Source organism: Pleurodeles waltl, chromosome 4_1 (assembly GCF_031143425.1).
Source record: "Pleurodeles waltl isolate 20211129_DDA chromosome 4_1, aPleWal1.hap1.20221129, whole genome shotgun sequence".
Classification (NCBI taxonomy): Eukaryota; Metazoa; Chordata; class Amphibia; order Caudata; family Salamandridae; genus Pleurodeles; species Pleurodeles waltl.
Genome location: NC_090442.1, coordinates 292,821,837 through 292,893,925, shown reverse-complemented (window position 1 = coordinate 292,893,925; position 72,089 = coordinate 292,821,837).

The following is a 72,089-nucleotide window of genomic DNA, read 5'->3' as shown; positions in this document are numbered from 1 at the left end:
TGACTTGTGCTTTTTTACTCGCTCTTTGTGCCTTTTTCTTTCACTCTTACTGCAACTTTCTGTGGTGTTTATCTTGCTCTTTTTGCCTCTTTGTGGCAATATTGTGACTTTTCTGCACTGTTCCGCTCTTTCTTTTTGGCCTGTTCATGTCCTTTCTCTACCTTCCCACTCTTTCTGTGACTTTTCTGTGCCGTCTTTCACTCTTTTGTGCCTTTTTGTACCATTTCTCTTTTCTCACTCTCTGAGTGACTTTTGTGTGCTGTTTCTTTTGCTCTATTTGCCTCTCTGTGCCATTTCTGTCACTGTTTTGTCTCTCTTTTGTGACTTTTCTGTGCTGTTTCCTCCCCTTTTTTGCCTGTCCATGCCATTTTTTTCACTCTGTGACTTTTTTGTGCCATTTCTCTCACCCTTTTTGACTCTTTGTGGCATTTCTGTGACTTTTTTGTGTTGTTTCTCCCACTCTTTTTGCCTCTTTGTGTCAGTTCTCTCATCACTCTCTTATCGCTCTCTCTCTCTGTCATTTTCCGCTCTTTTCATCTCTTTGTGTCATTTCTGTTACTCTCTGACTTTTCTGGGCTGTTTCTCTCAACTTATTTGCCTCTTTGTGCCATTTCAATGACTTTTCTGTCTTCTTCCTCTTGCCCTTTTTGCCTGTTTGTGCCATTTCTTTCACTCTTTTTTAACTCTGTCTTTGGCTTTTCTGTGTCATTTTTCATAATCTTTCGCCTCTTTGTGCCATTCTCTCACACTTTTCTCACTCTCTCTAAAACATTTCTGTGCTGTTTCTCTCGATCTTTCTGCCTTTTTTGTGCCATTTCTGTCACTCTTTTCTCACTTACTCTGTGAATTTTCTGTGCTGTTTCTCGTACTCTTTTTCCATCTGTGAAACTTCAGTGACTTCTGTGCTGTTTTTCAAGTTCTTTTTGTTTCTTTGTGCCGTTTTTCTCACTCTTTTCCACTCTACATTTCTGAGCCATTTCTCTTGCTCTTTTTGCCTCGTAGCGCCATTCCTGTAACTTTTCTGAGCTGTGTCTCTCTTTTTACCTCTTTGTGCATTTTCACTCACTCTTTTCTCATTCTCTGTGACTTTTCGATGCCATTTCCCTTGCTTTTTTGTTTCTTTGTGTCATTTTTGTGTACCATTTTCACTATTTTTGCCTCTTTGTGCCATTTCTCTCACTCCTTTCCACTCTGGCTTTTCTCTGCCATTTCTCTTGTCCTTTTTGCCTCTTTGTGTATTTCTATGACTTTTCTAAGGTCTTCTTGACTTTTATCATTATCACACTCTTCTCTTACTTTCTGTGACCTTTCTGTGGTATTTTTGCTGCTCCTTTGCCTCTTTATACCTTTTCTCACATTCTTCTTACTCTCGCTGTGACTTTTCTGTGCCATAGCTCAACCCTTTTTCTAGCTTTGTCTCATTTATGTGACCTGTGTCATTTTTCTCACTCTTTCTTCCTCTTTATGCCATTTCTCTCACTCTTTTCCACTGTGTCTGTGACTCTACTGTACCATTTATGTCGCCCTTTTTGCTTCTTTGTGCCATTTGTGTGACTTGTATGTGCTGTTTCTCCCACTCTTTTTGCTTCTTCGTGCAATTCTCTAATCACTCTTTTCTCACTCTCTGTGACTTTTCTGTGCCACTTTCCTGCTCTTAATGACTCTTGTGCCATTTTTCTCACTCTTTTCTAACTTTCTGATTTTTCTGTGCTGTTGCTCCTGCTCTTTTTAGCCTCTGTGTGCCATTTCCCTCACTCTTTTCTCACTCTTTGATTCTTCTCCACCATTTATTTCACTCTTTTTGCCATTTCCCCTCTATTTTTCACTCTCTGTGACTTTTCTGTGCTGTTTCTCTTTCACTTTTTTACCTTTGTGCCATTTCTATGACTTTACTGTACTATTTATCTCACTCTTTTTTCATCTTTGTGCAATTTCACTAACTCTTTCCCCACTCTCTCTGTGAGTTTTCTATGCTGATTCCCTCACTCTTTTAGCCATTCCTGTGGCTTTTATATGCAATGTCTCTCACTCTTTTGCCCTTTTTGTGCCATTTCACTCACTCTTTTTTCACTCTCTCTGTGACTTGTTATGCCATCCCCCCTCTTTTTGTCTTTGTAACTTTTCTCTTACTCTTTTGTCACACTCTTTGTGACTTTTCTGTGCCATTTCTCTCAATCTTTTTGCCTTGTTGTGCAATTACTCTCTCTTTTCTAACTTTCACTGTTATTTTTGAGTTCCATTTCTCTCTCCCTCTTTGCCTCTTTGTGCCACTTCTGGGACTTTTCTGACCTGTTCCCTCACTCTTTTTGCCTCTTTGTACCATTTCTCTCACTTTTTCTCAGACTCTCTGTGACTTTTTTGTGCTATTTTACCCTCTACTGTGCCTCTCAGTGGCATTTCAGTCACTCTTTTCTTGCTCTCTATACTTTTTTGTGGTGTTTCTCTCACTCTTTTTCCCTCTTTGTGCATTTTTCTGACTTTTCTGTGCTATTACGCTCACTCTTTCTGCCTCTTTGTGCCATTTCTTCCACTCTTTTCTCACTCTCTGTGTCTTTTTTGTGCCAAATCTCTCACCATTGTTGTCTCTTTGTGCAATTTTTGTGACTTTTCTGCAGTTTCTCTCACTCTTTTTGCTGCTTTGTGTCATTTCTCTCACTCTTTCCACTCTATTACTTTTCTGTGCCATTGCTCTTTTTAAAAAAAAAATCTGCTATTTCTCTAACCATTTTCTTATTCTCTCTGTTTTCTGTGTCATTTCTCTTGCTCTTTTTGCCATTTCTTTGACTTTTCTATTCCACTTCTGTCGTTCTTTTGCCTCTATGAGCCATTTCTTCCACTCTTTTATCATTCTTTGTGTCATTTCTGAGCTGTTTAGCTCACTTTTTATCATTTCTTGCACTCATATTCTCACCTTTTCCATTTCTCCAGCTTCTCTGCACCCCTACAAAGACACCATCATCAGCACCGCCCCACAGAAGTCACAACAAACTACATGGAGCAACTCTATTTTATATTACAAATCACAGAAAATGTAATCCTGGATGGTGCCCTAGACTGCTGTGCCCAACACTCTCAGATCCCCAACCAATGTCACAAACAACATCACGGACTTCATCACCCCTAGTGCTCAATGCCAGCACTTTCATCCCCCTAGAAGACCTCAATTTCTATCTTGAAGACAGGACCAATCCCTACTCTCCTGCCCTTCATGACAACTTCAGGAACCTGGGACTAACCCAACACATCACAATCCTGCCACACTGCCAGACACACCCTGGACCCCCATTGTCACATCGTTCGACAACATTACAATCAACACCCCAAAACCCATCACCTGGACAGACCACACCATTGATAGTTTTACAGTCGATATCCATCAACACAGTAGAGCCCTCACAGGGTGCACAGCACTCTGACATTGGAACAACAACTGAGGTGGACTGCACAACACCCTACACAAGAACAAACCAGAACCCACAGGCATATTGATATGTGACGTCAAGAACGTCAACAATTGGACTACCAACTGCTCCAAAACTCTGACTCCCATGAAACAAAGCAAAAAAAGAACACAAGCCAGCTGTTGCACATAATACCGCAATATTACCAAGAGAAACTGCAAACAGCTGGAATAGAAATGGAGAACCAGCAAAGAGGATAAGGAAAAATACGCTTTCAAAGCTGGTCACAGGAGGGACCCCGGTGGACCCCTGCCAACACCATGCCTTTGACAAAAAAGTAATCATTATCAGTAAGGTCCTCACGCCAATCCTCATCTCCTCCAACAGTGCAGCCACCTTCCCACAGCCATGGGAACATGCAGCTGTTAACGTCTTCTTAAAGAAACCTTTGACTGACCTGACCAAACTTGCCAACTATTGACCAATACCTCTCCTTACCTTCCCAGCCAAAGTCCTGGAAAAAGCCGTTGAGCTTCCTGACACTAAAATAAAAATCAAGATTCAGACCCAGCCACAGAATGAACACTGTTTTTGTAGCAGTAATGGATGGCAATAAAATGATCCTCAACAAGGGAGAAACCGCAGCTCTTATTCTTCTAAACCGGTCAGCAGCCTTTCCATTTTCCAAATTGGTCCACACCCCACGTGATAACCTACTTTCAACCTTGAATGGGCATTTCAGAACGAGAGAGTTGGACCATAAGAAACTTAGGGCCAGATGTAGCAAAGGGTTTTACCCATTCTGTGTCAATGAGAAAATGTGTTCGTACATATGGCCCTTAGTTTCTTGATTTTATTAGCAGCCTTCCCATTGTCTCCCACCCCATCCTAATTCAACAACTCCTTGAAGCAGGCATCCAGGGACTTACCCTTGGGTGCATATGCTCCTTCCTAAATCATCAACATGACCTCCTATGCCTTTGAAGCACAAGATCTTATTTGCAGAGCCCAGCAGGGCTCCTCATTCAGCCCAATGTTCTGCTACATGCTCATGACACCGCTGGCCAGCGTCACACGAGCTCACAACATAAACGTCCTCACTCATGCCAGCGACACACAACTGATTCTGTCCCTGTCAGTCAAAACACCCAACACCAAGAAAAAGTTCACAACATGCAAGACATAAGAAGCCAATTGGATGAAATCCAAGTGCCTCAAATTGAACTTGGACAAAACTGAATTGGTAGTCTTGGGGAAAAATGCTACACCATGGGACTCCACCTCATGATCCACAGATTGGGGACCTACCCCATGTCCTACTCACAGGCAAGAATCCTTGGAATCATCACAGAGAATAAACTGAACATAATGCCCAAGTCAATGCAGTGGTCTCGACCTGCTTCAACACACTACGGGTGCTAAAGGAAATCTTGAAGTGGCTACCAAACAACACAAGGAAAATGATCACCCAAGCCCTCATTACCAGAAGACTACCCTATGGAAACACCCAATATGCAGGGATTACCAACCAGCTCAGAAGCAGACTGCAGACCATCCAAAATTTAGCAGCTACACATCATCAACTTCCCACGCTGAACCCACATCTGACAACACCCTAGAGAACTCTACTGACTCACGATACAAAAGCGCACACACTTTAAACTCCTCACCCACACCTACAAAGCTCTCCACAAGACTGGCCCTACCTACCTTAACAGCCACATTCATTTCCACCAACCTTTCAGATACCTCTACTCTGCCGGTCTCTCACTAGCACACTTCCCATAAATACACAGAAGCAAAGCAGAGGATCACACCTTCTTGTATCTGGCACCTAAAGCCAGGAACGACCTCCCATGACACATCAGAGAATACCACTTTCTTCTTGACTTTCGCAAGAAGCTAAAGACCTACATTTTCAAGCAGGCCCCAGGACTGACCTTGCACAGTGAGAGAATGTACCTGTAAACCCTCACATGTTATAAGCGTGTTATAAAAACACCCATCAAGTAACAGGACATGATAACTACAAGTTCCCCCCATAAATGCTGTGCAACTTGTAACCATGGCCTTAGAAAGAAACAGCAAGTAATGTGTACTCTGTCTAAGTACATGTAAATCAGGAATATCAACGTGGTATTCCTCCATATGAAATTAGCAATAGGGCAGGCATCTGTAATTTTGCAGTGCGAAAATACCGTTAACTGACCTTTAGAAAGGGAGAATTACTCCTGGAATCAGTGTTTGTGCACTTGATTCCTGCGTTAAACCAGAAATGCCATCATCCTTCAAATCGTTAAAAAAAGGTGTGTTTTGAATAGCTATCTGTATTCTTAATTCAATCGATAACTGGACGAATTGGGATTACCGCACGAGTTGTAATGAGCACCTAGAACTGACAAACCAAGAAGACACCTGAAAGCATACACTCAAGTGGAAGCAAGACGGAGAAATGTCTTGCTTCCCACTTGAAGGTTTCTTTTAAAGCATATTTCCTTTACACCAATTGGCTTGTTGCCTGGACACGTTGATCTGATGTTTTGCAGGGTGTCTGCCTTCTCTCAAGCAGCGTGGGAGCATTTATTTGTCACATTCTTCTTTCAAATTGGCAGTAGTCCCGTGCCTACCATTTTTAAAATAATGACCTTATTTGGAAACACCTTTCCAAAGGTAGAAACTGACATTGGACATCACAAGGGGATTATGATTTATGTCTAGGACTGAGAAATTCTCCATCAGACACTTTTTGCTTGTTAGCAAAAATTGTAAGTGTGTTTTTTTTTTAAGTCTTCAGAGTTGCAAGAGGTGGTGAGTTACTGCCTGGCAGACTTTAAATCAAGAATTTCAATCACAAATATGAAATTGCCGATGCCGAAATAGAAAAGAATTTAGATCTATGGGTGAAGCAGCGAAAAGCATGATCAATGACATAAACCAAGAAGACTTAGTCAAGCTACCAAGTTTACTATATGAGAAAGATGTGTTTGAAAAGCATAACGTTTATATCGCTATACATTTTTAAAAGAACACAGATGCTATTTCATAAACCCTAAAAAAAACTTCCATGACCAATAGTGCACACTTTTACTACCTTCAGAAGAATCGAATGGGGGTAAACATTATTGTTTTGAGACAATAAACTACTGCCCATAATTTGAAAACAGCAAACAGTTTTAACTCCTTATTTTGTCTCTGTCTTACATTCTCGAAACTTGAAAAGATAATTGGGCCAAACACCACTAAGGTCCCTGTGAAATTAATTGGCTTCATTGATTCCCCAGCAGTAGAATCAATATGTTTACACTGTGATCTGTCAAAGCATGTCCGTTCATTAGTAGGATGGAGGGTTGGGTAACTAGAAAGTTGAAACTGCATTCAGATCACCTGGAACGTAGAAGCCGAAAGATGGAGTGGGGAAATGTCAGGCCATGAGTCACGCGGCGTGGACGCGTCTGTGTCGGAGAGGTCAAGCGTAGCAGAGTACGTTCAGCAGGAGGACGGCCCGTGAGGATGGGGCCCTGCAGATGAGTCACGCGCTCCAGGTGTGTGCGCAGCAAAGTGTGGAAGAGGTCGAACAGCACTAATCGGAGTCAACAGAAAATAAAGCTTCAGAAGAACCAACTGTGTGCGCACGGCGATTTTTTGAGAAACGTACAGTGAGGAAAGGGGGAGTGTCAATAGGGTGCGTGGGAGAAAAACAGTTGAAGCAAAATAAGCGGCTGTAGACGCTTCAACTGTTATCAGACAGAAGCAAAATCAAGAGCTGATTGTGTCAATGAGCTACTCATCGGAGGTGCCAAAAATAGCCTTGCTTAAAATTAAGGGCTGGTGTGCTGAGAGTTGAAAGAGTCAAAGCAGCAGGTTAAAGAGATGCTCTTTTCAACAGGCAACGGCAAATTCAATATGTCCTCATCATTTATTGTATGTGTGGGTTGGTGAATGCGTGATTGTGAGGATGAAGGAGATGGCTAAAATAAGTTGCCTAGTGAATGTGTACATTGATGGATGGGAAGATGAATGAGTCAGTGTATTCATGGGCCAAGGGGGCTGGAGCAGTGTGAGGGTTAAAAGCAATGTGTAGCTAATAGCAGTGTGTCATATTGGGGCAGTGTGTGGGGGCAATGGTGAAGTGACGAGGCCAGGGGCGTCGCCTCCCCGCCAGCAGCAGAAGCAGCAAAACTTTCACACTGAGGGGATAATGAACATAGCTTATTATCCCCTTGTGAAAGGGGCGGGGCCAAAGGGGTGACGAGCAATGGGGGAGTGTCACTGCGCATGTATGTTTGTCCGGCTGTCTCGGGCCGGCCAAACACATATGCCAAGAAGAGTCTCTCGGGCTGGAGAGAGCCTCCACAGGCTCCCAGTCTGCCTGGGAGCACCCAGCCAAGGCGCTCCCAGCCAATCCTGATTCTGCTTTGAGCAGCGTCAGGATTGTCCCGCAGGGCAGGCTGGGAGCCTGTGCCTGCATTCAGCCAGCAGGGAAGAGGAGTACAGGACAACGTGGAAAAGGTAAGTGTTTATTTTTTATTTTTTTATTTTATTTAAATACATTTTAGCCCCTTTTCACTCCCCCCGTCCGCCACACCAGCCCGCGCCGATCCATTTCATTGAAGCGAGCCACGACTGGACGAGACTAGGACAGTGAAGAAAACAGTGTGGAGGAGGAGCAATGTATGGGTTTGGGGTATTGATTGGGGATCAATTGATTGAATAGATAGAGAAGTGAGTACAGGGTTGGAACAGAGAGTGCATGTCTGGATAGCTAGATGAATGGGTGAGGGGTAAGAGCAGTGTCAGGTCAAAGATAAGGTAGTGAGGCTGGGATAATGTAGGAGAAGGGGCAGTGTATGAGGTAAAGAAAGTGAATGGGTGAGTCATTGTGTAAATTAATGAATGCTGTAAGTATAGTGTGATAAAGCAAGGGCAAGGTGGGAGCGTGTGGCTGTGCTACAGGGCGACAAATGCAAAAGTAACAAGTGATGGACGGAATGCTGAACAATGTCAAACATTCAAACCCAGTACAGAGATCTGGGTCTAAATCCATCATTTTTTTGCTACCCATGCCATTCCAGTTTGGACCTAGCCATATGCAAATCAGTCTTGACCCTGCTGCCTATGGGAACAGTCTAGCCCGAACTGCCAAGCCAAGTCCTCCTGGGAATGGAAACAAGCATCCTGAGACCGGTTTCAGGTATCACCCTTCATCAGCCAGGCTAGCTTGACTCCAGTGGCATGGGGAGCAAGGACCCGCATCTGGGCATACCCTTCGCACTTAGGGCGACAAATGTAAATGTGCTGCAGGGTGTCCTGCCTGATTCCTTTACCCAAAGTGATCTTGGGCAGGCGAGATGCATTGTTGGATGCCTGCGGTGGGTAAAAGAGACACACCTGCAGGCTGCCACACTGCATGCTTAATCTTACTTTGAAGCAACCAGCCCGAAGGTGCTGCCACCTGCCTGTTTATTCCTCCCCATGGTGGGTTCCACCTAGGACATGCCATCAGCATCTCCATTCTATAAAACCTTCTTTCTTTCAGTGTTCCTTTGTAAGGAACTCTGGGTCTGATATTTAGCCCATTCCAATATGGCTGCCATCTAGTGCACCTAATGGGGATATTTCCAACCTATATGACATCTTTGAGATTTCATTCTTTCTTGAGTATATAAGGAGGGAAGTTCTCATTATTCTTTGTGTCACAGTGCTTCAAGCTCTCCTGCCTTAGCGAACATCGCTCCTGACTCTTGTGGTGTTTTTTAGGGTCGAGTCTGCGAGTGCATGGGCTTGTGCATGCGTCCCGTATGCGACACGCTGTATTGCTCAGTAGAGGGCTTGGAGCCTGCCTGTCGCTCACCATTTGTTGGTTTGCATGGCACTCTTCTTTACAGCCTCGTAATTCGTCAAGGCAGGTCCGGCATAATTTGTGTTCCTCTGTGAGGAGCAGGGATCGACCACTAATTAATTCAACTTAACTAGTGCCCGTCTGTTGCTCCCGGAGTGATTGAGATACTATTTTGTTCTAACTTCCAGTTACCCACAAACAGAAGGCTTATAACTGGCAAAAATGTACCCATCAGGATATACAAAATTACAAAGTTCGATTTTTTAAAGCTAACTTTATTTAATTTTGTTAAGTCATCTTTTCTCAGTTTCCACTCATGTTTTTTTTTTTTTTTTTGCTCGTGGGTGCTGTTGTCAAAAGATGACAATTAACTTGTTCGAAATATGCGAGACCTATTGCACTGAAAATGCTTGTCTACTTTAGTCAGCCCTTCCTTTCTGCTTCCTGTACTCCTGCTCTAGTGCCTCCTGAAGAGTTTTGTCTCCTGGCTACACTTTATTGGTTGGAATTCTGCAGCCACCTTGGGGAGTTTTGCCTTTAGGCTCTTTCCTGCATTTGGGATTCCTACTGGATGGCACTTTCTGCATAGTTCTTTCTCACATTGACTGCATAGTAGTAACTAGAAGGGGTTGCACATACTTCTGGCAGAGAAAGACAGACAAGATCTGGAAACTTCCATCAACCCATGGCCCAAGATCCCTGATTAGGCATCTGAATCGTGTCAAGAGGTATGAGCATTGTGATGGAGTGGTGTGGGAGAAGCATAGGGACATAAATGAGCTAGTGATTGAGTGCATTATTGGAATAGTGACTGCATAGATAAATAATTGAAAGTATGAGTGAGTGCTTGAATGAATGAATGGTGACATTAAATAAATAAAACAGTAAGATTCCAGCATCATTAAATCCATGACCCCAGGCGAGCTTACCATATTTTTTTAAAGCACTCCTAGTTGGAGCTCTATGCACTTCAGCTCAAGTGCAAGGCCCTCTTGTGGTTGTTTTTATAGCTGCATGTTGTGGGCTGAAAAATGATAAACAAAAGACTCAAAGATATGTTGATTTTTTTAAAATAAAACTTTATTAACATTATTTATAACAGTCATGTTTTATAAAACATTGCACTATTTGAATTAATGAGATTGTCATGGGTCTAACAGGAAGAGTTTGGGACAGAACTGGAATATATAGGGTGTGAACTCTCCGTAGGAAAATGGGATTTCAACTGTCGGGGTAAAACATGTACAAGTACCTAAAGGTTGGGAAGGGAGCACAGAGGCAGAGGACTGGAGTAGGCATGGACAGCTTTGATTATGATACTGAAAGTCTGTAAAGGGAAACTATAGGAAAACCCAAGTTCTACAAAAAAGGGAAACTAGGGAGATGATAGACAGACTTTCATAAATCATAGTTTGTGTACTCCTTAGATAGTGATTTCTCTGTTAGCTGAAAAGATTTTTTATGAAAGCAAGGAGCAGAGTTTGGGAAGACACCTGCCAGCTCCTATGTGGAAGGCGTGCTGGGGGTTCTCTGTGCCAAAAGCACAAGCCTTGGAATCTAACTGGCACTCTTGGAAGCAATGCAAATCAGGATATCATATAAATATAGAAATAGACAAGAACAGCGGAAGGTACAGAGAACCAGGAAATGGGCTCTGAGATAATCTGGACTGGAATAAGGATCCAGAACAGGACTGTAATACACACATCCCAGTATGCTGGAAATCAGCACACTAGGACAAGACAGGAATATTCATTCTAACAGGAATACATGACAAGGAATCTGCATACACACAATAGGTCTGGATGTGTGCAGTCAGAACTAGGGTCGAGGGAAACAGGAGAGCACAAGGTAATCAAGAGATAGGCAACAGAGACAAGTACGTAATCAGAAGAGAAACATTGTGTCCAACAACAATGAACACTAGAATCCAAGGCAAGCCTGGAATATAGTTGGAGGATCACACAGAGAGCAAGGAGACACAGCTGCGGACTCAGTTGTGAGCCACTGCACTCTGCACTCACAGGGCTGAAATAGCAAGAGGCTCAGGGCTGGAACACAGGTGCAGGGAGAGAGAACCAGGTGCAAGTCATCAGGGAACCACCAAATGAAGGGAAGGCAGAACTGAGACTTGGAAAGAGAATGACCCAGGGAAACCAACAGACAAAAGAGAGGGCACAGGAAAGCTAGGAACGGAGTAAAGGTCAGAGCTAAGAGAGTGAACATTCCAGAAACCAGATGTAAAGAGGTCAGAAAGGCTTTGGGTTCCAGGAATCAAAATAGAGAATAGAATACCCCCACCAAGGCGAGATTGTGGCAGGGTTTGGGGACAGAAAATACTACAGCGAGCATGATGCATCAGGATGGGTGTGTGGAAGCCTGGAATGGAATAAAAAGTGTATCTGACAAGGCAAGGTGTAGAAGTGTATAACAACATATTCAGGAATAAAATCAGGACTCCAGAGGGCCTTAGTGAGTGCCACCTAGTGGCCCGTTGGTAAAATCCTAACAGAAATGTACATTTAATTATGATTATTGGTGTTTTTTTGATAAAAACAATAGGTCTGCTAGATATATGTTGATATGCTCACTGCTTCGTAAAGCCAATAGACTCCCGTTTTATAGTTGGGTATGCTGACCCTTTGACAAAGTCAGTAAGTCTGCCTTGCTTAAAATGCCATCCTTTCTATTGTAGCATCACATAGTGGTGCATGTCCGCTGGGGTTGGGCGTGAAGCCCTGTGCTCAGCTTCTTGCTTCACATGGGGTTTGGGCGCAGTGCCTGGCCTGAGGAGGGTTTGGGCACAGGGCCAGGTCACAAGGTTTGAATTTTTTTTACTTATACTTATTCCTAAAACATATATATAATTTTATATATATATATATATATATATATATATATATATATATATAAACATTTTATAAATATTTTTCAAACAATTGTTCATGACTTCCCATTGATTTCCAAAGCATAAACTGTCCTTTTTATGGTAACCTCTACACATATTGAAGTTTTTGGTTTCTGTGTCTTTTTTGTTAGTTGATGAAGCTTTACAGTCCAGAAGAGAGAGTTGCTGTCATCAAAGCCAGATAGAAACTGTTTCTTTTTGCATTATGATTTTAAATAAACATATGTAGGGAAAGGATTTTTTAATTAATTATAAATGTTTTTAGGAAGTCAAGTTATTTTGTTAACATCTCCTCCTAACAATTTCTTGGATGTTTTGCCTGCTGTTACATTAAGGGACTTACAAGTGCTATTGTTCAACTATTTTGGATTGTTATCCCTTGCAATAGCTACTCATTTTTACAATTCTGAGAACAGCCCATGTTTTATTTATTCATCTATTTATTTTAAGGGTATGTAGCTTTGAAGATTTTGACTGCACGTAATACCTACATTGTTTGTTACTAGACTCTTTTATGTCTTTTAAACATTTCTATGTTTTTCAAGATTTTATTTTTAGTAATGGAATTTTGTAATGAATGTGTATTTCAATGCCTTTGAATTTTGATTAATTTGGGAGAGAATGTTTTCCAGTCTTTTGGAGGACAGAAGGCTTCATTTTGTATTAGAAAATATTCAATAATAGTACACAAAATGAATTCATATTGACTCATTCTCTATTTACATCAGGTTGTGAAACAAAAGGAAGCAGTAGAAACATATGATTTTACATTCCAAAGGGAAATAGCAGGCACTTTCGCTTAAACAAGCTTATTCACGTAGTTGACAGAAAATTCTATCTATCTAATAATAATAGGTGCCCATATTTGTTTCCGTCATTTTCTACTCAGATTACCATTAATGATCGATAATTCTAACATCGATATTTCTAACCCGGAAATATCATAGAAGTGAGTACACCTCGTAGTGGCCTCCAAGGAGGTTAGGATCCAGCCACAACTGACCTGTCCTTTAGTTCAGCAGGTCAACAGAGTGGCAGTCCTTTCAGCAGCACAGCTGTCCTTCATCCTGGTAGAGTATCCACAGGTGCAGAAGTGTATCTGAAGAGTTAGTGTCTGGGGTCCAGTATTTATACCCAGTTGTGCCTTTTGAAGTGTGGAGCAGCTTTGAGAGACATGCCTTTGAACTGCACAGGTGCCCTGTCTTCCTGGCCCTGGCTTCAAACTAACTACAAAGGGTATGCAGCCCTTTATGCAGAGGCAGTACACAGCATATTGAAGTGTATGTTGGGCTGGGCCCAGCTCCTCCCTCCTATCCTGACAGTGATGGCCCATCCACTCATAGGTAACCTTTCCATTGTGTGTGGCTGTCTAGGAGGAATACCCAAAGCCAAGCTCTCAATTACGCCCAGTAACATGTCCCAGAGACAAGCTGCAGGATATAAATGGCCAATGCAGGAAAATACCAAATTTCGAAAAGTGTCATCTTGAAAACTGTAATTTTAAAATCCAAATTTACCATAAATTGGAATGTTTCATTAAAATTCCAAAAGAAACCAAACATGAACTAGTTACCTGTTCACATTTGGAAATTTACTAAATGTAATAAAGTAACATTATTCAATGTTAGTCTATGATGTAGGCCTTACAGGAGTGAAAAACACATTTGAGAGTTTTTCACTGCCAGGACATGTAAGGCTTGAAAGTACATGTCATACTTTCTAAATTCATCGCTGGGATGTCCAGGGCCTTCATTAGGAGTGACTTATATGTATATATATATGTATTAAAAAGGAACACTTAGACCTGGAAAAAGTTTTTTTTTGCCAGGTCAAAATGACAGCTAGTTTGAAAATGCACACACCAGCTCCAATGGTAGGTCAGAGGTGTGTTTGAAGTGCTGCTTAAGTAGGTGGCATAATCTGTGCTGTAGGTCCACTCGTAGCATTTAATTTTCCGTCCCTGGGCATAGTTAGTGCCTCTTTAGTAGTAAATAATAGTAAATAAAATATGCTAATTGAGTATAAGCCAATCTAAGATGTTTTAAGGAGGAAGCACACATTCACTTCAGCAATGGTTAGCATTCCTCAGGGCAGCAAAAACTAAGGGGGTCATTCTGACCCTGGCGGTCTTGGACCGCCAGGGTCACGAATGACGGAAGCACCGCCAACAGGCTGGCGGTGCTTCCCATGCCATTCTGACCGCGGCGATAAAGCCGCGGTCGCCCTGCCGGGGCCGGCGGTATTCCGCCGTTTTTGCCCCGGCTGGGAGAATCCTAGCAGACAGTGAAAAGCACGACGGGTGCAATTGCACCCGTCGCACCGCCGCAACACTGCCGGCTCCATTCGGAGCCGGCTCCTGTGTTGCGGCCTCATTCCCGCTGGGCCGGCGGGCGCTAACATGGTTAGCGCCCGCCGGCCCAGTGGGAATGTTGGAATGGGGGCAGCGGTATTTTGGCCGCATGGCGGCCAAATGCCGGTTCCCGCCTAGCCGCCCGCCAGAGTTGGAATCACCCCCTAAGTCAGCAAAACTGGAGGTATGAAGAGAAAACGTTAGCGGGAGAACCAAGCCAAGGATGATGGGAGTAACATTAAACAGTCTAAAAATGTATTTCATTTCATTTATTTATTTTGCTTGGTGTTATATCTGTGTACGTTTTTTCAGTAGTTGTATTAACCCTTTTTTCATCTGTTTTTTTTATCAGCACTTGAGAGACATGGAGGAGGTTGGCGAGAAAAATGTGATCCGCACTATTGGAAATTAGTGTGCAATTTCTTTAATGAAATATTTCGAAAATATATTTGTTATTTCTCTATTGTGTGCTAACCTATATTTAGTTTTTGTCCTTTTTGGTGGTTTTGTGATTTCAGTCCTTGAATGTAAGATATCCTTCTTCTGTTTCTCAATCCATTTCCTTTTAATATTGCCTGGTTATAAAAAATTAAGAAAATTAAGGAAATACTTTATTTCATTCATGCTTGATTTCAGTCTGTTCATTTATATTTACTAGTAGGTACATGTACTTTAAATGATGTGTAGATGGCACTGCTAGGTTATTGAAAGATTTTGTGTGAGGAAATGGCTCTTCTCATCAGGAGTGCTGTGACACCTGGCAGGAAAACGATTCTCATTAATTATGTAGGGTGATTTTGTTTTTTAAAGGGAATTTCTTTTGGTTATCAGTTGAATGGTCATTTAAAATTGTGATCGAATCCAACATTTCTTTCCCAGTTTTTTTAGAATAACATTTTAAAGATTTTCTTTAAGGGAAGTAGGGGCCGCCATTAGCCATCTTGGTTGGAGAAACAATAGTTTTATTTAAAGATATTTAAAGATATTATCAAGATTCCTTTAATATTGGATTTTGCTTAAAACAAATATATTATTTTCATGTGTGATAAAAAATTTATAATAAGATTTAAATGGTTGCGTTGTAGAAGTAAGTTACATTTAGTATCATTACATCGTGATGTAATGACTAGCCTGATAAAAAACACGATGTAAGTTAGGAACTCACCATGATAGGACAGTAATGTAAAAGACAAAGGGCTAGAGTTACAAGGAACTGGTGCAGCGTGGCCCTGCGCCAAAATTGTTAGCACCGTGCAGAGTCATTACTGAAACTCAGTGATGCACCCCTGTGTTTACCTTAGCATTTGCCCTAAATTTAGCTGCCAACGCAGACATCGTTGCACCAAAGTGCACGGGTGTCTGCGTTAAAGGGAATGATTGTTTATGTGCAGGAAGGGGTACCTTCCTGCACATAAACAATCTACAATGGTGATTTAATACTTCTATGTGTGCTGCAAAATGCAGCACACATAGAAGTAGCAAATTGTCATTAACAAATGAATGGACACCTTCCTGCACATAAAAAATAGTTTATGCTTTGGAACAGACATGGAAAAAGCAAAAACAAGGAAAAATAAAAGTATCTTTCATCGTTGCGCTATGCTAACGGGATCCCTGGGATGGCATTAGTTTTTGGCGCTGCCTCAGATTTACGAATTCTTGTAAATATGGGGCAGCATCAAAAGTAATGGGTGTTGCAGTGGAACGCCCACAGCAACACCCATTGCACGCCCCTTTGCTGCAGAAAACTGCATCGGAGGGAGCCATATTTACAAGGCAGCATTAAGTAACAAATAGTGTGCTCAGCGCAGCTTTGTAAATATGGCACAGCGCCACCGGAGCATCACAAAAAAGTGGCTCGGAATTATGCCCCAAAGTGTGTTTCGTCATCAAACTATGGGACTTTCAACAACAACCAAACTTACTTAATGCGCTCTCTTTACCTCTGCCGGATTCCAGTGATGGTCATCCTGGGCAGACCAGGTCACCCCGCTCCTAATTTTCGACCATGGCCTCTACCTCTGTCTGTCTTAAACTCAACATAGGGGACTTTGTGGTCCTATGTAAATCACTGCTTCCAAGTGACTAAGCTTGAATTGCACAAACAAAGTTGCTTGGTCCATAATGCGTCAACACCACCCTAGGCTGTACTGACATGTACCTTCTGCTAGCCCATAAATTGCCTGGCCAATCTGCATATAAGTCCCAGTGGGCTACACATTTCTTGATGAAATATGCCATCTGTGCTTGGGAAATATGCCATCAAGGTGATTTAGTATATACATTTGTGACTATCACACCACTCCATCACACTCTTCTTCTTCTTTTTCCGTGTCCAAAAAACCTTTGAGAAAAAGTCAAAGAGAAAATTCAATGAAACACACTACTGCCAATCAGCTGTGCACTAGGAAATACTGTCTCAAATGGGAGGAAGTGCTGTTGGAAAGGGTGCACATAGTACTGCAATATTTTACATCTAAAGGTCCAATTTTCATGATACCTACATCGAATATTCTTGCTGTCACCTCCTTAAATTCTACATTTATTTAGAAGGCAAGTGACCCAAATTGCATTCCTTAAAAGTGGCCTCAGTCACAACACAAAATCAATATACTGTTTAAGGCAGGGAGCCCTTGTATTCTAAAGTCCGCACATCAGCAGAACATGCCCTGATGGTTTCCTGCCAGGATTAATTATGCATCTTGCACATACTGATTTGGTTGAGAGAAAGGTATCCTAAACCAGTTTTTATCCTCTTGTACCAAGAACAGTTCTTTTTGTATTGGTCTATTAGTCACTATATTCACACTCTCTAACAAGTGAGCCAAAAAACACAGTTAACACTTCTCTGTTCCTACTAGGTTTTCCACTGTACTTGATTTAAAAAACATGTGGTGCAAACAGTGTATGTTTTAAGCTAGTTTAAAATACTGTCACTTTGTGCAATAACGTACTATCCCTACAAACACATAGAATACATCATAGTAACTAGTATTTTACATTTGGTAGAACAATGTCAGAGATCAGGATATGAATTCCATGATATCCTATGATAGATATCAGGACAGGAATTAATCCTAATGAAGTGGTTACTTCATCCAGTCAATTGACCTGGGTCGTTTTAATATGGAACCATATTATCTATTTCAGTTGTAAGTATGTATGTATATGAGTGTTATCTGTACATTGAGTACCTAGCCAAAAGACAGGGGAGCACTGTATAGGATCAAAATCAAGAATGCAATATAGTCACTGAGTGATTGCTGGTTTGGGAGTGCACTACTACGGGATCGTGATGTAGTGCTCTTTAAAGTGGTGCATCTAAAGCTTTTTCCTAAATTAGAGCGGGATCAGGGAAATAATTTAGAATATATTTTGCATATAAATGTTGAATATGCCTTTACTGTGCATAAAGTATTGGAAATGTTGTAAAGGCTGGGTGTAGGAGTTGATCCTTTACCTCATTCTTAGAAGCTCAGAGAAAAGGGCCTCCCAATCAGAAACTCGCACTGTCTGCCCTGACTGTAATGCAGAGTACAGAAAGGATGTCCTCTGGAATTTAGTGTCTGACAGTAAAAGGAAGAAAACATCAAAAACACAACAACCTTCAAAGCTATAGGTTCTGATAGTTAAAATATTCTGGCAATGTTCTTTTGGGAAACCCCAGTACTTAAGTGCAACTAGAGCTATAGCTGCAGACCTAGTGCAGAGCTGAAGTAACAACAGGGATGGGACAGACAAAAAGACAAGCATTGAAGGAAAGGTGGAGCTCTCAGTCCTAGAGCAGAGCTGTTTTTAGATCAGGACTGGAACAGAGCAGGAGGTGGAACAAGCCAAAGAGTTCTGATGTACTAGTACTTTCAATAGCTCTTTGTAAAACTGCTAGGACAGGAACCAGCTAAAAGGAAGGGGTTGATCATCCTTTTTAAATCCAACAGTGTGGAATCAGAATAGGCTTTGTTGCTATATTTGGACTGCAGCTGTTGGTTCCTTACAAAAACGCTGTGTACAGTTTAACATTTAGCTTCTTTTTGGTCATTTTGCACAAGAGCTCTGTCTTAGTAAGAACCTTCTAGCTCCCTACTCACCTTTAGCTGTTGAAAGGAAATGTCAGGAAAGACCATGACACTTGGGGTATCATATTGACCATCTGATTGGCCTCTGCAAAAATAACAGCAGAAGTAGATCATTGCTAGACCTGATATCTTTGGTTTGGTATTCCCCCAAACCTTTTGCCTTCTCCCCTTCTGCTTTGCTGAATTTACTTTTGTTGGCTTTATGAATCTGTGTCCTTTATCACTGCTAACAAGAGCTAAAGTGATTGTACTCTCTCCCTAAAGCATGGTAAAATTGGTTTACACCTGATTAGCTCATTTAATATACGTATAGGTCACTAGTATATGGTACTACGTGTACCCAGGGCCTGTAAATTAAATGCTACTAGTGGGCCCGATGCACTCATTGTACCAGCCACTAATGTAGCACTTTAAAACGTGTCTCAGGCATGCCATTACAGCCGGTAGTGCAGTTTTTAACTGCCAATTTGACCTGGTAGAAACAACCTTTTGCTAAGCTTCAACCTCCCTTTTCAATACTTGTAAGTCACCACTAAGGTAGGCCCTAAAGGCACTTAGGGCAGAGTTCATGGTAATTAAAGGGTAGGATACATGGGTTTATGTTTGACATGTCTTTTTCCCAGAGTCATTTTTCAATGTTGTAAGGCCTATCTCTCCCTTTCACTAACATGGGAATACCTTATTACATCTGATAAGTGATACCTTCAGATTAGGAATTTGTGTATTCCTCCCAGACAGTGACACAAATGGGACTCGGTGTGGGTGGGATGGGCCATCCTCCATGGATGGCTGGGGGCAGAGCTATGCCCTGCCCCACTTAAATTTCAAAGGGTTTGCCTTCAGCACACACAAGGGAACTTGACACCATCCTTTGTCGCCCCAGACAGTTTGGAGCTTTGACAGGGGAAAAGAATAATTTTTCTGAACCAGATGTGGTGGTATTAAAGGATGTTCCACAGCACACAAAGGCTGGCTCCAGGTATAAATATTGAACTCCCAGAATCTCTTCACAGTACCTCCTGGACCTGTGGAAGATTTAGAAGAAGGAGTGTCCTGCTGCCGTAAAGACTACCTTGCTGCCCTGCTGCTAAACAAACTGCCTTGCTGCCTTACTGTCTGGAAAAGATGGACTGGACTTGATCCTGGAACCCTGGACCACCAGAGTGACTCTACAGGCTAGATGGCTAGCCTCCTATGTGGGCTACAGGGCACAACAAGTGCCAGAAGTTGTGAACCCTGCTGCTGGCCTCTGCTGTAGTGAGTCCTCACTCACGAAGTGGTTCCCTATAGGTCCCAACACCTTGGTGTGGTGCTGTATTCACATCCTTTTACCAGAATCAAAATGTTTCACCAAAAACTGCCTGGAGAACTGACAGAAGACTGAAACCTACCTGCCAGGCAGTCTGCCCAAGATGTGCTGCCAGCCAGCCTGACTTTGTGGTAGCACCTGCTACGTTACCTCCGCAGCTGCAAATCCTCTTCAGCAGGACCTTCTGGCAGCAGTATCCAACCTTGTGGAGCCATCTTCTGCTGCAGCATGCAGCCTCATACTGCTGGGTGAATCCGAGCTCCTGAAAAACATCTATGAGCAAGATAGAAAGCTACCTTCTCCAGAACCTTTTCTTGAAATTTCTTCTAAATCTGAAGGTAAGCCAAGACTGGTCCCAATCCATGCCTTGTAACCAACCCGTACTCCATCACAGTTGGCCCTAACTTTTGATTTTGCCTCAGACTCGCATAACTAGATACCCACGGTTGGCGCTTTGATCTTTGGCCACTAGATTTCACTAAAAGCTTTAAAAATCCATTACTCCAGTTCTAGTTAAGTGTCACTTTCTTTACTAAATGTACTCTATTTTTCTAAATTGGCTTTGGATTTTTCTTGTGTTGTGTTTTACTTTGCTACTATTTGTGTACTGCATAAATACTTTACACATTGCCTCTAAGTTAACCCTGACTGCTCTTGTGTCAAGATTCTAGAAGGTTAAGCATAGATGAATTTATTGAGTTTTGTGGTTTACCCTGGCAAGCATTGTGGTTGTCTCCTGAGCGGGGGCTACCACTCCCTTCAGTCAATAGCCACATTTCTTACAATCAACAGGCACAGTGGTATATGCCTAGCATCTCACTTATATTCCTCTTCAGAACATCCAGGCAGGGACCAATAACCAGATGATGACCTACAATGCTCATGATAGAAGGTGGAAGTCATAACTATGGTCCTGGACTCTTAATTTATGTTTAGTGGCGTGCAAGCCAAGGCAACCAACACATACCATGATGATTGGGTGTTGCAACAGCAACAAATGAGACTATTTTGTTTGATCTCCAAAATTACACATGAGAACTCTGTTTAGACATTCACACAAGCTGGGCCTAATATTGTACCATTCACTGCTGTACCCATTCTGCTCGTCTTCTTGTACACTTACCTTTCCCGGGCTTCCTCTCATGTAATGGCTTTCAAGGTTGTGAGGGGGAAATTAGTGTCTTGAATTGAACTGGTTGAGAAAAGTGAGTGGGCATAATGCCTTCCAGGGGATTTGCTTGTGTCATGTTTACTAAATGGAATCAGGACACAAAGGATGCATTTTAGAGCACTATTTCCAGACAAACTGCAATGTTATAGGTTTTACAGGCACTTGTGAAGAGGCACATGTAAAGTATTTTCGATTTTGCATATTGTGCTACGAAGGCCTTTCCTGTTCCAAATATGTTTAGGATGTGGGGCAATTGCCCCATAGGTTTGGAAAATGTTATCACAATTCATTGTATTGCATTAGCCTGTATTTGACTAAAGTGTCAAAGGGTTTACATTTTGGCATGAACTTTTTAACATGTCCTAATGCTGATCACGTTAAAAAATGTACATAGTATCTTCTCACATGTATACCTTCCATTTTCCTTCTTTTTCACCACCATGCCTATTTGAAGTAGATGTTTATTCATAAGAATCTACTTGAAAGGGAAAAGATTGGGAAATCAAAGGTTACCCAGTTCTGCTTGATTCAAGAAAGTCAACACTCAGAAAAATTATAACTAAAATATTTTAGAAACTCACATATTTGAGGGCCTCATGTATACTAAGGGGGTCATTCCCGCCAGGGCCAAAACTAAGGGAGCACCGCCAACAGGCTGGCGGTGCCTCCCTGCGTATTTAGACCGCGGCGGTAGCGCCGCGGTCGCACCGCTGGGGCCAGCGGTATACCGCCATTTTAGCCCCAGCAGTGATAATCCGCCAGGGCAGTGCTGATTATGACTCCTCTACCGCCAGCCTGTTTCTGGCGGTTTGCACCGCCAGGGAGAGGCTGGCGGTAAGGGGACTCAGGGGGCCCCTGCACTGCCCATGCACTTGGCATGGGCAGTTCAGGGGCCCCCAGGCAGAGCCCCATCACGCATTTCACTGCCCGAATTTCGTGCAGTGAAATGTGTGACGGGTACTACTGCACCCGCTGCACATCAGCATTGCTGCCGGCTCAATTACGAGCCGGCGGCAATGTTGATGTGATTTTTCCGCTGGCCCAGCGGAAATGTCAAAATAGGGAGCCAGCCATACCGCCAGCAATGGCGGTATTCTGGCGCCCGCAACCTCAGCGGCCTGCCGTGCAGACCGCCGAGGTTGTAATGACCCCCTAAATATTTTGCAAGAATACGAGCACCCAAAAATAATTTTTCTCACTTTCGTTCACACACACATCACACTCGAGGTCTATTTTTCTTTTTAATACATAGTTTCATTTTCCTTTAAATACCTGTTTTTTGTTTTTTTTTTAACATTCACTTTTTCAGCTCAAATACTTTCTTTTCATTTTCAGTACAGATACTGGTTTGGAGACCAAATATAAGCTTGCCATTTTCATCAAAGATTAATATTTGTGACGGCCTTACCTGGATATACAATGTCCTGTATATCCCTGCCTCATCAGAAAATGTAATGGCTGGCCACAAATTGTTAAAATTGACTGCTTCATGCCAGGGATGTCCACCATAGGTTAAGTATGTACACATGATGTCAGGAATACCTATCAAGTGAAAGGAATGCCCATCTGATACCAAAGGTGACTACTAATGTTCGAAATATTTGAGATGTTTGGGATGCCTATCTTCTGACAAGAAATGGCCATGATGATCCAGTGTGAGAGTGGACACTTTATTCCAGAGATGTTCAACAGACATCAGGGATGCCCCAAGACATTTATATCATGGATTAGGGGCTAATTTACCGCCTTAGTCCCCCAGTCCCTCATCCTTCTTTTCTGTGTATAATACAGCAGCTCCCTCAAGCAGATCGCCCGCCGGCCCAGCGGGAAAGCCCCAGCAAAGATTAAGCCGGCTCCGAATGGATTTGCTGGGGTGCGACGGGTGCAGTGGCACCCGTCGCGATTTTCAGTGTCTGCTTTGCAGACAGTGAAAATCTTAATGGGGCCCCCAGGGGCCCCACGACACCCGTTCCCGCCAGCCTCTTCCTGGCGGTGTAAACCGCCAGGAAGAGGCTGGTGGGAAGGGGGTCGGAATCCCCATGGCGGCGCTGCATGCAGCGCCGCCATGGAGGATTCCCTGGGGCAGGGGAAAACCGGCGGGAAACCGCTGGTTCCCCTTTTCTGACCGCGGCTTTACCGCCGCGGTCAGAATTGCCCCAGAAGCACCGCCAGCCTGTTGGCGGTGCTTCCTCTGCCCTCTGCCCTGGCGGTTACAAACCGCCAGGGTCAGAATGAGGGCCTATGTCTCCTTTATCTTTCAATGCTGACCACTCCCACATTCTTTAATTTCTGACTTTTTACTTTTTTATTCCTCCCTCTTTGATGCTATGGGCCAGATGTAGCAAAAAGCCAATTTGCGACTTGCAAATTGCGAGTTCCTGCGACTCGCAATTTGCAAGTCGCTATGGGGTCGCAATGACCCACCTCATTAATATTAATGAGGTGGGTCGCAAATTGCGGCCCCATAGCGAGTCTAGGCACTCGCAAACATGGAGGCCTGCTGTAGTCAGCAGACCTCCATGTTCGTGACTGCTTTTAAATAAAGCAGTTTTTTTTTTTTAAGTGTAGCCCGTTTAAAAAAAAACCGAAACCTTTAGTTTCAGTATTTTTTCAGGGCAGGTAGTGGTCCCTTGGACCACTACCTGCCCTGAAAAAATAGTTTTGGGTCCATTCACAAAGTGGAAGGGGTCCTACTTGAAGTGGATGGTAACTGCAACACCATTTGCGACGCATATGCATACCACTCCGAATCGCAAATAGGAAGGGAACACCCCTTCCTATTTGCGATTCTGAAATGCATATTGCGAGTCGGTCCCGACTCGCAATATGCATTTCTGCATTGGAAACTGGAATTTGCGACTCGCAAACGGCATTTTTTGCCGTTTGCGACTCGCAAATAGTTTCCTGCATCTGGCCCTATATTCTTTTGTGATTCTTTCTTATTGGAACTCCAATCATTCTGTGCATCTTTCATCCTAGAAAGTGCTTGTCCCTCTTTCTAAAAGTGTTAAGATTTGCTTTCTCTTGTGGAAAGTTCCGGGTTCAAATGGTATCCCCATGGAGTTTTTCAAGAAGTATATAAATGTATTGCCCACCCACCTTTTAAACATGTACCTAAAAGCTCATGATGATGGAATACTTCCCCCTGACTTGCACAAAGCCACAATAGTGGTGATACATAAAACCGGGAAACCTTTTACCTGTTGCGGGTCTTACCAACCCATCTCACTACTTAGGGGCTCATTGCAGTGACAGTCTGGACCATCCAACCGCCACATTAAAATCCTGGTGATCGGAATGCCAGGGAACCGCCAGCACCACCAGGATCTTGGATCCGGGCGGTCTGGAGGTGGCAGAGATCCTAATCTGCCAGGGTAGCGCTGCAAGCATAACACCGCCATGAAAAGGCTGTCGGAGAACAGGTGCAGGGGGACATGGGCGGGGCCCTGCACTGCCAGTGCACTTGGCATGGGCAATGCAGGGGCCCCCTTGTGGCCGGAAACTGAGTTTCTGCCCACCAGCCTAGAGGGAAACTCTTAATGGGGCCGGCGAGAGGTAGCCTGTGACAGTATAAATCGTCTTGCCAAACTCATAATGACCTGCTTAATATTGAGACCAAAATACTGGCAACATTATTAACCACAAGACTTACCAGGGTTATCTACACACTTATACATAATGATCAATCTAGCTTTCTGCCTAGGCGCTCCACTAGATACAACATTTGTAGACTCCATAACTGAGTAGCAGAGGTTCAAAACCAAAACGATCCCTACTGGTTTATATCTCTAGATGCCGTAATGGCGTTTGATGTGGTCACTGGCCCTTTAAGATGCAGACCTGTGAAGATTGGATTTGGTCCCCAGTTCCTGCAGTGGGTGGCGTTGCTCTCCAGTGCTCCTGTGGTGGAGGTGCTAGTCAACAGGTCCGGAATTCTTTATCAGGAGATAGACCCAACAGGGTTGCCCCCTCTCGTCCCTCCTACTCGCTTTGGTGTTGGAACCTTTGGCCTGCATAATCAGGGCACACCCAAACGTTTGAGGCTTCAATACTGCCAGGTCCCCAATAAGTGAAGAGTAAATCTCGATCTATGCAGATGATGATCTGCTGTATCTCACCCGCCTGGAGGAGTTGATCCCTGCATTATTTCAAGCTTTTAAAAGATATAGTACCTACTCGGATATACCATAAAGTGGGATAAGTTGGTTCTTTTCCCGGCGGGTGATGACGTAGACCCATCGGTCCTCCCAATAACACTCTGTATTGACCTTGAGGGAATCCAATATTTGGGAATATATGTCACTCCAGCCCCGGAGATATGTATAGAAAAGAACCTGGGTAAGGTACTTATAATGTTTGAAGAAGATGCTGAACGTTGGAAGACGCTGTCGCTCACTATAATGGGAAAGGTGGCCATGTTTAAAATGCTCACTCTTCCTAAGATTTTATAGGCTCTCCAGAATGTATACTGTAAAATCCCTCAGGAAATATTCATGAAAATAGATGGTATACTTAGGAAACTGCTGTGGAGCGATAAGGGTAGTCCTTACAATACTACAACGCAAGCAATACAATGGAGGTATTGCCCTCCCCGCTATCTGAGCATACTATTGGGCATCCCACTTAATTGTTATCAATGACTGAACTTTCACAGTTCTATGAACATCCCTTCCAAAATTATCTTTATGGGGTGGCAGGGGACAGGGCAACTGCTGCAGGCAACACAGGCAACAATAGGGGCCTGGATAGAAAGAAATGAACCCCTTCACTGCGGGCGTCGGCCACTGGCCGACGCCCGCACTACCTCCCTGGTGCGGGTCACGACCAGTGGCCGACACCAGGGAGGGGGACGCACCCGAGGATTTGTTTTCTTTTTTTTTTACATCCCAGGGAGACACAGAAGCTTCCGTATCTCCCCCCCGCCCCCCACCCGCCTCGCGGCGCGCTGACATTACAAAGTTGGTTTCCCCATCGGAGCAGGAAGCAGCCTTGCGGCCGCTTCCTGCTCCAATGGGGGAAAACGGCCTTCCCTACGTTCGGGAAGGCCTCGTAAGAAAGGGGAGAGTCTCCCCTTTCTTACGAGGCCTTCCGGAAAGTGTTTCCTGGCCCCCGATCGCAGCACAGCTCCGATCGGGGGGCCAGGAAACAGTTTCAGAAGGCCTCGTAAGAAAGGGGAGAGTCTCCCTTTCTTACGAGGCCTTCTGAAAGTGTTTCCTGGCCCCCAACACCACTAGATGCCAGGGATTTCACTTGGGGGGGTCGGACCCCTCGGAAAATGGGCCGACCCCCCAGGGGCATTTTTTAAAAAAAAAAGGTAGGTGCCCCCTGGGGGGGGGAGGGGCGTGATCGCGCCCCTCCCCCCCCCCCCAAGGGAAACATTTTTTGTTTTTCTTCCCCAAAAATAAATAAATAAAAATAAATGGACAGGGGGTCACCCGTGGGCAGGGCGACCCCCTGTGGGGGCAATATTTTTTTTAGTTGTTGTAGGGTTTCCCTAGGGGCCATTTTGGCCCCCAAGGAAACCATACAACAACTAAGAAAAATATATCTATATATAAAAACACATTGGGAGCACTATTCACAAGTTAAAAGTCAGATTCTTACACCATTTTAGAGCCATAAAAAACCAAGATAGAACCTATCCCTTGGCTAAACATTTCTGGGACACACACAAAGGAGATTGTAGTACATTATCTTTTTACGGCATCAAATCCATCAAAAACAATCCTAGAGCTGGAAATAGAACATTAGAGCTTAGACAAATGGAATCGAAGATGATTCTATTATTAGGCTCTGAATCTCCTTGGGGACACAATCTTGATGCTGAGTTATATGTCCATCTTAGATGATACTATAACCATCAATTGGATTCATTTTTGAACTTATAAAGAAACTCTGAATGTTCTTTAATTCTGTAAACATAACTGTGAATATGATATCATCCCACTATTATCATGTTTATGAAGGTAGATGAGAAGGTTATAACCATCATAAAATTTAAAAGGGTAACTATTTATGAACCTATATTTATTTTTATCCCCAACTGAAGCTTTAGGAACTTTGTAGAAAAATTGCCATTTTCATGATTATATATGTTTCTTTTTGTAATTGGCCTTAGGATCATACCTTCCTTGTAACTTAAGAAACGTAGAAAATTGAATTAACATATATATACATATGGGATATAGGACTAAAGAGAAAGAAACAAACAAAATCTTTTTGATTAATACTATAGTTCTTTAACACTTAGTTGCACTTTAAATGCACATTTTGCACATATGACTAATTTATCACTTAGCACTTTGCACTTTAAGCCTAGGCCCTGTTTAAATACAGATTAATTACATGCATTTATAGAGCCACTCTTTATATAGATAAGGACAGAGAAGAATTAATCCAAAATATACAGGTATTAGAGACGTATTTAAGTATCATAACACAATCAAATATGATTTTGATGTAAGGCACCAACTGGCTATATATATAAAATAAATAATAAAAAAGAAATTGTAGGCCAATTGCTAATCGAGTAACTACAACTCAAGATCTTAGATCATATTTTATTGAAAGTCATTTAGATATTGCAACTTATTATTATCAATATGAGGTCGCAGTGATGACACAGAAAAGATTTTGAATATAAATATAATGCAATTGACTGTTGTTATATATAAAACATTACATATTGAGAAATCTTTGTATGACAAATCGGTTTTTTTTATGACTAATTAATTAATTATTTAATAATCCTGTAATAATTTCTTATAGTTAATCTTCTACAATTTATTAATTTAAGGATTGATTCATGTATAACAATAAATTATTTATATTGGTTTTTAACATTTTGTAATATTTATAAAATTCGTGACAGGCTGATGGTGTCTATCAATTGAGAAAGCTATAAATAAATATATATATACCTGTAGAAAAGGATACATTCCATATAAATTTAACAAAAAAATTATACTTTAAATAACATTTGATTAATTTGATTGAATGTAGGTTGACCAGAACAATTGATAACTGTGGTCTCAATGATGAATTAACATGCATTATCATTTATTGAATAGTTAACCTACGATCGATATCAGAATGAATCAATGATATGTATTGTCTATTTGGATTTTCTTAGGTGACACATATAAGATATCTATGTCGCACTAATTTAAATTATTTAAAGTATTTCAATGGATGTAGGTGATTCTGTTACCAATTGTGGAATTTAAATATAGGTCTTTGCATGTTCTAAGATGGCCGCCGCTCTAGACCACACTAGGTTGTTATGGAAATAAATGAAGGATTTTAACTTGCATTTAAATGATGCCGGCTTTGTAGCCAGATTTGTCCAGTAGAAGGCGTTTTGCCGAAACGCGTTGACATCATATTTCAGGACTCTGTGTTACCTGTATAAAGAAATAAATTAATGAACTGAATTTAAGCTTGCTGGATATGAATTTGTTTCGATAACTGGGATCTAACCAACGGGATCGGTGCAGCCGTCAGATGGCCATCAGTCCATCTGTTTAAGATTTATATCTATATATATATATATAGATTAGATATATCTATGTAGATATATCTATGTACATGGATATATCTATAGATAGATCTATAGATATATATAGATATTTGTATATATATATATATATATAGATCTATCTATAGATATATCTATGTAGATATATATATATATATATATATATATATATATATATATATATATATATATATCACTTTTGTCAATATGTGTGTGGTTTCCCTGGGGGCTGCGATCGGCCCCCAGGAAAACCAGACCCACATATAAAAGTGATATATATATATATATATATGTGTGTATATATATATATATATATATATATATATATATAGATTTGCCGCCAGTTGTCTTGCAGTTGCAGCTTGCGTCTTCAAAGCAATGCACATACTTCAACTGACGCTTTTCAACTGTAGCTTTTAGGCAGCAATAAAAAAGTCAAGTAAGTATTGTGAGTGTGTTTCTGCTACAAAAGGGTCAGACTTGTCTAGTGGCAGTTTTAGTGCCATAAAGAAGCGCAGAAGGTTTATATGCCTACTGCAAAGAGCAAATCTGTATTTTATGTAAATAGCTGAGTAAATTAGTAAAGTCAGCCATTACCTGCGCTATAATACCAATGAAATGTATGTGCGGGGTGGATGGCGGCTATGGAGAGATGAAGGGCACTTTTGCTGGGTGGTAATGAGGGAATCCGAGGAGGAGGGAGTGGGAGCACCAATAATGATTGTTGGACTGGGCGCAGGAGGTGCTAAAGACTGTGACGAATGGTATATGACAAGGTGTTTTTTGAGTGTCTTGAAAGAACGTGCTGATTGAGGGAAGAAGCGCAGGTAAGGTGGCCTCTACTGTTGCACATATCTCACACACACCATCGATTTTGTGACTGTCTACGTAGGCTAGTGTTTTAGAGCAACAGTTTAGCCAACAGCAGAGATGGCATCTTGATGGATGACTGCTGCCGGCACTCAGGTTATAGAGGACAGCTCTGACATAGGATCAGAGACTGAGACATCAGATACTGAGACAGCATCTGAGGGTAGGACAATGGCGCAGACTCTGGGAGTGATTTTTCAGTCGGAGGAGTCCCATTCGATAACTCTTCTTCCAGTACATTATGAGGGAGGTGATGAGGACAGTCCTGCTGTCCCTTCGCAAGCAGTCTGTGCAACTGGGTAATAGTAGGTTAGCCCAACCCAGAGAGAAGGTGAATGCGGCGGCAAGCAGAGAGAGAGAGAGAGTGCTCTCTTGGGAGCTCCCCAATTTAGTTCAGCCCCAAATTCCACCGCCCAAATCGTATTGTGGAGACATCAAAATTATCTATGGCAAAACAAACTGGTTTTTGGTCCTGGGTTCGGCGGCCATATAGAGAAACACACTAAACCCAAACATTTCTGGAAATTAGACATTCAGGGGAGTCCACAGAGGTGTGACTTGTGTGGATTCCCCAAAGTTTTCTTACCCAGAATACCCTGCAAAGCTGAAATGTTGAATACAAACTCTATTTTTCTCGCATTTCTGTCACACAAACTACAGGAATATACTGGGATCCACAAAATTCCTACCACCCAGTGACTCCTCACCTGTCCTGATAAAAACACTACCCCACTTGAGTGCCTACACCTAGTGCCTGCGTCAGGAATTGATCACCCCAGGGTCAACAGCTGCCTCATGTAAGGACCAACATTGACCGTTGTGTGATCTATTCCTGTCGCGGGCACCAGGCCTACCCACACAAGTGAGGTACCGTTTTTATCGGGAGACTTGGGGGAATGCTGGGTGGAAGGAAATTTGTGTCTCCTCTCAGATTCCAGAACTTTCTGTCACCGAAATGAGAGAAAAAAGTGTTTTTTGGGCCAAATTGTGATATTTGCAAAGGATTCTGGGTAACAGAACCTGGTCAGAGCCCCACAAGTCACCCCATCTTGGATTCCCCTGGGTTTCTAGTTTTCAGAAATGCGCTGGTTTGCTAGGTTTCCCCTGGTGCCGGCTGAGCTAGAGGCCAAAATCCACAGGTAGGCACTGTTTTCTATGAAAAAATGTGATGTGTCCACGTTGTGTTTTGGGGCATTTCCTGTCGCGGGCGCTAGGCCTACCCACACAAGTGAGGTATCATTTTTATCGGGAGACTTGGGGGAACGCTGGGTGGAAGGAAATTTGTGGCTCCTCTCAGATTTCAGAACTTTCTGTCACTAAAATGTGAGGAAAATGTGTTTTTTTAGCCACGTTTTGAGGTTTGCAAAGGATTCTGGGTAACAGAACCTGGTCAGAGCCCCACAAGTCACCCCATCTTGGATTCCCCTGGGTTTCTAGTTTTCAAAAATGTGCTGGTTTGGTAGGTTTCCCTATGTGCCGGCTGAGCTAGAGGCCAAAATCTACAGGTAGGCACTTTGAAAAAAACAGCTCTGTTTTCTGTCAAAAAATGGGATGTGTCCACGTTGTGTTTTGGGGCATTTCCTGTCGCGGGAGCTAGGCCTACCCACACAAGTGAGGTATCATTTTTATTGGGAGACTTGGGGGAACGCTGGGTGGAAGGAAATTTGTGGCTCCTCTCAGATTTCAGAACTTTCTGTCACTAAAATGTGAGGAAAATGTGTTTTATTAGCCACGTTTTGAGGTTTGCAAAGGATTCTGGGTAACAGAACCTGGTCAGAGCCCCACAAGTCACCCTATCTTGGATTCCCCTGGGTTTCTAGTTTTAAAAAATGTGCTGTTTTGCTAGGTTTCCCCAGGTGCCGGCTGAGCTAGAGGCCAAAATCTACAGGTAGGCACTTTGAAAAAAACAGCTCTGTTTTCTGTCAAAAAATGGGATGTGTTCGCGTTGTGTTTTGGGGCATTTCCTGTCGCGGGCGCTAATCCTACCCACACAAGTGAGGTATCATTTTTATCGGGAGACTTGGGGGAACGCTGGGTGGAAGGAAATTTGTGGCTCCTCTCAGATTTCAGAACTGTCACTGAAATGTGAGGAAAATTTGTTTTTTTAGCCACGTTTTGAGGTTTGCAAAGTTTTCTGGTTAACAGAACCTGGTCAGAGCCCCACAAGTCACCCCATCTTGGATTCCCCTAGGTCTTTAGTTTTCAGAAATGTACAGGTTTGGTAGGTTTCCCTATGTGCCGGCTGAGCTAGAGGCCAAAATCTACAGGTAGGCACTTTGAAAAAAACAGCTCTGTTTTCTGTCAAAAAATGGGATGTGTCCACGTTGTGTTTTGGGGCATTTCCTGTCGCGGGCGCTAGGCCTACCCACCCAAGTGAGGTATCATTTTTATCGGGAGACTTGGGGGAACGCTGGGTGGAAGGAAATTTGTGGCTCCTCTCAGATTTCAGAACTTTCTGTCACTGAAATGTGAGGAAAACGTGTTTTTTTAGCCATGTTTTGAGGTTTGCAAAGGATTCTGGGTAACAGAACCTGGTCAGAGCCCCACAAGTCACCCCTTCTTTGATTCCCCTAGGTCTCTAGTTTTAAAAAATGCACAGGTTTGGTAGGTTTCCCTATGTGCCGGCTGAGCTAGAGGCCAAAATCTACAGGTAGGCACTTTGCAAAAAACAGCTCTGTTTTCTGTCAAAAAATGTGATGTGTCCACGTTGTGTTTTGGGGCATTTCCTGTCGTGGGCGCTAGGCCTACCCACACAAGTGAGGTATCATTTTTATCGGGAGACTTGGGGGAACGCTGGGTGTAAGGAAATTTGTGGCTCCTCTCAGATTCCAGAACTTTCTGTCACCGAAATGAGAGGAAAACGTGTTTTTTTAGCCACATTTTGAGGTTTGCAAAGGATTCTGGGTAACAGAACCTGGTCAGAGCCCCACAAGTCACCCCATCTTGGATTCCCCTAGGTCTCTAGTTTTCACAAATGCACAGGGTTGGTAGGTTTCCCTAGGTGCCGGCTGAGCTGAAGGCCAAAATCCACAGCTAGGCACTTTGCAAAAAACAGCTCTGTTTTCTGTCAAAAAAATGTGATGTGTCCACGTTGTGTTTTGGGGCATTTCCTGTCGCGGGCGCTGGGCCTACCCACACAAGTGAGGTATTGTTTTTATCGGGAGACTCGGGGGAACATAGAATAGCAAAACAAGTGTTATTGCCCCTTATCTTTCTCTACATTTTTTCCTTCCAAATATAAGAGAGTGTGTAAAAAAGACGTCTATTTGAGAAATGCCCTGCAATTCACATGCTAGTATGGGCACCCCGGAATTCAGAGATGTGCAAATAACCACTGCTCCTCAAAACCTTATCTTCAGCCCATTTTGGAAATGCAAAGGTTTTCTTGATACCTATTTTTCACTCTTCATATTTCAGCAAATGAATTGCTGTATACCTAGTATAGAATGAAAACCAACTGCAGGGTGCAGCTCATTTATTGGCTCTGGGTACCTAGGGTTCTTGATGAACCTACAAGCCCTTTATATCCCCGCAACCAAAAGAGTCCAGCAGACAAAACAGTATATTGCTTTCAGAAATCTGACATCGCAGGAAAAAGTTACAGAGTAAAACATAAAGAAAAATGGCTGTTGTTTTCATCTCAATTTCAATATTTTTTTATTTCAGCTGTTATTTTCTGTAGGAAAACCTTGTAGGATCTACACAAATGACCCCTTGCTGAATTCAGAATTTTGTTTAGTTTCCAGAAATGTTTAGCATTCTGGGATCCAGCATTGGTTTCACACCCATTCCTGTCACTAACTGGAAGGAGGCTGAAAGCACCAAAAATAGTAAAAATGGGGTATGTCCCAGTAAAATGCCAAATTTGTGTTGAAAAATGTGGTTTTCTGATTCAAGTCTGCCCGTTCCTGAAAGGTGGGAAGATGGTGATTTCAGCACCAGAAACCCTTTGTTGATGGCATTTTCATGGAAAAAACCACAAGCCTTCTTCAGAAGCCCTTTTTCCCCATTTTTTTTAAAAAAAACACAATTTTCACTGTATTTTGGCTAATTTCTTGGTCTCCTCCAGGGGAAACCACAAACTCTGGGTACCATTAGAATCCCTAGGATGTTGGAAAAAAAGAACGCAAATTTGGTGTGGATAGCTTATGTGGACAAAAAGTTATTAAGGCCTAAGCACGAACTACCCCAAATAGCCAAAAAAGGGCTCAGCACTGGAGGGGGGGGGGGGGCTGAGGGGGGGGGGGGGAGAAAGGCCCAGCAGCTAAGAGGTTAATATATAGGATGGGCTTATAAGATCACCTGACCAAGGCGTCCAGGCCTGGGATCTCATCGGTATCTCCAAAGTGGAGGATCTCATAGAGAATGGGGACTTTATGTCCTTCCAATCTCTCCAGAGAGATTATGACCTCCGAGACATATAGGGGGTCATTCCAACCCTGGCGGTCGGTGTTAAAGTGGCGGCCAACCCGCCAACAGGCAGGCGGTAAAAAAAATGGAATTCTGACCCTGGCGGGAACCGCTAACACATGCCGCCACTTTAACACTCCGACCGCCACGGCGGGGCAAACAAACAGCGCGGCGGTCACCGCCAACAGACAGGCGGCAGACAATATACCGCCCACCCTATCACGACCCACCAATCCGCCACCTTTTCCGGGGTGGGAGCCCCGCCGATAAAAACACGGCGGAAACAGACCACGAACGGGAAAACGCTCACCTCTATACACTCCACGAGGAATCTGGACAGCATGGAACCCGAATTAAACATCCTACCAGCGATTGTCTATGCTCCTCTACCAGGAGCACGAACGCCGCCGCAGGAGACAACGGTGAGTACTGCACCTACGACACAGGGGAGGGGGGAGGAGAAAAGATTACGGGCACACACATACGCGACACCCCCCACCCCCCCAAATCCCCACACACCAATGCAGAGCAACAAGTCAGAGTTACACCCCCTAAACCCCCCGGAATAATTCAAAGACACAATAAAATGATGATTAAAATAGAAGTATATTAAAGCATATTTGAACTTAAGTGAAATATGAAATTTATAAAATAAATAAATCACAACATGAACAATGTATACATAGTCCAAAAGTCCGGCACATATTGGCTACATGCCATTGTTCGTGGGCCAATGTGCATAAACACATGGGCAAAGCCCACACACGAGACCCGATTACATTGGAGAGAACACTGCTGGGGCATCAGATAATAAAACCACAGGCACCTCAGGGGGAAGGGAAGGGGGGGCACCTCAGCCACATGAGTCCACGACGCCAGATCCACGAGGGGCCTCCATGCCCACTGTACCATCCTGGGGAGTGCAAAGCCACAGTCTCTCAAGTCTCTACAGTGGGTGGATTGCCCACTGTACCATCCTGGGGAGTGCAAAGCCACAGTCCATCAGGTGGATTACAGACTCCACTGGTTATGGAGGAGGCATGGTGCCCAGAGTGCTTCGTGAAGCCCTGCCCGACACAGATCCGGCCCTGCCAATGGGCCAGCGGTGCTTGAGATGAAGGGCCCAGCGGAGCGGTGCTTGATAGGAGGGGCCCAGCGGAGCGGTGCAGAGACGGCAGGGCCCAGCGGAGCGGTGCTTGAGATGAAGGGCCCATCGGAGCGGTGCTTGACAGGAAGGGCCCAGCGGAGCGGTGCTTGACAGGAAGGGCCCAGCGGAGCGGTGCTTGACAGGAGGGGCCCAGCGGAGCGGTGCAGAGACGGCGGGGCCCAGCGGAGCGTTGCTTGAAATGAAGGGCCCAGCGGAGCGGTGCTTGACAGGAAGGGCCCAGCGGAGCGGTGCTTGACAGGAAGGGCCCAGCGGAGCGGTGCTTGACAGGAGGGGCCCAGCGGGGCGGTGCAGAGACGGCGGGGCCCAGCGGAGCGGTGCTTGAGATGAAGGGCCCAGCGGAGCGGTGCTTGACAGGAAGGGCCCAGCGGAGCGGTGCTTGACAGGAAGGGCCCAGCGGAGCGGTGCTTGAGATGAAGGGCCCAGCGGAGCGGTGCCTGACAGGAGGGGCCCAGCGGAGCGGTGCAGAGATGGCGGGGCCCAGCGGAGCGGTGCTTGACAGGAAGGGCCCAGCGGAGCGGTACTTGACAGGAAGGGCCCAGCGGAGCGGTGCTTGACAGGAAGGGTCCAGCGGAGCGGTGCAGAGACGGCGGGGCCCTGTTCAGCGGTGCTTCTCACGGCGGAGCCCTGTTCAGCGGTGCTTCTCACGGCGGGGCCCTGTTCAGCGGTTCTTCTCACGGCGGGGCCCTGTTCAGCGGTGCTTCTCTTGGCGGGGCCCTGTTCAGCGGTGCTTCTCACGGCGGGCCCTGTTCAGCGGTGCTTGTCTTGTGTTCCTAGGGAACCAGATCTGGGCAATTATTCCCGCTCAATCGCCATCCGACCTATCGCTTGCGGGGCCCTCCTGTGCTGGACTCCTGGGCCCATGGGTGTCCTCCGTCACACCCCAAATGGGGCTGGTGGGGCCCTCCTGGGCAGCTCGCCTGCTGCCGGACTTGTCCGCCCTGCTGCCCTTGCCCCCCTTGGCCGAATCTCTGGGGCCCTTGCCTCCCTTTGTGGATGGGCCAGGTGACGGTGCAAGGGTGGTGTCCTTGGGGGCAGCCGTCTCAGGCCTGTTGCGCCGGCCCTTCCCTTTTTTGGTTCTTTTCCCAGGGGGTGGGCTGGCTGTCCCCTTGCTGCTGGCCGATGTTCCTGCCCTAGGAGCTGGTGGACTCCAATAGCCCTGAATGATGGTCCTAGTAGGTGCAGGGCTTGTGGTGGCTGAGGTGCTGTTTGGACTCTTACGAGATGGAGGGGGTGGGTCAGGTGATGCAAAGAGGTTAATTTTGGAGAGGAACAACTTTTTAGGAGCAATGGGAAGGGTAGGTGCAGTGGGTATGGGAGTGGAGGAAGAGGATGTGGTTGTAGGAGAGTCAAGTGTGCTGTCTTTGGGTGCAGGTGCTTGTGCTGGAGGCTGTGGTGAGGTGGATGGCTGTTGGGTGGGTGGCTGCCGGCGTTTGTGTGGCTTGGAAGAGGGAGTGACAGACACACTGGGAGAGGACACAGGGGACGTGTAAATGGCAGTGGGGGTGGTGACTGCACATGTGCGGACTGTTCTGGTGGGTGTGGTGGTGATGGACGTAGTGGCTGATGGTGGTGTGCATGCAGGTGTGAGTGGAGACGTCACAGGGAGGGAGGAGGGAGACGAGGAGGAGGGGGACACAGAGGAGGCAGTGGCTGTTGGCATGTCTGCATGTGGATGTTGCTTGGGTGAATGCTTGTGTGATCTGTTGTGCTTATGTCTGTATGAGCTGCCCTTGGGTGTTGAGGTGTGTGCAGGCTGGTCTGTAGGTGTGTTTGGAATAGGCAGAGGAACAGGGGAGTGGGACTGGGTTGAGGAAGTTGGAGGGGGGAGGCTAGAGACAGGGACAATTGCTGCCGTCAGTGCTGAGGCCAGAGCGTTGAACGATCGCTGATGGGCAGCCTGACCCGAATGAATGCCCTCCAGGTATGCATTGCTCCGATGCACCTCCCTTTCTACCCCCTGGATGGCATTCAAAAGGGTAGACTGCCCAACAATGAGCGTCTGGAGGAAGTCAATGATCTCTGCACTGAGGGCAGCAGGGGTAACTGGGGCAGGACCTGAGGTGCCAGGGGCGAAGGAGATGGCCGGCTTCCTTCCCGAGCGGGCACGGGGCGGAAGCTGAGGGGCTGCTGGGAGGGCGGAGCTGGTGCGCTGGGTGGCGGCTGTACCTGTTGTTGCGGTGGGCACGGATGTTGCCGCCACCACAAGGGAGCTCCCTTCCGAGGACGTGTCGGTGTCGCTGACGTCTCCACGGGTCCCCGTTGTGGAGCCCCCCTCGCCCTCCGTCTCACTGGTTAACTCCGAGTCGGTTGCAGGGCCCTCCGGGGCCATGTGAGATGCAGCTCCCTCGTGCGCCGATGCTACTTCTCCTCCGCCTGATGATGCTAATGCACACATGAACAGGAAAACCAAAAAAAGGGGGGGGGAGAAGAAAGAAAGACATGTTGAGTACATGCATTGGCGGCACCGTTGGCTGAGAGGACAGACACAGAAGCCCCCTGCACTACGCCGCGCACTCGGGGTACACTACTCAATTATAGTGACTTGGCCTACAAGTCTATGGACGACAAATGCACACATAGGTGAGCCCGGGCCATGGATAGCTGTACTTAGCACCCTACAGAGGTGGGGGGCGGGGGCACAGGGCCATGTCTAAGGAAGGGGCCTAGCCTACAGAAACCGCCCTGGCCTAGAGATAGTCACAGCCCTCCTCCCCCACCCAGATGCCTCCACTGTGCGCTAATATAACGGAATGTGCTGATACTCACCCCCTTGTGTCTGCTGTGATGTCCTCACGCGCCCATCCAAATTGGGGTAGGCCACCGCCAGGATCTGGGACATCAGGGGGGTCAATTGACGACTGGCACCCCTCCTACGTTGGGAGGCCATCCCCAGCAGAGCCTCGGCGGTCTTTCTGCTCCCGCGGCAGATGTCCTCCCACCTCTTGCGGCAGTGGGTGCCCCGTCTGTTGTGGACCCCCAGGGCCCGGACGTCCTTGGCGATGGCACGCCAAATGTCGATCTTCTGATGGGCGCTGACCTATGTGACATGTACAGGGTTGAAAAATAAATATCATCACTTTTCTGCATGGTCGATGTGCGCGGCCCCCCCTCCCCAACCTTGCCATGTGGCACATGCTCTCATCTGTCGTGCGTTGCACTCCTCATTCGCTCCCCTCCCCACCATCTTACATCCACCCCACTCAACACAGGCATAGCCCATACTATGTGCTCCCAGTGTACTTACCTGTTGGTCTGGAGGACCGTAGAGTAGCACATACTGGGGGAGGACCCCATCAACAAGTTTATCCAATTCCTCAGATGTGAAGGCAGGGGCCCTTTACCCAGTCGCAGCAGCCATTGTCTCTTCCAGTCCGAGTTCACAGCAGCACTTGCAGTATAGGTCCTCTCCTGTGGATGATCAGGTCTCGAGTGATTAAGCAAGTAGAAAATGGCGGACACGCCCGCGGCGGTGCATACCGCGGCGGTGCGTACCGCGACCGCCGGCACACATTGTCATTGGCTCCTGAGACCCATAGGGTTCAATGTTAACCAATGCTGCTTTGCGCCGCGGTCTTCGACCGCCTACCGCCACGGTGTGCCACGCCAGCGCATTGACCTCACATCCCATTGTCACACTTCACAGGTCAGGCAGCCGCCATTTCAAGGGCCCACATGGCTGAATTTCTACGGCGTCACACAGGCCTAGGCCTTGCATTGCCACTCATACAAGCCATTCAATGCATAGTGAAGCGTGTACTGTGCAAGCTGTGGTTACGTACCTGTGGGTTGCTTGACTATGTGCTCCATGTTGTCCTTCCTAGGCACCGTCCGCTGGGACTTGCGAGGAGATGGAGGAATCCTCCTGTGTACAGACCGCTGGTGGACCTATCGACAATGGAAGAAAGACATGTCATACTTACATACAGACTTGACCGAGCCACTATACAGGAACTGTGTGCCCAGCTGGAGCCAGACCTGATGTCCCCCATTCGCCAACCCACAGGGATTCCCCCTCTGGTGCAGGTTCTGTCAGTACTCCATTTTTTGGCAAGTGGATCATTCCAAACAACAGTGGCCATATCATCAGGGATGTCTCAGCCTATGTTTTCTAAGGTTTTGTCCAGAGTGTTGTCTGCCCTGATGAAATACATGCGGAGCTACATTGTTTTCCCTGAGGTGGCCGATTTGGCTACAGTGAAGGGTGATTTCTATGCCTTTGGACATATCCCCAACATCATTGGTGCCATTGATGGGACCCATGTGGCCTTGGTTCCCCCCAGTGGAAGTGAGCAGGTGTACAGGAACAGAAAAAGTTATCATTCTATGAATGTCCAGGTGGTCTGTTTGGCTGACCAGTACATCTCCCATGTAAATGCCAAGTTCCCTGGGTCAGTGCATGACGCGTACATCATGCGAAATAGCAGCATCCCTTATGTGATGGAACAGCTACAGAGACACCGTGTGTGGCTAATAGGTGACTCTGGTTACCCCAACCTGTCGTGGCTACTTACCCCAGTGAGGAATCCCAGGACAAGGGCAGAGGAACGCTACAATGAGGCCCATGGGTGAACTAGGAGGATTATAGAAAGAACCTTCGGCCTCCTGAAGGCCAGGTTTAGGTGCCTGCATATGACAGGGGGATCCCTAATGTACTCACCAAAGAAGGTGTGCCATATCATCGTGGCCTGCTGTATGCTTCACAACCTGGCTTTGCGACGCCAGGTGCCTTTCCTGCAGGAGGATGGTCCAGATGGTGGTGTTGTAGCAGCTGTGGAGCCTGTGGAGAGTGAAGAGGAGGAGGACGACGGGGACGACACAGACAACAGGGATACAGTGATACAACAGTATTTTCAGTAGCACACAGGTACGAATCAACCACGCCATTTTACATTTACTTAAAGTCTCCTGCCTCTCTACTGTCTGAGTTCCCCCCCAGTTCCTGTTAACTGAGTTGTGACTTTCCCTTCCGTTTTCAGAGGTGTGGGCCCCACTGCGTGACCTCTGCTTTGTTTGCCCATGGACTACAGCTGTGTGACAGTGGTATGTTGTCATCACAATGTAACTGAACATGTTGGCACCGTTATGTCTAATACATTTGTTCAAAATACAAGCAGACTCCAGATTTTTTTAGTGCAAGAAGTGATTTAATTAAAGTGCTAAATTTAAGGAACATGATTGTAAAACGGGGATGGGTGATGGTGGAGTAATGTCCATGGCAGAGTCCAGTTCTCAGTCGCACAGGTGCATTGTCCATATGCCTGTGGAAGGATGGAGCAGGGGCAGTTCAAGGTTGGACAGGGTGACAATGTAGGACAGTTGAATGACATCAGGGGGTATCGTTTGCTGGCGGGGGTCTTGGCATCCTACTCTGTCTTCTTGTGAGATCTCAGGTTCCGCTTGCGGGGTGGTTCTTCTTCTGCAGGAGGTGGGGTTCTGGTGGCCTGTCGTTGTGTGGGGGCCTCCTGTCCACTAGCGCCGGCGGAGGTGGTAGGCTATTCCTGGTCCAGGCTAGTGACAGGGGCCCTTTGTGGTGCCACATGGTCCCGCAATGTGGTGACTATCTGGTTTAGGGCCACGACGATGGTCCCCATTGCGGAACTAATGTTCCTCAGTTCCTCTCTGAACCCCATGTACTGTTGCTCCTGCATGACCTGGATCTCCTGGAACCTGGCCAGTACCGTAGCCATCGTCTCCTGGGAGTGGTGGTATGCTCCCATGATGGAGGAGAGGGCCTCTTGGAGAGTCGGTTCCCTGGGCCTGTCCCCCCCCCTGTCGCACAGCAGCCCTCCCAGTTCCCCTGTTTCCCTGGGCCTCTGTCCCCTGGATGGTGTGCCCACTACCACTGCCCCCAGGTCCCTGTTGTTGTTGGGGTGGTGGGTCAACCTGGGTGCCCTGTAGTGGTGGACACACCGCTGATTGACGTGTCCTGGGGACAGAGGCATGGGCCCGCTGGGTGGGAGCTGTGCTGGTGTTCCCAGAGGGGGTTAGGTCAGGTGTAGCCTGTGGCTGTCTGTGGGGAACCGACTGTCCCGAGGTCCCCGATGAGCCGGGCTGGTCATCAGGGTCCAGGGAGACAGAGCTGCTGTCATCACTGGGGGCCTCTTCTGGGGGTGGGATGGACATCTCTGGACCCTCTGTGGCGGTGTGGTGGCGTTCGGGTCCTGCAGGGGTATAAGAGTATGGTTATTGCTTCTGTGTGTGGCATTTCGTGTAATGGGTGGGTGGCCGTGTCCCCCAGTGCTGGCATTCCCTTGTGGGGGCTTTTGTGACGGTGGCTTGTGGGGGTGATGGGTGTGTGCAGTGGGCATGCTTTGGGGATGGGTGTCCATGCTTTGGGGACGTACGCAGGGCTAGGTTTTGGGATGGGTGGGATGTGATGGTGAGCCATTTGCAAGGAGTTGGTGTGATGGGGGTGGGGGTGAGGGTGGGGGTATGATTTGGCATGCAGGTGGGGTGGGGGGAATGGAGTAGTGAAGATTTGACTTACCAGAGTCCATTCCTCCGCCTACTCCTGCGAGGCCCTCAGGATGCAGGATGTGCAAGACTTCCTCCTCCCATGCTGTGAATTCTGGGGGAGTAGGTGGGGGTCCGCCGCCAGTCTTCTGCACCGCAATGTTGTGCCTTGATACCATGGAACGCACCTTCCCCCGTAGGTCGTTCCACCGCTTCCTGATGTCGTCCCGATTGCGTGGATGCTGTCCCACAGCGTTGACCCTGTCCACTATTCTTTGCCATAGCTCCATCTTCCTGGCAATGGTGGTGTGCTGCACCTGTGCCCCGAAGAGCTGGGGCTCTACACTAACTATTTCCTCCACCATGACCCTGAGTTCTGCGTCAGAGAACCTGGGGTGTCTTTGGGGTGCCATGGGGTGGTGTGGATGAGGTGAGGGGTGGTGTATGTGTTGTAGAGTGTGGTGAGTGTGGTGGTGTATGGTGTTTTGTGCGTGGAAATTGTGTGGCTGATGTTGTGATTTGCCTCTGTGTGATGGTGTACTCTATGCTGTGCTCTCTCTCTCTCTTTCCTTCACTCGCAATTGTGGTCGTAAGGGTTTGTGGGTGTGTGTTTTATATTTAATTGGGTGTGTGGGAGTGGTGTGTGTATGTGTCTCAGGTATGTGTATTTTGAATTATCCAATGTGGTTGTGTTTTGTAAAGGTGTGTGTATTTTGACCGCGGCGGTGTGTACCGCCAATGGAATACCGCGGTTGAAAGACCGCTGCAGAGATTTGTGGGTCGGAATGGTATGGGCGTATTTCTGTTGGCGTGACGGTGGAGGTTTGGTCATCGCCAGTTTCCCGCTGACCTTTGGTGTGGCGGACTTTTGTGGATGTCGGGTTTTTGGCGGTTTGCCAGTTGCGGGTCAGAATGACCGTGGCGGTTTACCACGGCCGCAGCGGTGTTATGGCGGCCTTCTGGCCGGCGGTAAGCGACTTTTACCGCCGAGGTCAGAATGACCCCCATAGTACTTTCAATGTATACTACTATACCATGCATGAAGAGCGGGAGATATTGACCCAAATCTTCCTGAATATGTCCCCCTGGAAGGGAGATTATTGCTGGAGGCACAAGATGAAAAGGCTATCTCTTTTACCTACAAATCTATTAATAATAATGTACCTGACTCCCTGGGGAAGGTCAGGGCCAAGTGGAAACTGAAAGAAGGGGAGTTGGAAGACCTTGATTGGGAGGCCGCATTGATGCATCCAAAGGAAGTGGCCATTTGGGCTAGGCTGTGGCTAATTCAATTCAGCATCCTTTACTGAGTTCACTTTGATCGAGTAAGATTACATAAAATGGGGAGGGCAGTGTCTCCGGAATGCTTGAGTTGTGGGGAACCAAGAGGGAATTTCTTACACATACTGTGGTCATGCCTGAACATCCACTGATATTGGCAACTGGTATTTGGGGAGTTACGTGGAGTGGTCTTGGCAACAATACCCCTGATCCCAAGTATATTCTCCTTGACATACCTAATGATATGGATACACAATGGACAAAACTTCTTTTCTGTAACCTTGGCCTGGTGGTCACCAAAAGAGATGAAGAAAGACATTGGGAGTCACCTGAAGGACCATCCTTCTCAGAATGGAGATCTGGGATGGATTTATATATGAGTGCAGAAAAAGTTACCTACAAAAACAGGGGGTGTTTGGCCTAGAGATAATGGATGATGTGTCTGATGGCCCCCCGGTTTCCTGTGAGAACAGCCTTCAACTAGACAGAGTTGTGCTATATATAAGCTGTTATGATGTCTGTAATCTACAACAGATGATGTCTGCTATGTTCTTGCTCACCTGGGTTGCTCTTTGTTTATGTTCTGGATACATGTTGGTGTTTGTTTGTATTATTTGCTTAACCTCTTGGGTGCCCAGGACACAACGGTTACGTCCTGAGCAGCACTGCTTGGGTGCCCAGGGCGTAACTGTTACGTCCTGGTAGGGGCCCTCGGGGGAAGCGTCCCTTTCCCCAATGCTGGGATGGAAGGGGAATCGCTTTCCCTTCCACCCCCACCCCCCATTCTCCCCCGTGGCGTATGATGACGTCAGCGTGCGATAGCCTGCTGACCTCATCAGAGACTTCCCCTGCACGTAGAGGGGGTACGAAAGGCATCAAAGTAAAGGAAAGGCCTTTCCTTTCCTTTGATATCTTTCTCAGCGTTTCTGCTGCTCGATTGCGGTGCACCAGGGAGTTTTTAAAACAATTTTATTATTGAATAAGGGGAGCGGCCTATTATAATTAGGACGATCTGCCCCCCAGGGGGGCAGAAACCACTAGACACCAGGGATTTTTTTTTTCCTTTTATTTTTTTATATGTGGGGAGCGACCCCTTAGTCAAGGGTCGCTCCCCTGGGGGCAAAATTTATTTTAGGCCATTTCTGCTCCCCTTGTGGGCTGATCAGCATATTTTTATTGGGCCAATCTGCCTCCAGGGGGCAGAAACCACTAGACACCAGGGATTTTTAGTTTTTAGTCAGTTTCACGTGAGAGGAGCGACCCCTTATGCAAGGGTCGCACCCCTGGGGCGGAGGGGGCAAATTTCTTGATGCCGTTTCTGCCCCCCCGGGGGGCAGATCAGCCTATTTTAATTAGTCCGATCTGCCCCCAGGGGGGGCAGAAACCTCTAGGCACCAGGGATAATTTATTTTTTTGTTTGTTTTATTTTTTTATACGTGGGGAGCGACCCTTTAGGCAACAGTCGTTCCCCAGGGGGGCAAAATCAACTTTAGGCAATTTCTTCCCACCTTAGGGGCAGATCGGCCTATTTTTATTAGCCCAATCTGCCTCCAAGGGGGGCAGAAACCCCTAAACACCAGGGATTTTTTTGTTTTTAGGCCAGTTTCACGTGAGGGGAGCGACCCCTTAAGAAAGGTTCATTCGACAGGGGGGGGATTTTTTTTCTGCCCATTTCGGCCTATGTGTATTAGGCCGATCTGCCCCTGGGGAGGGGGCAGAAACCACTTAGGCACCAGGGATTGGTGTGTGTGTATGTGTGTTTTGCTTTGGGGGCAGCCCCTTGGGCAAGGGTTGCTCCCCATGGGGAAACATTACTGTTGGGTGCAGATCGGCCTATTTTTGGAAGGCCCATCTGCACCCAAGGCAACAAGCCCACCAGAGAAGATTTTTTTTTTTCAAAAAAAGTGGGTGGGGGTATGGCCATACCCCCACCCCAAATAAATGGGACCAAAGTTGTTCTGCCCACCGGTGGGCAGATGGGGCAATTACCCCCGATTCACTCCTGGGGGGGCAGAAAACCTACTAGATGCCAGGGAAGTTAAAAAGAAAATAGTGGGGTGGTGGCTACCAATCAATATAGGCATGTTAATGCCCCCACCCCAACTGAAAGGGGTAACAGTCTTTCAGCTCTTCTCCCGCACACTAAAACATTTTATCCCACGGCAAGCAAGAGGACATTTGATTATTTTGGGTTTTGGTTTTACATTTGGGCCATGAGAGCTTGGCTAACTCTCAAAATCAGCCCACTTGAAATGGTGAGGGCTGCACTTTTTGGACTGTGGGACGCTGCCATTAAGAAAATCCACAGGACCTAGACACATCTGAAAACTAAACATCTGGGTGAGTCCAGGGTGGTGTGCTTCACATGCACACCGCACCATTTTCTTACCCACAATGCCCTGCAAACCTCCAACTTTGCTGGAAACCACACATTTTTCCCACATTTTTGTGATGGAACCTTCTGGAATCTGCAGGAATCCACAAAATGCCCATCACCCGGCACTGTCTCATCTATACCGATAAACATTCTGCCCCACTTGTCAGTCTAAAAATCTTTTTTTTCAAACTGCCCTTTTGGATCTGCTTTGGTTCCCCCTCGGTTTTGACATGTTTTTGGCTCTTCCCTGTCACAGGCACTTGGCCCACCTATAGTAAGTATCATTTTTACTGGGAGACTGAGGGGAACATTGGGTGGTAGGAACTTTGGGCCAGATGTAGCAATATACGAATTTTCGATTCGCAAATTCAAATCCAGAATGGCGTCTCAGACACCTACTACGAATCGCAAGTGGGTCGCAGAGACCCACCTCATTAATATTAATGAGGTGGGTCACAATTTGCGACCCCCTTGTGATTCCCTGCACTCACAGGGATGGTGGCCTGCTGGAGACAGTAGACCTCCATGTCTGTGACTGCTTTTTCAATAAATCAGTTTTTTTTTTGTAATGCAGCCCGTTTTCCTTAAAGGAAAACAAGTTGCATTACAAAAGAAAAAATGAAACCATTTGGTTTCGTTTTTTCAGAGTAGGCAGTGGTCCATTGGACCACTGCCTGCTCTGAAAAAATATTTTGGGTGACATTCACATGGGAACCCTTTCCCTTTTGCGAATGAGTTAGCACCCATTTAAAGTGGGTGCTAACTGCGAATTGCGGTGTGAGTCGCAAATAGGAAGGGAACACCCCTTCCTATTTGCAAATCGCATTCCCCATTTTGCGAGTCGGTACCAGCTCGCAAAATGGGAATGTGCATTGCGATGGCTGTTTTGCATGGCGCAAACTGCGATTTTCGCAGTTTGCGCCATGCAAAACGGTTCGTACATCTGGCCCTTAGTCCCGGTGCGGTGATCCCACAGAAATGTGAAAAAAAAATTGTTTTTTCAGCTACATTTGAGGTTTGCTGAGGATTCTGGGTAAGAAAACACTGGGGGATCCACGCAAGTCACACCTCCCTGGACTCCCTCAGGTGTCTAGTTTTCAGAAATGTTTGGGTTTGGTTGGTTCCCTATACAGCTGCTGAGCCAAAGACCAAAAACGCAGGTGCCTCCCCACCCCCCACAAAAACAGGTAGTTTTGTATTTGATAATTTTGATGTGTCCACATAGTTTTTGGGGGTGTTTCCTTTTGCAGGCACTAGGCCTACCCACACAAGTGAGGTACCATTTTTATCTGGAGACTTGGGGGGATGCTGGGTGGAAGGAAATTTGTGGCCCCTCTCAGATTCCAGACCTTCTGTCACTGAAATGTGAGGGAAAAGTGTTTTTTTGTTGCCAAATTTTGAAGTTTGCAAAGGATTCTGGGTAACAGAACCTGGTGAGAACCCTACAAGTCACCCCATCTTGGATTCCTCTAGGTATCTAGTTTTCAAAAATCCACAGGTTTGGCAGGTTTTCCTAGGTGCCGGCAGAGCTAGAGATCAAAATCCACATCTAGGCACTTGCCAAAAAACACATCAGTTTTCAATGTAAAAATGTGATGTGTCCATGTTGCGTTTCTTGTCGTGGGCATTAGGCCTACCCACGCAAGTGAGGTACCATTTTTATCGGGAGACTTGGGGAAACACAGAATAGCAGAACAAGTGTTATTGTCCCTTGTCTTTCTCTACATTTTTCCTTCCAAATGTAAGACAGTGTGTAAAAAAAACGTCTATTTGAGAAATGCCCTGTAATTCACATGCTAGTATGGGCACCCCGGAATTCAGAGATGTGCAAATCACCATTGCTTCTCAACACCTTATCTTGTGCCCATTTGGGAAATACAAAGGTTTCCTTGATACATATTTTTCACTCTTTATATTTCAGAAAATGAATTGCTATGTACCCGGTATAGAATGAAAACCCATTGCAAGGTGCAGCTCATTTATTGCCAATGGGTGCCTAGGGTTCTTGATGAACCTACAAGCTCTATATATCTCCGCAACCAGAAGTGTCCAACAGACATAACAGTATATTGCTTTTAAAAATCTGATATCACAGGAAAAAGTTACAGAGTAAAACATGGAGAAAAATGGCTGTTTTTGTACCTCAATTTCAATATTTTATTTCAGCTGTTATTTTCTGTAGGAAAACCTTGTAGGATCTACACAAATGACCCCTTGGTGAATTCAGAATTGTGTCTACATTTCAGAAATGTTTGGCTTTCCAGGATCCAGCATTGATTTCACATCCATTTCTGTCACTAACTGGAAGGAGACTAAAAGCACACAAAAAATAGTGAAAATGGGGAATGTCCCAGTAAAATGCCAGAATTGTGTTGAAAAATGTATTTTTCTGATTCAAGTTTGCCTGTTCCTGAAAGCTGGGAAGATGGTGATTTTACCACTGCAAACCCTTTGTTGATGTAATTTTCAGGGGGAAAAAACACAAGCTTTCTTCTGCAGCCCTTTTTCCCCATTTTTTTGGAAGAAAAACGAAATTTTCACTGTATTTTGGCTAATTTCTTAGTATCCGTCAGGGGAACACATGAACTCTGGGTACTTCTAGAATCCATAGGATGTTGGACAAAAAGGACGCAAATTTGGCGTAGGGAGCTCATGTGGACAAAATGTTATGAGGGCCTAAACGCGAACTGCCCCAAATAGCCGGAAAAAAGGCCTGGCACCTCAGGGGAAAAGGCCTGGCAATGAAGGGGTTAAAATTGAATAAAAACATTTTACAGAAAAAAGATTTGCTTTCTCACAGAAAAGCACAATGAATTTTAATATACGCCTATGGAATTTTGGAAAATGTATGTGTACTTACAAAAATTTTACTAGAAAATATGCAACACAGACAACTTGTTGCAATTGAAACTACCAGGAATATTCTAGCCTGGTGTACTAATTTACTAAGTAATTTTTCAGGCATCGCGAAGTTTAATAAGCATAATCCAATAAAGATTGTCTTAATTTATTTATAAATGTTTATGCCTGGTTTAGGACAGACTTAAAACTAGCAAGCAATAATCAAAAAACAAATCTTTGTAAATCAGGCCCATTTTTCTGCCGTAAGACAAGTATAACACTAACTTAAATAGTCTCCTTAACAGATCAGGTCTGATTGAAAACATTGATTAAATAATTGTAATAATATTACCTTTCTGGTTTCGACATATGTAGTCGAAAATGCAGCACAGTAGAAATAAACTGCTTCTGCCCTTGTTGGAAAAAGATCACCCTCAGTACATCATTCTTTGTTTTACTTTCATCTCTAAGAAAGTTGATAAAATCGTTCTATAAATATTACAGAGAACTGAGAGTCAGTTCAACTTGCAACCATTCCATAGCTGAGCTAATATGAAATACAAAGATTGATCCTGATAATTCCAATGTAAAGAATCTTTTAGAGCAGAGGTCTCCAATGTAGTTTGGGGGGATTTAGGAATGCCCGGTTTTCCGGATAACTAATGGCTGTGTAAGTAAGTTCTATTTAGAATTATTGTTAATTTATCCTGTATGGAAATTCTAAAATGGTACATAGTTCTGGATCAACAACGAACCCTGCTACTCTTCAGGGCATGTTCTGAGAGAGAAAGAGAGTTTTTTGGTTGATATAGCCTCCTGCCAATAGCTCTTAGATATGTACAGCACATCTTTTCTTTCTCCACTGAGACACCAACTTTGGCTCTATATAGTTCCACACGGTCTTTTGTCCTACTGCTACATGGCTGTGTTTACATTAATGTCCCCATTTTCTAATGTTTACCTGCATGGTCTGACTGTAATAAAGAGCGGTCTGGCAAGCAGTATGCTCGCTTTGCAGGTGATAGTAGACCACTCCTCTTGATTCATGATGTCCTGGTATTTATTTTACTATCACATAACCTTTTAACTTGTTTTTATATTTACTGAGAACTGTCTGGTTAAGTGTTATATTCAGAACGCAATAAATTGAAAGGTGTTGTTCCGTGTATGTTCTTGCACCAGTATTCTATTTGCAATATAAACATCTACCTATCTTCTCAATTCACTTTTCATTTTTTTTTATAGATAAGGCACCATCCCTTGAGCACAGGATAATAGCATGCACATTAATGTGCTCTTGCGCCTGTCGACAATTTAATAATCTTTCAATTGCGGGTAAATGGAATGTTTTGGACAGAGCTTTCCAAACACTTGATTTCCACAGACAGGAATTCATAATATGGATTCTACGTATACATCTCACTTCCCTGGGTTGCACTTGCCTTTATATTTCCTCTTCACGGATGATTTGAGGGAGGATGTAAAATCATTGAAAGCATTGATTTAAAAAACAACAATTTATATTTGCTTTCCTGGTGACCTCCTAAAATGTCAGTACCTGCCAAGCCATTAAGCAGCAAATGCAGTGGCATTGACAACAGCACAGTCGTTTTACATCCCTGGTTCTCTAATGAGGCACAAATTAAGGCTGTTAAGTATCAGATCAATAAAATCTGTGTTAACAACTTTTCTTCAAAAGATTTGACATAATTTGAAATTGATTTGGCCATAAAGTAGCGGGGCAGATAGAAATAATTGCATTGCATGCCCTGTGCACAGCTGTCCCTCTTTATTGCAACATTAAACTTGCTAAAATTATTTTATTAGTTGAATAGAATTGTGCCATGCATTGCTGTTATATATTTGAAAGTACGGTCCAGCTTTTTCGACACCTCTTCCTCTTACTTTGCTATGGTGGTAGCATTTAATAACATGTCGCACTGAATTAGTGAAAGAGCCTGCAGTGACCTCCCAGTGGCGCACTATTTCTTACTCCCACACTGTCAATTAAAAGGCCCTTACGCTTCATTGTGGTATCCCCTCTAGACCCTCAAGTCCCCTCCAAAATGCCCTAGTCAATTAGCATTGATTTCAGTCTCTTTAAGCTGTCAGTTCTATCTCTGAAAATACGTCTTTACAATTACCTACACAAGCATGCTCACGTGCACACACAAGAAAACTAGTATTAAACTCACAATCAGACACACAATAAGATTGCAGGTTGGAATGGGGTCATGATTTTGTGTTGAGAAGCAACATGAAAAGATTCGGTTTGTATCGGTCTGTACATCTAAAAATCATCAACTCTATTGCAAGAAATTCCAGTAATACCTGTGCTGGACTTCATAACATTACCTTCTGCCTCCAACCCGCACATTCAGTCAATTAGTCAGGAATTTGTAAAGCGCACTACTCACCCTTGAGGGTCTCAAGGCACTGAGGAGGGAAGAGGGGAAAATGGGGGGAAGGTGCTGCTACTGCTCGAACAGCCAGGTCTTGAGAAGTTTCCTGAAGGTAAGGAGGTCTTTGGTCTTGTGCAGGTGGGTGGGAAGAGTGTTCCACGTTTTGGCGGTGAGGTGCGAGAATGATCTGCGCCGGTTGTAGATCTGTGGACGCGTGGGACAGTTGCGAGGGTGAGGTCGGTAGAGCGGAGATGCCGGGTCGGGGTGTAGAATGAGAGTCGTCTGTTGAGGTATTCTGGTCCGGTGTTGTGCAGTGCTTTGTGAGCGTGGGTGAGGAGTTTGAAGGTGATTCTCTTGTTGACTGGGAGCCAGTGCAGGTTTTTCAGGTGGTCTGTGATGTGGCAGCCACGGTGGATGTCCATGATGAGGTGTGTGTAGGTGTTCTGGATGCGTTGCATTTTTTATTTATTTGTGTGCTATGTATGGAGCTCTTAAACCCCCAGGTATACAGGCTCTTGTTTCTTCCAGCTGAGTTTGTGTAGTAACCAAAAACAATGCTGTCACATCCTGGTGCGACAGGGCAATGTTTAGTTGCTACAATTCTCATAGACCCTTCAAAATGGTCCATGCCATGGGAGGGTCCTCTCCCACCTTTGAGGGAAATCACACTCTGGCCTTCTGGGAGTGGAAACAGGTGATAAACTTAAGCTGGAGGGATGGGAGGTGAGACCATGCACTTCCTGCCGAAGCAGTAGTGGACTCGAAATGTGCAGCTAGGCTGAAACTAGCTGAACTCGACCTTATGAGTGCCGGTGCCCGTGGCTGTCAAAGGGACAACATGGGTCTAGTGAATGCAAGAGTGCACATGACTTCCATGAGACAGCTCCTGTTGCGGCTTTGAAAATGTGAGTGCACACGGTCTCTGTAAAGACTGTCAATGTACATTCCTCACTAAAGACGCAGTGGAACAGGGTCAATGCCAGGCATCTCAGAAGACAGCCCAAGCCTTGAAAGTGCCATGCACCAACTCTCACTTGCTGCAACTTTCATTTGTGACTGTGATCAATATTTTTGTACTCAGCTTGTAATCCCACACTCGCAGCGCCACAGAAACCATGGCAATATGTTTTTTTTTTTTGTTTTTTTTTAATGGATGGGAGGCACGAGACAGTTGTTCTTCTTCCTCACCTGCACCTCCCTCTCCTCCCCTCCCCAAGCCGGCACTACCTCATATTGCAGAGCAACCCCATGACACTACCACAGCTGGTCCTGGAGCCCAGAGACAGCTCTCCACTAACGGCAGAGCCGTTTATCCTAGCAACTTAAAACAAGAGGAGGGGCAAGAAATGAGAAAGAAGGAAGCAACAACAATGGAGGAAAGGACCAAATACAATAAATAAAATGGAATTTGAAATGAATGCCATCTAATTTAGGAGTGCTTATTTCTCTTACCTCGATGTGTCTTCCTGCAGAAGAGAAGCCCTTCTCTTGCCTGCAGTGCAACCGATCATTTGCAGACAGATCTAACCTAATGTCATAAACCTGCCTATTGTGTACATGAAAGATGGTGCTCAGCGGTCTAAAGCACCAAAGATGCTGCATCCCTGCTGCTCTTTATCAACGCAGCTGAAGTCTCAGCTGCACTAGTGTCCAAAAAGAATACTAAGGAGGATTAGAAAATAAAAAGATTTACAAGGCTGTTGAAGCTCGGTAACACAAGCAGTTACTATGAAAATGGTTAAAACAGGGTTGGGGATGAGGGGGTTTAGCTTGGCAAGCAGCGAGAGGTGGGAGGTGGTGGTGGGGGAAGACATAGCTCCCTATGTCCTATTTACGATGTAATAAAATGCCAGCACTGACATATGGGAGGTGTTGGGGGAGTGGAATGACATGGGCACATGAAGTGGTTTACAAATATAATTAAAATTAAGTAACTCTGCAGGCACACTGGGGAGCAACAACAAGCTTGGAGGAGATAACATAGCCTCCAGCTCAAAAAGCACTCACAGCAACAAGGAAAAAATAGTCCCTGACAGATGTTAAAATGGGGCAAGTGGAAGGGTACAAGTACTGGAGACATGCTCTGTGGGAGTGGACAAAGGAGGAAAAGGTGGGACAAACAGGAAAGATTAACCATTTAGAAGCAAAGATTTTAAAGGACACTGACATAAACTAATGAGAAGCAGTGGGCCGACTTAAAGCCCACAAAGAAGTATAAAATAAAGTATATACAAGAGGTCTCAAATGCTCAACCTAAAAAAACGAATGTTCCCTTGTGTAATGAACTGGTACTCATGTTACGCACTCCAATACCTTTGAGTTTCATCTGAGCTATTTAAAACTGCAAAAAAAAAAAACTGCTGATTGCTGTGTACTTAACAAGTTTGGGTCCTGTGTAGCAACGCCCGTTTGTGTGACCTTAGCCCAGTTTGTAATAGTTTTGTGAGAGTACATCATTTACTTCCCAATAAAAACATATGGCATGGACTTAGAGAGTGCAGAAACGTCCTAAAATGTTTACCTCGTAAAGTAGATTTGTAAATTGAATACTACTAAGAAAGCCCTTCTTTATGCCGTTTTGACCTTAGTTCTCTTTCCACCCATGGCAATTGGCACTTTTATAGTGAAAGGAAGATTCCAAGTGACTCATTCTAGGTTTTTTGGGAAACCAAAGATAAAATAGTTTGACGATGAGTCCTGGTAAACCACTTCTTCAGATGTGTTCCACTGTGTATGCATTTCACTTGATAAACAATGGATTCAATTTAATTTAAGAACTAACAAGAAACCTCAAATCAAGATATCCTATATAGAAAAAAATGTCATTTGGTTTATATAATATTTCAGTATTTGACGAAAACAATAATTACATTTTAACAAAGACTTTAAAACCTTTCCTTATTAATATATTATTTGTTAACGTTCCTTAACTTTTGTCCATGGTATTATTCCTTTGCATGTCCCTATGCAGGGAACCTTCAACTGCACATTATGGATACAGTTCGCCAATTACATAATCAGTATTACCAAAATAGTTGGTGGAAGCTAGCAAATCCCAAGTGTTTGCATTGCTTTGGCCTGGCTTCAAGGTGGTGGTAAGAGCTACATTACCAATCAGAAAAGTTCTAAAGCTCTGCCCTAGCGAAGTGAAGTGGAGTTGCCCACAGTAACATCACAAATCTACACTTCCACCAGATGTGAATTATGCATTTGACCAGATAACCTCAGCTTAAACCAAAAACAGGAACAGAATAAAAAAAAAAGTCAGAAGTAGAAAAAATCTAAAAAAGCGTAGAAAATCCCAAAGAATCAGCACAAATCAGGACAGATCTCTCAGTAGGAGTGGAAGATCTCTCAGAAGGAGAGTTGAAACCCAAAATGAGTGAGATTCCAATAAGGATACCAAACAAGGGACCAATATGCACTAAGACAACCACAAAGCCATATCCATTCTGATTAACAATATTCCTGGTATAGACAGGATCAAAGGCATAGCTGATATTTAGGCAGATAGTGTGGAGAAACACACAGTTATTAAATAGGTTACACTGAACTGTGAAATCTTCCCAGGAGAAAACATGAGAGATGGGACAAGCCCAACAACGGATTCTTAAAACATATTGTAAAATGGAGGAAAGGAGTCAAATAAAAATAAACACCATCAAAAGGAAAATGTAGTAAGATTGGCAGCTAAGAAGAAAATGCTCTGGATGTTCCAGACAGATAGGACATGGGCAATGCTGCAGCTAGATGATACCCTGCTCGTGAGTCTATTCTGTAAACAATTCCAATAATGAAAAACCCCATATTGAAAAGTAAACATGCCAGATCCGATTTAAATAACTCACATCCAATCGGAAGGGATCAAATAAAGGTCCATAAAAGTTATGTTCTGGTCACATTTACCAAAGGGATGTGTTATAATATTGGCTGAGGGAGACTGGCTACCACAATTACTAACAGATGCACCCAGAAGAAAGGAAGTCATGTCTGAAGCATTCTCCCCTCTGTGTGCCTGACACAGTGGGGTTTATATGCAAGTGAATAGGCAAAGAAGAGAGCCCCAGCTTCTTAAAAATCATATAATATTCCCTTAAAAAGAAGAACCTCATATCCAACCGCAGTATTCTTTTAAGCCACAGGCTCTATAGGTTTATTTAAACAATCTAAATGAGCTTCAATATAAAGGAGTGATCTTTCACAGTCACTCCTCCATTAAAGCACTTTTGGATTATAGAAATCCTAATATAGTTTGTAAACAATACAAAAAAGTAAGATGTGGCAAACCGTTTCTTCAGCCAAAGCTTTGCTCCAAAACAACAATTGTTTACCACCTTTACTTTTGCAGGGTCTCAATTCAAGTTCACATTTTACCACAGTGCTATTAAAATGGTATAGTAGTATTGTCTTCTAGAACTAGGGAACTCCTTCTAGGAGACTCATAAGGGGCTTCATATAGCAATGGCATATTCCTTACAGATGATAATTTAGATGAACCCCTTTACTGCAAAGACAGAATAATAACCATTAGAGAAGAAATTAAATGCAAAATAATTTCTAAAATAGGGCATCTCAATGTAATATTTGGGATATGAGCTGTCCACTAAAGGAAAGGAATTAGCACACACTTTCCTGGAAAATATGGTACATGGAACATCTAAATAAACTTCATATGAGGATTAAACCACAGTACTAGCTAATATCACCCACTTGTTTTTTTTTTTAGAAGAAGACTGCACAGAAACCCACACTACCGGGCAGATTTTCAAAGCTTTTTTTGAGGTTGCAAATACCCTGATTCACAGAAGTTGGGCATTTGTGACCACAAAATAGCATTTTTCAATGTATAAAAGCCAAATTGCGATTTGATGACTTGTTACCAAATCACAATTTGGATTTGCAATTCTGTATTTGGATGGGGCATGTTTAGGGCATCCCTTCCAAATACCAGTTCGCTGTGGTATTTATTTATTATATTATTACAGTCACAAAACATTAACTTTTTACAGATTGCTGAGAGGTAGTGGTAACCATTTGCAAATGGGAATCTGTGTTCTGTTAAAAATGTTTACAAAAATACTTTCTAAGAGCAGGCAGTGGTCCCTCGGGTGACTCCCTACTCTTAAAAAATGAAACTTAAATGTTTCATTTTTCTTTTTAAATGCATCCTGTTATACTTGACATCCTTGGCATGGTTCTCCTCTAATGTTTTGCTTTCAACCCTTCTGTATTGCTGAATTAGTTTTTGCTGGAATCTGTACACTTTACCACTGCTAACCAGTTTTACCAATAGAACCCTAGCTTCATACTTAGTAGTGGAAAAACTGAAGGTGAAAGTTTGACTTCAAGGGTTTGAAAATACCCGGAAGAATGGTGCAGAAAACCATGGCAATATAGAGTCAAGCCCCAAGAGGGCCACCCGTACAGAAAGCACAAAGAAGGGTGGAACTGTGTTACAAAACATAATAACTGAAGGAAGTGGAGAAGATAAACAAACAAGTACCTTTATAATGTAGTATGTCTGAAATGCAGTTCATCAGAAACTAGGAACTGAGGAAGTCATCAAAAACATGAATATAGAGATGCCACTGGCGAGGCACTAATATCGTATAATATTTGCCCAAAACTGTCACAATCTGCACGCTTCTTACCGCTGTTATCTGCCAGTCTCAGGAAACCACCTGATTTCTTGCTTGTCCTGGATTGGCCAAGGTAAGGGCGACCCTTTCCAGTAGCCACGGTGCTGCTGACAGTATAATGTCTAGCAAGCCGTAACCTCCAGAAGGAGTCCCAGAGGAAAAAAAACAATATTGAAAAAACAATACTCTGATCACCGGAACTCCTGAAAAATGGAAAAAAGAAAAAAACACAAAAACAAATCAGGAACAAAAAAACAGTGACAGTACAGATTGTTTTGTCGGAGTCTTTCTAAAAGCTGAAGAACATGCTTAGCATGTTGTTCGGGACAACGGGAATAGACCAGAATCATCTAGATATATTACAGCGCTTTGGTTCAAAAGATCAGACAATACCGAATCCATAAACCATTGGAATATGGAAGGTGCATTGGTCAGACTAAAAGACATAACGCGGTATTCAAAATGGCCCAACGGAGTACGGAAAGCTGTCTTCCATTCGTCACCTTCCTTAATTCTTAAAAGATGATAGGCACCTCGCAGATTCAGCTTGGTGAATATCTTGGCTTCTTGGACTGCTTCTAAAACATCCTTAATAAGGGTAGGAGATACCTGTCATTGATGGTGATCTTATTCAACTCTCGAAAATCAATACAGGGGTGTAAATCTTTAGTCTCCTTTGGTACGAAGAGAAGAGGAGCCCCGGCAGGTGACGAAAGAGGAACAATCAAACACTCTGTATGTTCTCATCTATGTATTCCTTAAGTACCTTCCTTTCCTGCTCAGACAATGAATACATTATTCCAAATGGAACCACTTCCCCAGGCATCAAAGGAATAGTACAGTCATATTCACGATGAGGAGGCAAAATGGGTTTTATAGGTTTCTTGAACACGTCCGAGTATTCTTGATAGCAGCTGGGTACTCCTTGAATCATGTTAATGGTACAACTTGCTTCTTTGGAAGTTATGATGGAACCTTTAGGGGACCAATAGGAGTCTGTCGAACAACAATGTAATTGACAAAACTGGGATGAAAGTGATATAGTAGTCCGTGTCTCCCAATTAATATATGGATTATGTTGTGTTAGCCAAGGAATAATCAGAATCATAGTATTATTAGGGGAAAATATCAGGTCAAAAGTATCGTATTCCTTATGTCTTCAGAATTGCAAGCAAAGGGTAGGAGTAGTATCAACCACTGGTCCAAAGGTTAGAGCAGAGCCATCCACTGTTTGGACATGTTCTGGAACCTCTTTAGGTACACAAGGTATTCCTTTTTCTTTAGCCCATTTCTCATCTAAAAAAATCCCACTAGCTCCACAATCCAATAACGTAAATACTTGTTCTTCCCGATTATTAGGGCACTGTAGGATTACTGATAATATAAAGAGAGCTGTGGTATCTTCTTTTGAAGAGCAGATAGAAGGTATCTCAATGCCTCCCGTCCCTTCCTTCTCACAAGGGACGGGAGTTGGCCTTTCCCGAAGGTCTGATAGGACGAATAGGACACATTTGGATTAGGTGACCCGCACTTCCACAATAAAGACACAGGCCCTTACAGCGTCAGTTTTCTCACTATCTTCAGATAAAGGTCCACGGACAATATCTATTTGCATGGGTTCTTCTTCTGTAGAGGCTGGGTTCTCTGGTCGGTTTTCATCAGGGTGACGTACGGAAGGGGGCATTGCTCCAGACTGGGACTGCAACCTGGTCTTTCGTTTCTTCAATTGACGTTCTCGTAAATGGTACTCTATATCCAGATGCCAGATCCATCAGTTCTTTCAGTGATTCTGCCTGGGTGGAATGCACCAGCTCATCCTTTATTTTGTCTGATTACCTTGTATATCACATAAAGCTTCTTCCACAGCGGCCTCCAGTTTAGGTCGTTCGAACATCTGTTTAAAGGCTTAACGAAAAGCTGAATAGTTGAACAATAAAGAGTCATTGGTAGCTACCAAGAGAGTCACCCAAGCTAGGGCTGGGCCAGACACGGCGCTAATCAAATAACCAACCTTGGTCTTATCCTGGAAAAACTGAGAGGGTCGAAATGCAAAATATACCCTTAAGGAATCTAGGAATTCTTTAAAGTCGTTCGGTTCTCCAGAATAACATGGTGTTGAGGCGGAGACAGGCGGTATATCAATGGACCTAGAAACCAGAGCTTGTCTCAGTGCTGTATTTTTGGTACGCAGTTGTTGTAACTCCTGGGCCTGTTGTTGTACGGTATGAAGCATGGACTGTGCCATTTCCACAACATCTTCAGGAGGTCCTTCCATGGTTCCAGCGAAACACATAATCTTTTGGCATTGCAATCTGTCACAATCTGCGCGCTTCTTACTGCTCTTATCTGCCAGTCTCGGGCCACCACCTGGTTTCTTGCTTGTTCTGGATTGGCCAAGGTCAGGGTGACCCTTTCCAGTAGCTATGGTGCTGCTGACAGTATAACACCTAGCAGGCCATAACCTCCAGAAGGAGTCCCAGAGGAAAAAAAAACAATGTTGGGGAAAAAACCCTCTGATCACATGAACTCCTGAAAAGAGGCAAAAATGAAAAAAAAGAAAAAAACACAAGAAAAATCAGGAACAAGAAAACTGTGAGCCAAACAGAAGGGATCCAAATCACAGGACACGGGAGTGAGGAGCACCTCCACGATGGAAGTGTTTGCAATGCAAGGAAGACCTTCTGTGCTTATATACTGACAAACAGGAAGTAACCTGCAGGAAGAGCTAAGACACCATCTTGGATTGGGAAAAATCATAAACAGGTGAAGAAAAGGTGGTGAGCAATGCATGTAGAGAAGGAAACACAGACTCCTGGGAAGAAAACGATATGGCCAAGGAAGGAGAAAAAATAAAAGAAAGAAGAAAAAAGAAGTCCAAAAATCAGGTGAGTAAACTATGGGGGTTTTGAAAGAGTGCAGTGTGACCCAGAGACCAAAAAAGGAACTCCAGACCACGACGCTGCTCAAAAAGCAGGTTGCGGCCAAAAAGGCGACCCACAGAAAAAATGGCCACCTGAGACGCGGACCGCCGATCCGACCGCAGCCTGTGAGGGGGACAACTCTGGTTTCTGCGGCCTCACAATAACCTGTCAACAAGGTGGCCTAGGGACCAACACGAGCTAAATAAAGTAAAAGAAAAAGGGGTAAGATAGAATGACAAATGCACAGAGTAAGAGAGAGTATCAATCCTAAACAAAGAGTGAGTCCAGAAAATTATGGTTCCGATCAAATATAAAATACCAGCTATTTCGACAATTAGCAATCGGGTCAAAGCAACTGTTGGTATCTACCACATACAGAGTGCACAAAGCCAATAAGGGTCAAACACAGGTAGTAGACATGCTTACCGTCACTCAAAATGCAAAGGTAATAGTAAAGTACATAGTAGCATAAAGTGTGAGACTGATTCAGGGCTGTGATAAGCCTACAGAACAGCAAAATAAAATCATGAAATGGAGGAAAAGTACAACTGATAAATTACAGTATGAACAGCATCAAAGAGTAATCCCATAATCAGGAGAGAATGTGTCACATAGTTTCTACTGCCCAATAACATCATGGTCCATCAAACAGTGCAGGAAGGTACACCTTGATGAACACTCACTACATGTAATAACTCATGTATGTACAATAACAAAACAAGAATGAGAAGATAAATGTACAAACACATGATTTTTAATGAGCATTTTCCAATGCAATAGGTCTTGCATTTGCTTGAGTTAGAGCGATAGGCATTGTAAATTCATAACTGGACTTTTCTTGCCACATAAATTGATTAACCCTGCCTCATAATTTCATCTTTTTCTGCCATATAATTTCAGTGGCCAAGCATATAACTAAAGCACTTCTATTTACCTTCTTCCTCCATCTGCAACAAAAAATAAAAATGTTGCCTTTTAGCATCCGAATTTAAATCTGCCATGCTAATTCCAATACAATACCACTTTCACCACACCACCATCAGAGTTGCTGGCTGGCTAACACAATTCCCCCCAAAAAGACACAAGAGAGCCGCAGAGGAGAAATAAACTAGAAGGGTCATCCAAACATATCAAGAGTGTTCAATCAGTCATAGTATAACAGGGATGTTAAGTTGGCCTGAATTATAGTCGTAATTGTAATAAGGAGAGATTGTTAAAATATACAATTATCCCATAAACCTTTAACAAAAATACACTTTTGGCATTAGACTGTAATGTTCAAAGCAGCCCTTGGTGGCACTATACCAAAAATATCATTTGAATGAAATGTGGTCATGTAATCATATTGTAAGCCCATAGAGGGGATAACTCCATGAAAAAAACAAGAGAAAGTAATGCAGTGTAACCACATAACCCCTAGAGAACGTTTTAGGGCTAGCAGGCCTACTGTGATGATATTACAAACAAGACCTTTAAAACAAAACTTCTCCCAGCTGTAAAACAAAAGTTATAGCCATGAGAAAGCTTTAAAGACACTGAATGGTGGGAGAGGTTATTATTTTGAGGTCCCCACTAACCTAGTTTGGGGACCCAAAGATAATATAGAGAGAAAGAACGTTTGGAAGAAGGTCCCATTGCCTAAGACCACCACAGGCTGAGTTCTAAGCAAACATGTTTTGTAAAAGTAATGTCCTGCAAAGCGTTATGGTACAAGTTTTCGTGCCGCAAATATTATAAGATGTTGACTGCAATACTCAGAACAGCCCCTGGAGAACACCACAATAACAGTAGGATTTAGAAGAAACATGGTCATGTAACCATACAGTCAGCCCTTAGAGAACATAACCACATGGAAAAATGGTAGAAAGTAATGCAGTGTAACCATATATTTAGCCCCTAGAGAACATAGTGCATTACACATTTTCAAGGCTAGCAGGACTATTGCAATGATATTACAAACAAGACCCATTAAACATAACCTCTCCCAGCTATAAAGCAGAAGTTGAAGACATGAGAAGGCCTAAAAAGATAATGAATGGTGGGAGGGGTTATTATTTTGGAGTCCCCATTAACATAGTGTGGGGACGTAGAGATGATGTAGAAAGAAAGAGAACATTGTAGTCAATGTTTTGAAGGTAGTCGTCCTAGGACCACCACAGGCTGAGTTATGAGCAAAAATGTTTTGTAAAAGTAATGCCCTGCAAAGCATTATGGGGCCCGTTTCTGTGGCACAAATATTTTAATATGTTGATATGATTGTAATGGTTAGAACAGCCCCTTAGAGGACACCACAATGAAAATAGCATTTGTAAGAAACATGGTCATGTATCTATATAATTAGCCCCTAGATGGCATAACCACACAAAAACAAAATGGCAATAAATAAGGCAGTGTAACCATATATTTAGCCCCTAAAGGGCACAGTGTATTACATATCTTCAGGGTTAGCAAGCTATAACAATGATATTACAAAGAGAGCCAAGCTATTCCCAGCTGTAAAACAAAAGTTCCAGCCATGAGAGAGCTTAAACAGACACTGAATGGTGGGAGGGTTTATTATTTTAGGGTCCCCACTAACCAAGTGTGGGGACCCAAAGATGATGTAGACAGAAAGACTACATGTTTGGTCCACATGTCCTAGTCCATGCTTTTGGAGCATTTCTTGTATTGGAGTCGTTACATTGACAACATCGACATTTTTTGGTCCAGTGATACCTTCTCACTCAATAAGTTTTTCTTGCATCTTAACAACAATACCTTTAACATCTCCTTCACTCAGCATTACAGCACCTGAGAAATGCATTACATTCACGTCACAATTCAAGTTGAGGCTCAACGGTTGGAAGACATCATGTCTAGAAAACCCACTGCTTGTAATGCAGTTCTTCATGCCACTAGTTCACATCCTCGTTCACAAATACGAGCTACCCCTCACAACTTAAATTAGCAGGAATCAAATGGGAGGCCTCACTTGTGGTCTCTAATAAGACTAGAAGGAACAAATTCCGTAGGTTTGCATTCATTAAACCTTACTCTGTACTTAGCTCTGAAGGTTACAAGATTTTGGCAAGACACTGTTACTTATTGACAAAAGACCAGACATTGAGAAACTCCCTTACTACCAGACCTGTGTTTACAGATAGGAGGGGCAAAACACTAAGACAATCACTTTGCCCCAGCTTCTTAGCACCATTCACTCGTAGTACTTGGTTACCTTACCCACCCTGGGGGTTTTACAAATGTGGCACATGGGGTGTGTTCCGACTGGCCATGGACAGGACCACAACCTTTAGGTACAACACTAAATAGGTTCATGCTGTCAGCAAGTGTATCAATTGTAACACTAGGTCTGTGGTCTATTGTATTTGCTATTTGTGCAGCTTGATTTATATTTGGAGTACCATTAGAACGCTGAAAGAAAGAATACTAGAGCATCTTAGAGACATTCAAAAAAACATCACAAGCTACCCATTGCTGATACTTTTTATTACTGTCCATAAGAAAAATGAAACAGTCAACATCACTTTTCATTGTATTGACATGGCTGATAACATGCCTAGGGGTGGTGATAGGGTTCTGGCTCTTAGGTGACTTAAAAGCAGACGGATTATCAAGCTCAGTGCTGTGGAGAACTGTTTAAATGCAGACAAGGAGTTACATATGTTTCTTTAACTTTGGCTCATTATAGGGAATTATTTTTTGTATCCATACAATACATTTAAACACAATCTTTTCAGCCTTAGATGTTTACTGTTGTACATGCTATCCTTTGTCTATAGATTTTGTCATCATGTTATGCATTTATGCTAACCATTGTTACATTACACTGTAATTGTAATCACATGCCCTGTCACGAGTATATACTCCTCACCTATTGGGATTTACATTTTAGTTCTACAGGAGAGCCTGATATTAAGTGATACTTCCTCCAAATTATGTTTATTGTTATTTTGACTATCTCTGGCCCTCTGCAATTTTGTAACCATTTATGTTATTATCATGTATTTGTACATTTATCTTCTCATTGTTATCGTTTTGTTATTGCATATACATGAAATGAGTGTTCATCAAAGTGCACCTTCCTGCACTGTTTGATGGACCATGATGTTACTGGAGAGCAGGCACTATAGCCCAAATTGTATGTCCATTTGTGTGTAAACCACATCCATGGCAGCACATTTTTTCTGTGGGGCAGGTTCATGCCTGTTCTGTGGCACATCCTCTCCTGATTATGGGATTACTCTTTGCTCATACTGTTACTTACCTGCTGTACCTTTCCTGTGTTTCAGGTTTCACTATTCCACTTACTGCACTGCAAACAGCCATTATGAAATAAAGACAAACACCCCAGAGAAAATGATAATCATTGTGTCTCCAATATTTACTTTTGAGCAGCTAGAAAGACTAGGGGCCAGATGTAGCAAGATACGATTTTGCGACTCGGAAATTGCGAGTCGGTGCGACTCGCAATTTCTGAGTCTCAAAATCGTATGCAGAATGGTGTCTCAGACACCTTCTGCGAATCACAAGGGGGGTCGCAAAGACCCACCTCATCAATATTAATGAGGTGGGTCGCAATTTGCGACCCCCTTGCGATTCCCTGCACTCACAGGGATGGTGGCCTGCTAGAGACAGCAGACCTCCATGTCTGTGACTGCTTTTTCAATAAAGCAGGTTTTTTTTGTATTGCAGCCCGTTTTCCTTAAAGGAAAACGAGTTGCAATACAAAATAAAAAATGAAACCATATGGTTTCGTTATTTCAGAGTTTTTTCAGAGTGGACCCTTGGACAGCACCACAGAAGGCTTGCAATTAGAAGGACTACACCTGCTGCACTCTCAAGACTCCACAAAGAAAAGACTGTGTCTGTCTCAAAGGAAAAGGAGTGGGCTCCCTGATCAGCAACAGGTACAAAAGTGCTGGAAGAAGTCACCTGCAGCAAGGAGAGGACTACCCCAGCTGACCAGCTAGACCTAGATTTTCCTGACTGTACATGTGCATTGTGGGACATTGAGTCCTAGCCCCCCAAGGGGCAGCCCAGAGTCTTTGAACCCTTGGCTGGTGCTACTGGACACTTATTTCCCCAAAGGATCCAACAAGGAACGAGATCTGAAAGTTTGGAACCTTTCTGTAAAGCTTTGCTGAAAAGCTCAAGGAGAAGAGTGGCTCGATATTGAGATTCAAGCCGCTGTAATCGACTCGCGAATTGGCCTAACCCTTGTGGTTTGTCCCACTGAGAGCTCCTGAGCTCCTCCTTGATGTCAAAGACAAAGACTTCTGGAGGCTCACTGAGGCATTATGCTGCAGGAAGATGCAGTCATCGAATCCAAATCCAGACCCGAGAACCCCAAGGACTCGATGTCGAGAGAAAAGCTCCAAGAAAAAGACCAAGTCCGATGGTACTTTTTTTTTATCTGCACTTAGCGCACAACCTATCTGACCCATGCTCCATCACAGTCTGCCCAAAACTTTGACTTTGTCCTGGTCCAGCGTGACCAGATAGCTGCAAGTGGTGATTTGAGCTTTTTGGCCCTAGAATGCTCATTTTTTTGTCATTTAATCTTTAGCAATTCATATATCTCCCGTTCCAAATGTGTGATTTTTGTCATTTTGGTGTCATTTTCAAGATAGAAATTTTCTCTATTTGTATAAACTGTTGTTGTATTTTTCTTGTGTTGTGTCTTTTACTTACTGTTTTGATGGTAGTGAATGCTTTTCACATACGTGTCTCCTACGTTAAGCCTGACTGCTTGTTTAATAAGTCACCGAGGGTTGAGCAAGGATTAATATATTGAGACTTGACTGAACCTGTTAGCGACAGTGAAGGTGATCCCCCCACCTACTAATAATCCACTTTCCTACATATGCAATATAGTTTGCTGCTTATTTTTGTTGGTTCATTCATAGACAAGCCTTCCTATTCATTACTTAGTGAAGGAATTCATAATGTTCATTTCTGAATCCTAGACCAAGGATAGTGATTTCTTATATCTGATATGTGCATGGCAGCTGCTCATACTACTCCTAGTGTGTTATGAAGCACCACTGGCTGTCAGTAGAAAACTCACATTCCTCAAGGTATGTGGAGGGGTGCTCTGTGCTAAGGGTTGTGAGAGTTAAGAGTGTCTTTTCAGTTTTGCAACAAATGATCTTTTGGAAGAAGTACTCCTCGCTTACTAAGAACAGGGCCATGAGTAATAGGTAATCTGTACATTATCTGGCAAACAAACATGTTTTATGACACCATAGGTCAAACACTCCATCAGAACTCAGGCCATGGTCCTCAGGACAATCTGTAGCATAGTCATGTCAGATGTCATTGGAAACAAATATCACACTGATCTTGGAGTTTTCAGTACATGCATATAGTTCAAGGCTGATCCGTAACGCTTCCAGTTTACAAGCATATGGCCATACTCAATTGGCTTTCTATTTGCTTACAGAAAAATACATTTCAAATACAAGAAAAAAAACTTGTATAATTTAATTAAAAAATCAAGTTTCTTTCATAAAACATATACAAAATAAAAACATGTTATAGCACTAATAAGAGAAGAAATTACATTACCACATCAGACTTGTAGATAGCGTTTAACTCCAAAACTGTAAAAAAAGGACCTTTCTGAAGTAGCCGAGGTGTGTATATTTTACAAACACGCGCACTCTTCCTGCTTTGTGATTCTATTCGACGGTAAAAAAAAAAAAATCTGTTTATTTGGAAAATACATCTTCCCTAAAACACCACAAATTTTTGGCTCATGAAATTAAAAACAGACTTTCCCATCATTTACAAAGCTTTCCAGTGCCCTTAAGAAGGCACTCAGATGTCTTTCTCGGATAGAGGTATGAAATATTGCCTAGCTAAAAAAAATTCGGAAGAACTAATTCTCACGGGTGGTTTTAGTCACTAGACATAATAGATGTGCCCCATGGAGCAGTTATTTGTCTGCCGTTGTCGATGTTGCTCGGGCGAGGTTTATTAATTAAGACATTTATCAACTGAGACCATTTCATGTCGGGTGCCTTGATCATTATCCGGCCCACTAACAAATGGTGCACGCACTGCTGATTACGTGTGTCATTGGTTCACAAGCAGGGCTCCTCCGCTGCAGTGTGTAGTGAACACTGTCACCACCCATTCTGAACTTGTTCTAATTCCAGTGAGATAAAACTTGATCCGCATGAACATCTCAAAAGCTACAATTCTAAATGTTCTCTAACAATGTGTGGCAATTCTACCTAGCACTATGCACCTTTGGGTTATTATGCTGCTTTGTATTTTACAGAGGTAGTATCTACCCAGGTATTGGTAATGTATGTTCCAGAAATCTCGAAGGACGAAGTTGAAGTTTACCCTGCTCCCTTTGCACATTGTACTACTGTTTTGTGCCTTTCTTTAAGACAGGTGTTTACAATAAGGCAATGTTTGCTGAACTGTTGACCAACCAATACATCTGGCCTCTTTTTTTAACATTGTTATGGTTTTAATTGACTAAACAATAACATTTTTACCTACCTACCTCTAACAATGAAATCCCATTTAAGTTTTACAACTTTAAAAGCAATCAGGACTTTAGGATCAAGTGATATGGAAACAAATTGTACACTCTCAAACCTGATGGCGTTTCTTCTTAATCACGTGGGTTTAAGGAATAATTCCACATTTGTTGCTTTTAATGGTGCCATATAATTTTATTACAATGCTAACATATAAGATGTTTGATGAAACACCCCAAGCACCTTTATGTGAATCTTAAAGAATTTATACTTGCAAGAAAACTGAGGAATTAAAATGAGTTTTTGGGCTGTGGGTATTCATAGAAGAGCAATTTCCAAGCTTATCTAGACATATCACCTTTCTGCTTTATATGTTACAATGGTCTCTTCTATTTTGTAATTATGTCTGTTTACCAGGTCACAAAATTTCAAAATGTTCCAAAGAAGATGAGAACGGAGTCGGTTTCACATGACGGGGAATATTATGTGGGCTTTTTTGTAACTTGATTCTGTTTTCAAGAAGTGATGCGCAGGTTGATGAACAGTGTTACTAGACCTGGTTCAGAAAAAAAGTGCAGCTGCTTGTGAAAATAAACCAAACTATATAGGGATATAGATTTGCCAAAATAGTGATCATTGAAAGGTAGCACAGAATATTCAAAAGTGATGTTCACACCTCTTGTAATGTCAAATTGTTTGCTGAATTTTACTTTTGGTTTGTGCAAGTGTATTAACTGTTGAGGTAGTCAATTTTTAAATGAGGATGGGAAATTGAGAACAGGACCTGAGCAAGAATCCCATAACAGGATATACACCAGCAATTCAAGGGAATGGGGCCATTGCCTTCTTTTGCACTTTAGGGACCACGATAACTATCATCACTAACTTCTTTTAGCTGGAAAGAAATGGACTCAAGGTGGGCTGATAACATTTGCCCCCACAAGGGAGCACATACCCTTAAGAGAACTTTTTCACTTTGAAAATTGGACTGTAATGTCCTGGAAGTGTGTGAACACTCACAAACTTATACATTTGTGGGTACTCATAAACTCCTCTTGAAGGTCTTTCTACCATGGAAACGGTCAGTGATATGCTCTGGACAAGTGCAGGAATTAGTCCTTTGGAGGGCGACAGAGAGAGGGAACTCCATATAAAATGGCGGGGTGTAACAGAAGGATTTCTGCCCGGGGAAAATATATTCACTTTACAGAAAATAAGAAAAATAATACTTGCACTCTTTTTTATTTTTCTTATCTGAAAATATGCACTTGTATATTTTCAGATGAGAAATAGGATTTCTTGAAATATTTGTAGGATTATGACTGGTTAGCTATGACTGGTGCCATTTTCCAAGCGTAGCTTTTTAAAGTTTAGAAAATTTCAAAAATGTGTAAGTCTGCACCCAAAGAAGGTAGTCTTCAGGCAGGTATGCATTCACTAGACTACCCTCTGAGGGTATTCTAACCTCAGAGTGACGCTAAAACTTAATGTTAGTCCTGCCAGAAATGACACTCATGCATTTCTACCTATTCTTTCTTACTATCACATCAACCTGGATGTAAATACTCATGATGGAGGTAGGTTTTGCCCTCAGTACATTGCTGAGTTGACGAGTCACTGCAGCCACAGAAGCCGTAGCTACTGATGCTTTGGCCGCTTCATCAGCCAATGTATTGCCGGCAACGTGTATTCCTACACGTTGGTGTCCTAATGTATGAACTACATGGACATATGGTAGCTTATCCTTAAGATCAGCCACCCTTCCCCACAACATTTTGTGTTTAATGGTGTTCCCTTTAGAATCCCTAAACCCGTTCAGTTTCCAATGATTGAGATATTCATTGTATGACTGGACGCAGTAATATGAATCACAGACTATCAAAGTCAGGCTTCCTGCCTCAGTATGTTCGAGCGCTAGAACAAGAGCCTTAAGCTCGGCCAACTGGGCTGTGCAGTCCCCTAAGGTCTGCGTATAGGTATTGTGAGGATGGAAAACTCCGTCTTCCAGTACCCCGCACACGGCTGCACAAGCTGCTTATTGATGTTTAGTACCTACAGCCGGTTGTGCCGATCCGTCAGTATAAATGATAGTAGTATAACTGTCCAGCGGCAAAACATGTAGAGGAGCGGGGTACTCCTGTTCATACTGGAGAAATTCTTGTGTCTGAAGTCGTGGGTCAAATACATAATCAACATCAGTGGCGGTCAGAGACGTTGCCCATTGAATCCAGCGTGGATGTAATGCCTTAGCGTTCGGAACGTTCGCTTTAGTGACAGCCTCTAAGGCCGGCACCGGGGAGACAACAATAATGCGTTTCCCCTGGGCAAGTGGCCTCTCCTTTATGATGGCCATCTGAACTACTGTCAGAATCTTTTCTGTAGGTGCAAAACGTTTTTCAGCATTTGAATATAAATGTGATTTATATGCTATCGGCACTGTGTCATCCTCATTGAAGGTGACATAAGTAAATCCAAGGGCACCAGCAATTATTCTGATGCCCAAATTGGTTTTATTGTCACATGTCTGTAAGTGTTTAGCTTCCAGCATGTCCCGTTGCATGTCCCTAAGGATGTGTGTATGTTCAATCGTCCATCGTCTGCTAGAAAAATTGGGCTGAATTAAGTCATAAAGTGGCTTGATGCGTTCTGCATAATCCGGAATGTATGTTCTGCCAAAATTGAAGAAACCCTGTAATGACTGTAATTTCTTAAGTGTGTTCGGAGGCTGTAATTGAGCACACTTTTCTAGGAAGTGCGGGGCCAGGCTCTTCCCCTCGTTTGACAGCTCATATCCCAGGAATAATACACTAAAAAAGGCTTTCTTGCTTTTCTTAAAATTAAATTTATAACCGAGGTCTGCAAATCCCAAAATGATCCGATCCAAGATGAATGTCGAAGGCGTCATCAGTGAGATAGATATCATCCACATAGGACAATGCATCGGAATCAAGCTCGTGCAAAATTGATGTTACACGGGCTGAAAACAGTCCTGGGCTATTTTTATAGCCTTGAGGTAAACGACAAAAGTGTTCTGAGAGCCAAATGAAGATGCACTTTGGTCCCTACTCTCATGTGCTAAATTCTGCCTGAAAAAACCATTAGATATATCCAATGTAGTTTTATATTTTTTACGCACTATATTGTTTATCAGTGCTGTGCTGTGTGAATTTTGTATAGCATATGTGCATGTATGACTATTTAAGTGTCTATAATCAACCACTATTCTATATGAATGATCTGGTTTCGCAATGGGAAATAGTGGATTATTCATTGCTGATGTACAGGTCTCAATCACTCCCTGGTACTCAAGTTGTGACAGTATCTCCGTCACCAGAGCTTTCGCGTCATGTTTAACAGGTTATTGTGGCTGTGGTTGGGGTGTAGACCTAACGGGAATAACATGACAAGGAGAGTCCTTGTCCCAACCTACATGATTACGGTATAGTGCGGGTGCCTGAGCTAAAGCCCATCCAGCAGCATAGGCTTTTTTGTCTGCTTCTGGAAAAGATCGGAAAAAGAAGGCAAAATGACATGTTCCCCATGCGGGAGCTTGCGGTCGTGTTCAGGTGGCCAGTCTCTCTCGGCCAACAGGATATCACTAGTAAGTTCATCCCAAAATATTACACTAATAATGCGTTCCATGTCTCCCTCTATCTGAATTGTTAAATCATAAACCCTATCAGGTGGGAGAACGCGGCCATCCGCTGTCTCAACCGCGATGTAATCGCTAGTTGCTGTCGCATCCAGATGATCTTTCAGACTCTGGTGACATATCGTGACCTCTGCTGCGCTGTCCAACAGAGTCACAGCCCACTTCTTGTTCCTCAACAGTGTTCTCAATACTACTGGCATTTTTAACTGTCAGTGCTGCCACCTTCTTCTTTTTAAACTGCGGCTTTTGCTGAGGAGTTTTTTCTTCTTTTTTAATGGCAGACTGTGGTGAGTCTTTCTTTTCTTTCACGTATTCCGCACGTCGATCTTGACGGCCCCCTCTCTCGCTACGTTTATCCGGTGCGTCCTGAAAGGAACGAGAGGGATGTGAATCAGTATATCTGTCTGGAGTTCTAATGTGCTCCCTATTTCTGAGATTATACCTCCTTTCGGAGTACTCCGGATGTGGAGAATCAACTCTCTTATTTCTCCTTTCTTTGAAATCTTTTTGTTTGTCCCAGTGCTTTTTAGAGCCCTCTTGTGCCTGCTTTGTACCTTCCTTATGGGAAGTACCTTGGTAATTCCAATTTTTTAGGTTTGGCTCCCAAACTATCCCGTCCTATACTAGTATAGGTATCGGAAATTATTTTCGGTAGCTGTCTCTCTTGTTCCACATTTGGAGTTTCCCGGAGACACTGGCGTATTGCCAGTGCCACCGCTTCCCCTTTAATATTACTCAGTATTATCGAGGAGACGGCGTCAAAGTTACGCATCAATTTCATCCCCAGATCCAGGGCTGGTGCAGCCCCATGTTCATTTTGTATTTGGTTTAACACCTCCGGTAAATTGGTCGGGGTACCATGTGTGGTAGTGCAAACGGCAGCGAAGACTGTACCCCATGTGGCACAGTCATCCACCGAGGGAACCATCCCAAACGGCAAGCACATAGTGAGCAGCCTATGTTTTTCCTGTGGTCCCGTATGGGGAAACACAGCTTCCAGCTGATTAGTTTTCTGGGCAATCCAGCACGGTATCTTTTCCCGTTCCGTGGGCACTTTACCCATAATAGTATGCACTGTTTGTGGATTAATCCCAGTAGCCAATTGATATCCACCAGCTACTGGCGCTGCTGGACGCGCTGGTGTAGTGTTCAATGTTCGCAATACGAACTGAACCAATCGTCTATATAATGCCACTAATTCATTATATAATACTCGTAAATCTGCGATCGGCATATTCTCTATGCCTGGGTGAGGTGTATATGTGGCAAACATAGGCCATGTAGGGCCCTCATTACTTAAAGGACCTAGCCTCACTCTTCGTAGTACATGTGGTAGGGCGCCTTCAAACAAGTTCTGATGCTCTTGATATGTGAGCGATATTTCATGATACTGGTATGCTTCGTACCGTACAGGTACGTTTGCAATTTCATATGTGTGAAATGTGTGCGTTCTTTGGTCAGCCTCAGGAAAGGTGACCCAACAGTAAAATGTTTCTGTTTAGTATGCTTCAGTTGCCTCTATTATCACCGTAACATCCCCGCCCTCTTCTGTAAGGCCATGCGCTAATAAATGTTGTGTAAGTGCACGTCTAGCATTTGCAGGAATGTCTATGGTATTAGCCATAGTCGTTTAGAGAAACGGAACACCAAAAATAGGGGAAGTTTTTCCTTTTTATGTGTTCGAGCTCGAACAACCTACAGCTTAATTAGGTGTTACCTGTTCAGCTGAGGAGGATTCTCCCAAAGACCACGGACGTCTTTGTATAATGGTACTTAGGGTACCTGTTGTCTGTGAGACAGTGATAATCAGGGTATCTGTAAACTAGTGCCTAAACACCATCGTTGGTGGTGCCATGTCGTAGTTTGGACTCTAGCTCTGAGCAAGACTGCTGGTTTAAAGATAACAGTACTTTTGTTTGTAGGCGACTGAGTTTTTCCTACAACAAGTCGCAACTGTTGTCCCAGCCTTACTGGCTCACTAGCAGCAC